A 72,089-nucleotide genomic window follows, 5' to 3' on the forward strand; every position below is an offset into this window, starting at 1 on the left:
GTTCGAAAGAATGGTATTTCTGCTCTTCTAAAGTGGTCTGTCTACTATAGTAAGACACAGCCCTCCATCTACCCACATCGTCTTCCTGTAATAACATACCCGCGATACCAGTTTTACATGCATCGGTGTGGATTTGGGTCTTAGCAAGTGGGTTGTATAAAGCTAGTATCGGCCTTTTTACAAGTTCAGTCTTCAGAGAATCGAATGCCTGAACTTGTTTCGAACCCCATTCCCATTTACTGTTTTTCTTTAGTAATTGCGTCAAAGGGCTAGCGACAATAGCGAAATCCTTTACAAATCTGCGAAAAAAACTAGCTAAACCTATGAATTGTCGCACTTCGTGTTGGTTAGTGGGCTGTTTAAACTTCTCAACTGCCTCCGTTTTTCTCAAGCCTGGTCTTACTCCCTCTTTCCTATTTCGAATCCCAGATAATCTATTTTCCTACAAAAGAAGTTACACTTCGATAGTTTCAAGGTTAAACCTGCCGCTTTTATTAATTTCAAAACAGTTTCCAATCGCTCCATCCCTTGTTCTACGCTATGTGAAGGTATAATAATGTCATCCATAAATGCGTATGCTTCTTTATTTTTAACTTCTTTAAGCATGTTATTTACGTTTTTTGGAAAACGGATGGAGCATTTGCCAGACCGAATGGCATTCGCGTAAATTGATACTGACCATCAGGCGTCACAAAAGCAGTTTTATCTTGACATGATGGAGCGATGGGAATCTGATAATAGCCTGATGCTAAATCTAAGGTTATAAAGTAATCATAACCTCCTAACTGGTCTATTTGGTCGTCAATGCGCGGCAGCGGGTAGTGTTCTTTGACTGTTTTAGCATTGAGGGCTCTGTAGTCTACGCAGAGCCGTTGTTCCCCAGTCTTTTTCTGAACAAGTATTATAGGGCTCGCATACGAGGAAGATGATTCTGTTATGATACCGCAATCTAACATTTCTTGGATCATTTCCTTGACTTTATTCCTTTCCGAATAAGCTAACCGATAAGGTCTATACACTACTGGATCGTTATCCGTCAAAGTAATTGTCATTTCATTTAAACTAGTCAAACCTAAATCAGTTAAATTAAACGAGAAACACGTTTTATACCTCTGCAGTAAAAGTTCTAATTTTTTTTTGTTTTCCAAGTTTAAATCTTCACCCGTTTTTAAACTACTTGTTATTGATTCGCCCGATTCAACTTCCACCTTACGGACCTCAAAATTATTTTTATTGTCAAAAATACACCCTCTCGTTAATAACTGTCCTTTTTGGAAATTCACCGCCACTGTATTTAGATTTAAGACTAATACACACCCTTTTCCTTTAATTATTGAATAAAGACCCGGCAAAACATAATACTTTTGTTCACCCATATTTCGTACAGATTCCCTTACATACACTTTGCAAGTGCATTCAGTATCGATTTCAATTGGAATCGATTCTATGTAACTGACACTAACGTCAGCGCTAACCGTTAATTTAAGTTTTCCGTAACTTACAGTTTGTGGCAACTCAGGTTTTTTTTGTAAAATTAAGTGTTCGTCAGTCTTAATAATTATGATACCTGCTTGCTCTGTGAACGTATGTCCCAGCAGTACCGGGTGCTTAAGTAAAGAATCCGGAACTACTAGCACCTCCACTAAAGCTTCAACAGACTGTACTTGTAATCGAATCTTACATTTTCCTATAGGGTCTATATACGAGTTGCCAAATCCTTTCAAAGATGGTAAGTCGTCATTACGAAGATCAACGCCTAATTCCATAAAATCGCTATATCTAATCATTGTACATTGGCTACCCAGATCAACATAACAAGTCTTAGATAAATCGTTAACTTTTAAGGGTAGGACGTACTTTTTGTCTAAAATACCTGCTAATTTAACTTCTGACACTGATTTTGCGACCTCTTTTTTATTATTATCGTTATCTTTTACTAACCGCCTACAATTAGAACTCTGGTGACCTAATCTTTTACAAATTGTGCATGTTAATAACGGTTTTGGACACTTAAAACTAGGATGTCCGATTTCGTTACAGTTAAAACATTTAATAGAACCATGTTTGGTTTTATCATTCTGCAAGTCACCAGGTTTCTTGAAAAAAGTGCTACGTTTATCTTTACTATCTTCCATTTTAATAGATTTAAAATAGGCCAAAATGTGCTCCGGTTCTGAGTAATTTGCAGCCTGAGCACCTAATCTCATCCCCCTATCTTCTAATCCGTCTATAATGCAATCTACCGCATCTTTTCCAAATATCTTACATCGATTTAATAAATTCGTCTTATGATAAAAGTAAGCTTCCAATGATTCATTATGCTTTACTTTTCAAATTCAAATTCAAATTCAAATTCAAAAATTCAAATGATTTATTCAGTAAATAGGCCGCAATGGGCACTTTTACACGTCATTTTTTAAACTACCAGCGCTTTCGGAAAGACCATCATTGCCAAGAAGAATGCGCCGCAAGAAACTTGGCAGAAAGTCATTTTTTCATAAAAATATAATTACAAATAAAATACTTAAAAACGATATTATACAATTAAAGAAAAAAAAAATACAAAAAATAATAATAAAAGAAATACAGGGATGTATGGGGTCCCTTAGTTAAAATACTAAACACTAACTATTTCGGTCTAACATCTCGTGTAAAAGTCGTGAATAATCCTGCACGTTTGGAAAAGTTTTGGTGAGCTTATCTTTCCATTCCGACCATGTATTATTAATTGAGGGTAGACCCTGATACCAAATTTTTGCAACGCCGCCTAACTTCGGTAAAGCATAATGAATTAATTGGGTTTCCGACCATTGATATAATTTCGAACACTCCTCTACTTTATTGATCCACGCATCTATAGTTTGCTCTTGGCAAGCCGGATCAAATTCCGGAACAGCATTGGCGTTCATTGAAAAATGATTTTGAGATTGAGACGTAGTAGAAGGCAGTGATTTTATTAATTCCATGACATCTTGTAACGAAAAATTTCCAACACTAGTACTACCCTTATCCGAATTATCCTTGCGTGAGCTCGGACCTGCCTCATCGCTACTACAAGAACTAGAAACACTCACGGTAGCTCGACGTCGTCGCTTACTCGATCGTGGATGACTCGAATCTCTGCGACTGCGCAGCCGCTTCCTCGACCTCCGCCGCGATCGTCGCTTGCGCCTGTTGCTGCGCTCCGAGCTGGTCGACGTCCGCGAGCGCGACCGCGAGCGCGGACGCGACTTGCGCGAGCACCGTGTTCTAGTACGGCTCCTCCTGCGCCGCTTGCGCGGACGGCGCACTTCGCTGCGGCCTCGCGCTGGCTGCGCCGCTAGTTCATCGCTGCGCCCCGCTCGTGGGCCACCAGCCGGTGACAGCTCACGCCCGTCTTCTTCAGGTCGATCTCCCGCCATCAAAACAAAATTAGCTGCAAGAAAGAATACATTGACTGACACTGTAATGTAATCCTAAGCATATAAGGCGCAAGGTTATAGCAGTAACAAGTAGTAAATGTGTCTCACACAGCAAAACAATTTATCTAAATTACCCAATGTGGACGTGTGGGATTATATAGAAATAATTCTGTTTGATCCCACTTCTGAACTAAAAGGGTCAGACAGCTAATTTGAGCAAAGAGAAACTGCAATGATTAAAATCATAGTTAATTTAATTACGATCACAGAGTTACCTTATTTTCCTTCGACGTTCGTACAACGACTGAGCTCCGTCATCGATGGCCACCAATATTAATATACATGTGGGTAAACAGACAATTCAAATCATGTCCGTTATTTCTTTTAATAAAATCCAAAGCTTACACTTATGACCTTGCAATAAACATTTAGAATATTTTTTTTTTTACCTTTTAGTAGGAATATTATAAGTATATACATATAAATCATTTCAGTGGTTTAAGCGTGAAGAGGTAACAAATATGCAGACAGAGCTAAGGGTAGTATGGAATACAATTAATCAATCGATCAAAACAATCAATAATTTTAATTAATACATCCGGTCATTGGCTAACCCCCTGCTTTAAATCGCGTATGAGTCCGTCACGGTCCTCCCTTGCGCGCTGCAGAGCGTCGGCGTCGGCGGTGGCGAGGCCGGCGGGGGCTGCGGGCGCGGCGTCGCTCTTCGGCAGCGCCTTGCCCGCGAGCGGCTCGGCCCGTGAGCCCAACACTCGCCCTGATAGACATAAAACGACACATTATGTACACGTACGTGTATGTCTGGTGGCGTGCTCACGTCGACACGCCGATCTCGTGCAGTGCTCATATAGTTTAGCTATGTCTGTCTGTCTGTCCGTTCATTCGTTCACGGCTTATCTTAGCGACTATAAGAGCTAGAAAGTTATAATTTTGCATGGATTAACCCAACAAAACTGTAAAATAAAATAATTTATTGAATCAGGCGTTACTTTGCGGAGGTCCATATCAATGAACTAAAATAATTTCCTTGCTCACCCGCAATTATTAGATTTAATAATAAACACCAGTTCAAAATTTTCCGAAAGCCCACGTACACAGATGCCGTGATACCAGCATCGTCTAATCACCCGTGGCAGCATAAATTAGCAGCTTTTCATTGTTATGTACATAGATTGTTAACTGTACCTCTTTCTAGGGAAGATTTTGATTTAGAGTTAAATACTATTTATCAGATAGCGTTGTCGAATGGTTATACTAAATCAATGGTCAATAGTTTGGTTCAGAAGAAGCAGGCACGGATAGTGAATAGCATGCTTTACGCTGTGTTACCATCGCAGTCTTCTAACAAATATAGGTGTAGCATTTCATACGTTGGTCGTTTGTCTGATAGAATTTGTGGTATTTTAAAATCAAACAATGTTAAGGTAGCCTTTAAGACTAACAACTCTTTGTACTCTAAACTTTGTAACCACAAAGAGAAGGTAGATAAAGGAACTAGATCGGGTGTATACAAGCTCACTTGTAATGACTGCAGTAAAGTATATGTTGGTCAGACAGGACGCAGTTTTAATGCTAGATTTAAAGAGCATGTTTCGGCATATAGGAATGAGCATCCTGATAAGTCGAATTTTGCCAAACATTTGTTGGAACTAAATCATTCTTTATCGGACTCCGATTCGTATGAAGTGTTACATTATTGTGGCAAGGGGTTTCGTCTCGATGTTTTAGAATGCATGGAGATAATTAGATACAACAGTATGGGGTCTATTATTAATGAGCAGGTAAATTTAGTTTCATCTCCTTGCTACGGCTTGGATCTAATTTCAGCAACGGTAGTTAATAAAACATGCCTTGACAGTAAATAAATAAAAATCAAGGTAGTTTTGAAGGACGGTTAAAAAAAATTATTAATAATTTGTGGGTAGTTTTGTTTCATAAAACGTATGTGGGTACTTGGGGAGTTACAGTGACAAGTTAAAACGGTGGTTGTGGTTCGTTAGTCTAACAACTGGTAGCATGGTGTATGGTTGTGTCACTCTGAAGATGAGCTCTGGTTGAGTTCGAAACGCGTCAGTGTAGTGTGGTGGTGGTGATAGATGGGTTTGTGTGATTTGTGTGTGTTCTTACAGTGTGGAGGTGGAGGAACTGCATGAACACGCATATTTTGCATAAGCTTAGCTATCGTAAGGTCGCGGGTGAGCAAGGAAATTATTTTAGTTCATTGTAAAATAAAAATTATTTTCTTCTTATTCTTTCCTTTTGTACCCAAATAAACATTAAAACATTTCCGACCATTCGGCCTTATGTGGACACCCATACGCGTTTCATCTCCACTTATGGTGGAGGGTGTCAGCCTTTATAATAGTGCATTGTGTCTTAAGGGCGGTAAATAAGGAATTACGAACTAGAGGCTATTAGGGCGTTTTTTTTAATGACTTTCTTAATATTTTTTACATAATTTACCGCGATCCCGTTAGAGGCAGCGGTAAATATGTATTCTACACTCCATCTGCAAATTATTTTACCGGGCCCATAATTCACTCAACGTGTCTATGGTAGCCAGCAGTGCAGCGCGTCGGCAGCCGCCCTCCTGGAGGGCGGCCCGCGGCCGGCAGCGCGGCGCGTCGGCTGCCGCGCGGGCGGGCCGCGGCCATCTTTTTCCTAATTTTAATAGACACAGTAACAGTGTCGACGGAGCTCAGCAGTTTTTGTGTAGTTTTGGCCCTTCGGGCTGATGCAAACTTAACATAACCTAAACCTAAACCTATGCGTCGATTTAAATTTTAACTACATAATTTTTTTTAAAGTCAAACTTAGGTACAGATTGGTAGTTACAGATGGTGCATGTCTTCCTCGATTATAGCGGCCACAGTAATACATACTTAATATGTGAAACTTTCAAGTGTCTAGCTATTACGGCTCAAGAGATAGAACCCTGTGACGGACGGACAGACAGACAGACAGCGGAGTCTCAGTAATAGGGTCCCGTTGAGTTCAGAACCCCAAAAATTACTTCGAACTGGCGCCGCCAGTGCGAAAAGCTCCAGCGCCCACTAGGCGGAGGTACCGGCTCCGTGCGGAAACTATGATTTGACAGATATTTCAATAAATTTACCTTTGAGTATGCCAAAGGTTTGATCGATGGAGGAGCGCGCCCTCTTCTGCACCTCGTTATAAGTAGTAACCTCGGGGGAGTCCTCCGCAGCTCCGTCTACCGGGATCATCATGTACTCCCGCAGGGGTAGCCAGAATCACCTGCGATTGTTTTCTGCGTGTTAGTAATAAATAAATAAAAACCGGCCAAGAGCGTGTCGTACACGCCCAGGATAGGGTTCCGTAGCCATTACGAAAAAATCAAATAATATTTTTCTAAGGATTTCGTATTGTGTACTGAATCTTCCAAGTGTATGTATATTTTATACCTTAGGCTGCTATTTACTCTTAAACTACTAATAATTCTCAAGCAATCTTAGCCGCTATAATTTTCCTTGTAAATTTGTTATATTTACTACCATTCTGAGTTTTTTCAAATTTTTCCACCCAACAGTTTAGATTTTAGAGGGGGCGGGGGGACTCGATTTCAATGAAAATTTTCACTTTAAAGTTGAATATTTCACAAACAGACCACTGAATAGAAAAATTGTCTTAGCAACCCCCCAATGGTTTTAAAAGATCTATCCAACGAGACCCCTCAATATAGGGTTAGTCGAGAAAAAAAATGACCCCCACTTTACGTCATCGTCGGCTGTATACCGCTGGCAGGTGGTAAAACTGACCACCTGGCAGGTTAGACTAACCTAGTTGTGAGTAGTTGTGTATATTGTGTTTCTAGAATATAACTTTAAAAACAGATTGACAGCGGTATACATGCCGGAGCGCAGATTGCTCCCGATAGCCTAAGCGGCTGGTGCTATGCTATGTAAATGTATTTTTAAGTTCTGAAATAAATCCAAATGATTGAAATAGTTGTTTATTTTGAACTAAGTTTAAAGTCACGCGCGTTGATCCCCAGTACCTAAGCTCTCACCTAGTTACAGTCCCCACAGTACTCTAAAAAATTTTTTTTTTACTCTTTTTTATTGTACCACTTTGTCGGCGTGACTGATATGTATACTCATGTCAAATTACAGCTTTCTAGTACTAACGGTCTCTGAGCTTACCCGCGGACAGACAGACAGACAGACAAACGGACAGACACGGCGAAACTATAAAGGTTCCTAGTTGACTCATCATCATCATCATCATCATGTCAGCCGAAAGACGTCCACTGCTGGACATAGGCCTCCCCAAGGCTCTCCACTCAGACCAGTCTTGTGTTTTCCGCATCCCGATACCGCGATCTTAACCAAGTCGTCGCTCCATCTTGTTGGAGGCCTACCGACAGCTCGTCTCCCGGTCCGCGGACGCCATTCGAGAACCTCCTGACACCATCGGCCATCAGTCCTGCGAGCAATGTGCCCCGCCCACTGCCACTTTAGTCTCGCAATTCTTCGGGCTATGTCGGTAACATTAGTTCTACTGCGGATATCATCGTTTCTAATTCTATCCCGCAGAGAAACCCCGAGCATAGCCCTCTCCATAGCCCTCTGAGTGACTTTGAGTTTTCTCATGAGGCCCATCGTTAGCGCCCACGTCTCAGATCCGTATGTCATCACTGGCAACACACACAGCAGTAGTAGTACTAGTTGACTACGGATCTTTAAAAAATATCTCGAGGTGAACATTACATACACTAATAACATAATTAATAATACAATAACTTTTAATATATCGGATAATCAACCGATACTTTTCGCGTGTAATACAGAATATTGCAATACAAAGGTCAAGAGTATTATGGTGGCTTTCAATTCAACCCACCCATGCTTTTATATTTATCCAAATCCTGTTGGAAGGATGTCCCATGCTCAAGTTTAATCGTAAGCTTAAGTATCGACTTCCAAACTGGCTGCCAGCCGAAGATACGCTGACGCGACGTTTCAGTACCACAGGTTTGCGTACTTCTGGCTTGGTGGCTAGCCGAGGTTCCTTTACAGCTTCTAATTATTACTCTTACAATCACATACCTTCCCAACAAGGCGGCCCTTTCATGTGTGCTGCAGAGATTTTCAAAGTGCTTCCTGAAGTTCCTGAGCTCCCTATTCTGCCACATAAATGAATCATGCGTCGCTCCACTATATGACGCGTCCACATTTAAAATTGAGTTCATATCATCACATATCTGAAAAGCAGAGAAAATTTTGTGTGGTTTAAATTTTTATATAATACTAGCCTGTTACCCGCGAATCCGTCCGCTTAGAATTCGGTTCTCACTATCCTGCTGGAACTATGAAATTTTCCAGGATAAAAACTATCCTATGTCCTTTCCCGGGACTCAAACTATGTGTACAGAATTTCATCTAAATCGGTTCAGACAAACAGACTTAAAAACGGGATTTTTTACCAGTTTCTATAACTATTTGTAAAAGATTTCTACCTACAATATGATACACAAATTCCATGAAGACAAAAATCATTTCAAATATTGTATAAAAGTAAAGACACTATATGGGCTACTAAAAAAAAAGAGTAAAAGTGCTTAACTACATATCACTTACCATTATTGTACATAAAGGGAGCGGTAATGTTTTATCTTGAAAAATCTCCTCATACATTGTTGGCCCGATAACTGCAATAATGTGGGTGCAATTAATGGCAGCACACATCCAGGGCAAATTAAATTTATTGTAGAATCTGCAAAACATACAGAATAAGTAGTCAAAGTCAAAATATCTTTATTCAATTTAGGCTATAACAAGCACTTATGGAAGTAAATACATAAGTAGCATTTGCATGTCATATATATGTGCTTGTGATAAGATTTGCTATGGAGATAGCCTGCAGTTAATTTGCATTCCAGAAGTTGTGGCCATAAATCTAATTCGGAATAACTTTTTTAAAATATTTATTATTTAAACTGATAAACTAGCAGCTCATTGAACTAATATGTTGTGGGACATTGGGACCCAATAGTCCCTCCCTACACATCCTTGATAATCTCCCCTACCATAAAACTTCAAAGCTGTAAGAAATCTGGAAAATTAAACAGTTGGTTTTTAGGTTGTTATTTCATCTTGCCATATTTCACTTTTAAATATACTCGCTGGTAAATCTAACCACCCTCCTTCCTTAGGAATATATATGAAGAATGGGCAGTTAGATCTGTCGGTGAGTATGTAATGACTCTTTGCTGGGAATCTTATTAATTTTATAAAACTTCTACAGTATCTTTGTCTTGTGTGGTATGTAACACTGCTGACACGGCTGCTGACATATAATTCTCTTTGTATTTTTTTATATTTGTAACCATTTTTCTTGCTTATTAGATAATAGTGAGTGGTCCATATTTATACATACTACCTGGTGCCCACTACTCTATCTGCAAAGAATTTGCTCATTGCTATCCCGCAGGAGCTATGAAATTTTCATGGATTAAAAACTATCCTATGTCCTTTCCCAGGACTCAAACTACTTTTACATCAAATTTTGTCTAAATTGGTTCAGTGGTTTAAGTGTGTACATAGAGGTAAAAGAAAGACAGACACTCTTTTGCATTTGTAATACTAGCCACAGCAACAGCCCGCAACTCCATCTGCATAGAATCCTATGTCCTTTATGGTATTTCATCTAAATCAGGTCAAGTGCCACAAAAATTCTAGGCTCTGATAATATTAGTATGATCACTATGGATAAGGGCTTACCTTTATGGTAGTGTCGATTCCACGGCTATTTAGCTTAGGAGGAAGTAAGGGTACCACCTCCGCACAGAGGGCCTTAACTGCCTCCTGAGTCAGCCAGAAGGTATTTGCCTTTGGCGGTCAGTTAGATATTCAGGTGAAGCTTCTTCCACTAATAAAATTGTTTCATTAGTTCAAATTAAAAAAAAAAGAATTTTCAAAAATCATTACAAATTTCTGCTACAAACATGCAACAGCTGTGGAAAATTTCATTCTTGTAAATATCTACTGAGACTGTAAGTCTTCTATCAGTTATATATTATTCTTTACACAACTGCCCAAAGAAAAAAAAGAGTTGCCTAGTTTTACTAGACAATTTACGAAATTTACTGCTTGCGTAGCTTTCTTTAGAAGTGTATATACAAGTATTTTAATAATTTCTCATATATTTTCGAGTCAAAGAAACTTCATTTATCTCAAAAGAAATAAGATAACTGTTTTAACTAAGAAAATGCTGTTAAAACTGCCAAAGATTTGTATTAAATTAAATAAAAACACAATTACATTGAAAAAGCTGGATAACATCACACTGTCACTGTCACACACAAGTTCACATCAAAACAAACAAAATCGTTCACAAGGTCGCTTTTCCTGCAACATTCATTGAATCGAAGCCAAAACGACAACAATTTAGTTATCGTGTGATTTTGACATTTCTACTCGAAAATCTTTACGTCAAAACTCGAAATCGTTGGCGAAGTTTGCTTTTCATGGTAGGCCAAATCCGTAACCAATCTCGAAGTTTGAGTTTCGTAGTAGACAAAACCGCTCGAAACTAGTCGAAACGAACTTCGGATCGAAAACGAAATCGAAGTTACTTCGTGGTAGCAAATCATCGAAACGAAGCCCGTAACTCCCAACTTCGAGTTTCGTGGTAGCACTCCAGAGGAACCGCACGACACGAACTTCGAGTTTCGAGTTTCATAGTAGCCCTGCTGTCACAGTCGGAGTCGCTCACACGCTACATATTAGTAATCTGTGGCTCACACACAATTTAATTTTATTGTCATTAGGTACTCGACTATTTAGAAATTAGAAATAAGTAGAGTACTTATTGTAATAAAAATACTACGATACAACTACAATTTTTATTACTTCATTCTTGTTAACTCTTAGACTCGTGTCGTGCCCTTATCAGTGTCGTCGAATTTTACTTATATCAATTTAGGTTTTGGAAACATTTCCATTTTTGTTTTTAATTCAGTTTATAATTTATTGTTTGTTACCAAAATCGTCTCGCGTGAATTGTGACAAGCGGTGACGGTCGATCTAGCTCGGCTTAGTTATAGTAACAGAACTTAAGAATGTAGTGAGGAGACTGAGGAGTGCTGCACCCAGTATGTCGATCGACTTTGTGCAGTTGAAGGAGGAGCCCGCATGGGAGGATCCGTGTGGCGTTAGCGACGTGGCCTTACGATCAGACTTGTACATCAACCATGAGTTCAAGGAAGAGGTGGCCGTAGGGCCAGAAATATTGCAACCACAAGATGTGACTTATTCTATTAAAGGTAATTTTGTCCTTATCTCTTCATGTGTATGAGGTACCCTTTAGCTTCATAATTTGTCTCTTTACATTTTTGTTCTTCTGAATCACAGAACATATTGTGCATGCATTTACATAAATTAATTATAATACTAATTATATTACATAAACATTTAAAAATTACATAATATTTAATTTTATAATAAATATATCATTCCAAATTTAACAATTATTTTACAGTATTTGGTTTTAATGATTGCATATCTGTCTTTGGAAAAAGATAATTCGCTGTTCATGACGATTTGTGAACACTGGCCACCGTCCATCAATCATCACATTTATTAAGTGACATTTTATATCAAATAGTGTTTACCTGCGGCTTCGCACACGTAAAGTAAATCATTAGAACCACCAGCTGAATTGAAATTTTGGAATTCTTAAAAGTTCCCGTGGGAATTCCCGAGAATTAAATCATGGTTTTCATTGACATTCCAGTAAAAGCAATCATGTCAAATTTCATCACTCTAAGCCCAGCCGTTGTTGTATCAAGATTTTATTCCTATCCCGTGGGAATATTGGAATTAAAAGTAGCCTATGTTTTATTCCAGAGTACAGCTATCTACATACCAAATTTCATCCAAATCTTTCCAGCTGTTGTTAGCGTGAAGGAGTAACAAATATACTCACTCTCTCACTAACAAACTTTTGCATTTATAATATACTAGCCTGTTACCCGCAACCCCAACCGCGTTGAATTCGGTTTTCACTATCCCGCTGGAATTATGAAATTTTCTGGGATGAAAACGGTCCTATGTCCTTCCCCGGGACTCAAAACTATTTGTATATCAAATTTTATCTTAATTGTTTCAGCGGTTTAGACGTGATGAAGTAACAAACAGACTTAAAAACTATTATTTTTAGTGGGTTACAAATTATTATTAGTGGGAAGTATGATAAATATTACACCTTTATGGAATTAATTAGTTTACGTTTAATTAATAACATGTAAACTTCGGATATCTATAGAGAGCTGCTGTTGCAACTACTAGAAAAAGGATATTTCCCTCTCTTTCCTACAGATGCCATCATAGAATTTAAAGTTTTGGGGGTTTTCAACAACTCTATTATATATTTTCATCTAAATGCATTCATACTCTATTTCACCTGTACAACGACTGACGAACTTCACATAAGTAGTGTGTGACAACGCTCTATGAAGTTGAGTCTCTTTCCAAAGACCAATTTGCAATCTTTATGGCCGGGTACTGTATATATTTTATATTATTATAGCCTCTTTATTTCCATTTTGAATCACAGAAAATAATAATAGGTGCATGAATGACATATTTAAATCAATTATTATACTAATTAAATTACTTATAGATTTCAAAAATACCAAACAATACATTTTATAATTAAGAATTATTTTATATAAATGATTGAATTGATTCAATTTAATATGGACCCCTCAACGGGGAAAGGCCTTCTCCATTTAGTTCCACATCTGTCTGTCCTTTGCTTTAGCAACCCTACTACCCTTTTTTCACTATTTCATCCGCCCCACCCATTTTTCTCTCAGCTACCTCTTTTCCTTTTGTTTGATGGACCTTGCCAAGAAGTTACTAACTGTGCCCATGTTTCTTTAAACAATTTTACTCATAAGAACATAGATATTTTTGAAATTTTTGCCTGTAATTCTAGTACCAATATAGAAGATGTTTTTAGTATTCTTGAAATTTCTCTTACCTAATCTTATTATTTAACTTCGTATTATTTCAGTACCATTCAAAAAAGAAGTTCCAGTAGAAGTGAAGCAGGAGCCGACACAGTCTAGCGATACCAAACCAGTCTTCTGCACATCTTGTCACAGAATATTCGAGCATGAATCAAGTCTTCTAGATCATTTGTGTGTAATAATTGAAGTAGAAACTGATCTGAAGACGAAACCACTTGAAACCGAAACTGATAATAATACTTTATCATGTCACTTTTGCAAAAAGGAATTCTTGGATAAAACAATCTTAATAAATCATTTGAAATTGCATAATGGAGACAAACCTTACCTTTGTGTAGTATGCAACAAGAAATTTACAACAAAAGACAGACTTGAGAAGCATGCTGTTACTCACACTGGAGAAAAAGTTTTTCCTTGCAATATTTGCAATAAACAGTTCAAGAATAAGTATGCTTTACAGAAGCACATAGCCGTCCACTCAGAAAACAAACCATTTGTATGTGAAATTTGCAGTAAAGAGTTTCGGCAGAAGAATGTATTAAGACAACATTCACTCATACACACAGGATTGAAACCATACTCCTGTGACATCTGTAAAAAACAGTTCACACAAAAGAGTAGCATAATTTATCACATGGGAATACATATGGGAGCTAAACCTTTGCCTTGTGAACTTTGCAACAAACAGTTTCGAAACCAAATTCTGTTATTATTACATCATAAACGTGTACACAATGAAATCAGATCACATTCTTGTCAAATCTGTGGAAAGCGGTTTCGTCAAAAGAGTCACTTGTTGAGGCATTTGCTTATTCACACTGGAGAGAAACCATATTCATGTGAATTTTGTGGTAAACAGTATTCACAGTCAGCTCATTTGGTTGAACACCAACGTGTTCACACAGGCGAGAAACCATATTCCTGTCACATATGTAAAAAAGAATTTATACGGAAGTACGGCTTTAGCCAGCATATGCAATTGACACATGCCGGGCACACACAATCATGCGAAATATGCAATAAAGCTTTACAAACCCGCAGTTCTAAACTCCTCAAACTTGTCCACACAGAAAAGATATATCCTTGCGAAATATGTAAAAAACAGTTTAATCGAAAGGGCACTTTATTTCGCCATATGCGGATCCACACGGGAGAAAAACCTTATTCTTGTGAAATATGCATGAAACAGTTTAGACAGTCGGCTCATTTAAAGGGGCATAAACTTATTCACACGGGAGAGAAACAATATACGTGTCAAGTGTGTGAGAAGCAGTTTAGAGAGGAAAAGACTTTACTGAGCCACCATATGCGCTTTCACAAATTAAATACGACAAAAACTTGTCACTCATGCGAGGTATGTAAAAAAGAGTTTAGAGATAAGTACGGATTAGATCGCCATATGGTACTACATATAGGAGAAAGACCATTTTCATGTGAAATATGCCAAAAGCAGTTTATTCAGTGGACCGATTTGAAAGATCATAGATTTGTTCACATTAAGAAGAAATCATATGTGTGCGATATATGTAAGAGGCAGTTCGCAAACAAAAACGGTTTAGTTCTCCATATACGCAAGCACACGATAGTCAAAAGAAACTCTAGTCACTCGTGCGAAATTTGTAAAAGACAGTTTAAACAAAAAAGGTCGCTGAATCGTCATATGCTAATGCATACCGGAGAAAAACCTTATCGGTGTGAAATATGCATGAAACAGTTTAGACAGTTGGCTCATTTAAATGATCATAAAATGATTCACACAGAAGAGAAACAACATACATGTCAAGTGTGTAAGAAGCAGTTCAGAAAGAAATACACCTTACAGCTCCACTATAAGCGCTTTCACACAACAAACACGATAAAAACTAGTCACTCATGCGAGGTATGTAAAAAAGAGTTCAGAGATAAGTCCGCATTAAATCGCCATATGCTAATACATACTGGAGAAAGACCATTTTCATGTGAAATATGCGAGAAACGGTTTACTCAGTGGAGCCATTTGAATGCTCATAGATTGGTTCACACGAAAAAGAAACCATATTATGTGTGTGATATATGTAAGAAGCATTTCACAAACAAAATTGGTTTAGTTCTCCATATACAAAATCATATGACAAAAACAAGCCACTCGTGCGTAATTTGTAAAAGACAGTTTAAACACAAGTCGTCGTTAAATCGTCATGTGCTCATTGTGCATGCCGGAGAATAACCTTCTTCGAGAAAAACATTGAATTGAGGCGAACTGCTTATGACATTGTAAAATTGATATGTTACTGTTAGATTTAGATTATTATTAAGTTTTTTGGCGTAAACGGAGATGGGCAAGTTCCTAGCTACAAGAGGAAGGGCGTGCTCGTGTAACATATTCAGTTTACACAGTTGACTCTTGGAATTATCATTAATTTGTTCACACATGACGGAAACCTTGTGCGCAACATATGTCAGAGAAGGAGTTGATATTAAAGAAGAACTGTTTGTTATAGATGCATCTACCTTTTCTTTTTAGAAATACTTGGAAGCTTGAATTCGATTTACAGAATTGAACATTGGGCTCAAATAGTAGGTTTTGTACCAATGTAATAGATTTCTCACCATTTTTAAAGGATATTTTCGAGCGCTTGTTCTCTAACCTTTGGCTTCCTGAACGTTGCATAAAAAGTAAAAACGTGCTCAGCTCAGACTAAAGATATGTTTAGTTCTTTATCCAATGAGCTTTCATATTGTTAAATATAATTTGGGTGACACTCTTTCCCGGCCCGGAAAACACCGACATGGAAATACCGGCCCTGTTTTTTGTGTACACGCCCATAGAAACTGACAGGAGCTTCTATGGGCGTGTACACGAAAAACAGGGTCGGTATTTCCATCATTTCCATGTCGGTATTATCCGGGCCGGGAAAGAGTGTCACCCATATAATTCCATTTTTTTTAATTAAATAAAACAACTGTTAATGTAAAGTTGTGGTTTTGAATTCGAGCTGTTTCCTTACCTAAGACCATCATAATGTGGCAAAATTGCTTTATATGGTTTTTGTTGGTTATTTTAACATTTATTTCTAATTCTAAGTTAATTTAATTTGAATACTTTGATATAGTGTTTACCCTGCAGGAAGAAAATAGTTAGGTATTAAGAAAAAAAGGTAATCGGGACCATCGGATACTTTTATTTTCTAACCTTAAAAGCTAAATATTGACAGTGGGTTTAGGCTTCATAAATTTAAGGCAATTATTCAAATTTATAAAACGGGATCCACATTGTTAATTACTACGACAGTTCGCTTAACTTCTATCTCACCCCAAAGTTTTTAAACTTTTAATACATGATTGAAAAATAAGTAGGTAGATTAGGTAGGTAGGTGTTGTCGTGAGCTCCGACTCACGAAAGAGGTAAACGCTTCATCTATGGTTATCTTTGTCTATGAATATTGTCTGTGGTTAGGAACCGTTTAATTTAAATGTCAAAGTTTTTCTCACAAGCACTAATATTCAGTTTTGTTAGTTGAAAAGTAATAACGTCTGTAAGAGCAGCTGGTGAAGCAGCTGCACTTTCCTAAGAGCTAAGTATCTAGCATAGTTTGTTCCTTGCTAAATTTCATCTTTTACTTCATGCGTACTTGTATGCGCTTTACTTCGTACTTATCGGAGCTATCAAGCTACTACGGGATTGGTTATTCCGAACGTTAAGATAAACTTTGTGTGCTTAGCATTGCCAAGCACGCTTATGAATACCCTGTTTAAATGAAAGGTTTCCCTGTTTTCTCGAGAATTCTAGGTCGATTAAGTCCCATACTGAACGCGCCGGAACTGGTCAGTTACTTGGAACTGGGTTCGAGTTCGCGGCTTATGCGTGGCGTACGTTATTGCAGGCAATGTTCTATGTGCAGCGATATACGGTAAATTCGCCTTATGGGACAGAAAGGCAGCCAGGTGAAGGCTGGAGGGTCGCCAGGTGACGGCAAAAGAATGGTGCTTGGAGTTATGGTTTAGCACACAAAGCTACAAAGGCACTGTTTAAAGTAATCTGTACACCAACTTTCAGTATCGGTCAGGTTGCTGACCACCTAAAGTGTAAGGAACGAATTATGTCAAGGCATTGTTGCCATGGACATGTGGCTCTCTAGTCAGAGAGTCATGTGTTGTATTACTTCCACAGGAGGTGACGGGAGCATAGAGATCTAAAGACCAAATATTAGCGAAGCAGATGTAGTACGATGTCTTGAGAGTTTAAGAGCTTACTTTGAGCCATACATATGGCATGATAACTGCGCGGGAATAATATATAAAGGTATGAACTTGCACTTGTTATAACCAGCAATTTGCCTTTCAAACAATCATATAGAAATCTGAGTTACATCCCTTCCCATATGTGCGGCGCCGGTCTTCGTGTCAGCTGACCGAGATGATGTAGGTCGGGGCGCGTGGATCGGCGTCACCACAAAATTTGGTGGAGATGCTGGGATAAGGACCTAGGGATTGATAGAATAAAGAGAAAAATATTTAATTATTGCTGTGTAACCGAGCAAGTTCAATACCCGTAACGCCATCTATCGAAATTTAAAGGAATTTAAAGTTTATTCATAATTTCTAAACAAAGATAATATATTTAAATTGTATGGACATCAGACCCTTTACATTTGACATGGTCGAATTGCATTTGCAAAGGGAAATTGCCAAAATTCAAAATATTTAAACTCGTAGCTTCATCGAAAGAAATCTTATTTATAACTTCTACAATTATGCAATAATACATATTTTAAGATCATCTTGATTGATGTGGTGCTGTGAGAAATACTTATTTTAGGTTAATAAACTTTGTAAACTAATTTATAAAATTCCAATCAGAATTGACGGATTTCGGAATTAGCGGAAATCGGAATTGGCCGATACCGGAAATGCGCCATTAGTAATTAATAGGAAAGGATTTTTTAAAATTATGCTTTACTATATTTTACTGGACGTATTGACAAGTGAATAATTGACACGCAATTAATTCATGTATTATTTAAAAAATTATATTTATTTAATTAAGTACATACAAGGTGAAATACGGAAGTATTTTCTCAGTTCGTGAAAAATTGAAAATTCCTGTTGACATACAAGGACGCCATTATTTACGCCATTTTTTTACTGTGTCTTGTGGTGTGTGGAGCTCAAGTGCTAATTGAAAATTTATTTGGTAAGTTATATTCTCTAATTGTGTCGGAAAGTATATTAAATCAACCGTAAATTGTTCGATGGATACCATATTGTGTGGATTTCGTGTAATTCAAATGATATACGGAGGAAATTGGAGTTTTAAAAGTGAACCGAAGGGACGTCGACATTCATGTGTTTTTTCATGTCGGGAAAGTTTGCGAGATGACTTTGTTTCAGTTTTATTGTGGGAAAACCGTTACGATCGTCAATAAATGCCGAAATAAGTGATGATGCTCGTTCAATTACGTCTTTTAGCGTGAAGGAGTACCTATGACTTCGTCAATTTCAAATTTATTTAGTTAAGTAGGTATTGTGGTCTTGGATGAAAATAATGAGAAATCGTCTCGAGTACGAAAAGACGCCTATTCGTTTATGCTGATAATTGAGTAGTTTCTTCGGTGACCGAGAGATTCACTATAATTGTAATTAATTGTTAGTAACACAGCTTATTTATGTATAGGAATCGAACTTAGGCGGTTCGTTTTACAAAACGACCCCGCAGGCAGAGGGGCCTTAGTAGCTGTTGCGGCGCCCGGAAAATTGTGAGCCGCGACGCTTCGCTGTGTGTGAGCCGTAGCGGACGGCCGAGTTTGCATTTTACGTTCAACTTATTAAAGTTGTATTAACAAGGTATGTTCTTTTTACTGATAACTGTTAATTTGTGATCGTGTTATTAAAGATGCCTTAATTATTATTTTTATATGCTTCATTTGTGAGCAACTAATAATCTCAATGGAAAGATAATTTATTTTGGAAAGTTAAAAGTTTAATTCATTTGAAAATTTATAATTTATTAATGCTAAAATATGCCAACTTTTATGAGTTGATCTAATATATTTTGAGAAATAAATTTAGTGGCAAATATCGAATTTATTTGACCATGTATTTATTAATGTTCAATTTTAATGTAAAATGTGGATAGGGCTCTAAGAATGGTGTGTGCACTACAGACACAACTATATATTATTAAATTAGTTCTATTGAAATTGAACTAGGAGTTTGGTAGTGTCATTTGCCAAGTTAAATTATTATTATTATTATTATTTTTGTCAAATTTTGGTTGTAATATTTTATGTCAATGCGATTAAATTTATAAGGCATTAGTCTTCAGTATTTATGATGATGACTGGTCAGGTTAATTTTATTTAATTATTTTTTCTGACATATGTTACTTACGGATAGCGAAGGTATTATTTCTTTTGAAAATCCATTCACAGATTGGAACCTCTTACACAAAATGGATAATATATTACTCAATAGGCTATCTACTATAGCTAGCAATATTGATATGCTTGCTCAATCTGAAATATGTAGCAATATTGAAAACCTCGAAGAAGCAAAGATTCATGCTGCTAAATTAAAATCCATGTTAACTCGATTTGAGACTGAATTACTACAATACTTCAACCTGTGTAATGAACCTGATGCTGACGAAATATCAAATCTTACTACAATACAGCTCAAAGGAGAAGAAGTGTTAGCAGGAATGACTGCCAACATCAACATTAAATCTGACACTAGTGCTACCGGACTGTGACTTCTGATAGAAGACTTAGCAAACTACCTGAGCTTAGTTATACCTACCTCAGTGGGAATCTACTAGAATGGCACCAATTTTGGGATCAATTTCATTCATGTATTGACCAGAGAAACCTGTCTGATGTCGACAAGTTGATGTACTTGAAGGCATCACTCAGAGGCGAGGCTAAGAAGACTATTGAGGGTTTGATACTACCAACAAGAATTACGGAATCGCGATATCTACTTTAAAGGAGAGATATGGCAAAGATGATCTAATTATTGACGCTCATTATTCCACATTATATAAAATCAGAAGGGCAGAGAAAATTGAAGATTGCCGGAAGACATTAGACGAAATAGAGAGACATATTAGAGTTCTTCATTCGCTGGGAGAGGATATTAGTCATAATCATCTCAGATTTATGATAATGGAGAAATTTCCAGAGGACATTATATATGAGATTAAAATGAAAGTAAAGGCCGAATCAATTGAGGACTTAAGAAAACAGCTAGCAGTTATTATTACTGCACGAGAAGATGCCAGTAGAATCTTCTCTGAACAATCATTGAAAGAAAGTACTCAGTATACAGCGGAGACATTACATGTGAATAATGTATCAAATAATGGTAACAGACACTTCATCAAAGCAAGACATAATAATCAGAAATTTAACAGGAGTAAACAAACATTTCAATGCCACAACTCAGTGAATTCCAACTTCAACAAGGACAGTAGACCTCATAAAAGGAGATACGAACCAGAAAATGATAGAAGACATTTTGATAGCAAAAGGAGCAAGTATAGCTGTCTCTTTTGCCAAGGGCAACACTATAACGATCGATGTAAGCAAGTCAAAACCTTAGAAGAGAGAAAACAAAAGCTTAACAACCGATGCTTTAAATGTTTTCGCCTAAACCATTTTGCCAAGCAGTGCAAGGAAAGGAAATTAAAATGTCCACATTGCGGACAATTCGACTCGCACAATCAAGCCATATGCCCTGAATTATTCAAAAGGGAAGATCTATCTGCTTAGATTTATCAAAATTAACGTAACTCGGCGATTCTTGTGGACAGACAGCCAGATTGTCATTGACTGGTACAACTCACATAAGCTATTGACACCATTTGTTTCAAGACGGATAGAGGAGATTAAGAATAACAAAAACCTAAGGATGATAGACACTTCGCTTGTGGCCGCGGAGGGTCCTAACCTAAGGATGATAGACACTTCGCTTGTGGCCGCGGAGGGTCCTGCGGATATAGATCATTCGGTTACTGCATCTTCAGAGTTAGACATGAATCAGTTGAATGTTTCAGCATCGTCGGATACTGGATTGGAAACGTCGCAGGAGCACGAACTAGTACAAGGTACCACGACCAAGAAAGACCTAAAAACGGCTTGGAGACGAGAGTTTACGTGAAAGATATAATAATTCTCATAAGGATGGAAAGTGGGGAAAATCATCTCTCTCGTTAAGGGACCTGACGGACTATGCAGAGTAGCGAAGGTGAGAGTAGGTGATAAGGTGTTCACACGATCCATTGCTCATTTGTACCCTTTAGAAATAGACGTCACCGATCAGCCACATAACATTCTTCAAGACACGGAAACTTCAAACAGACTCGAAGCTCAAGATGAAGACAACGGAGAATCAATCAGTATTCCAGCTACTGTGATTAAGGACAGGATTGAAGTAGACGAATTCAGATCTCAGTTAACACCCACTGAACACACTAGGGTAGAAACGATTCCTAAGATGGATACGAATATGGATGTGACCAATAGACGTTTGGATATCACAGATAACATGGATACGAATATGGATGTGACCGATAAACGTTTGGATATGACAGATGACATGGATATAAGTTATGATTGTGCCTTGAGTAATGACCTGGACATAAGCGACGGAGAGCAGTCGACGGAGGTGGAACAGGATAAGAAACGCCGAGCTGCAGTTCGAGCCCTGGAGAAGATCAGGGAGTGGACTCGCGACTTGATGACGTCACTCTAACTAGCTTCCTCGTCGGGAGTGTCGTGAGCTCCGACTCACGAAAGAGGTAAACGCTTCATCTATGGTTATCTTTGTCTATGAATATTGTCTGTGGTTAGGAACCGTTTAATTTAAATGTCAAAGTTTTTCTCACAAGCACTAATATTCAGTTTTGTTAGTTGAAAAGTAATAACGTCTGTAAGAGCAGCTGGTGAAGCAGCTGCACTTTCCTAAGAGCTAAGTATCTAGCATAGTTTGTTCCTTGCTAAATTTCATCTTTTACTTCATGCGTACTTGTATGCGCTTTACTTCGTACTTATCGGAGCTATCAAGCTACTACGGGATTGGTTATTCCGAACGTTAAGATAAACTTTGTGTGCTTAGCATTGCCAAGCACGCTTATGAATACCCTGTTTAAATGAAAGGTTTCCCTGTTTTCTCGAGAATTCTAGGTCGATTAAGTCCCATACTGAACGCGCCGGAACTGGTCAGTTACTTGGAACTGGGTTCGAGTTCGCGGCTTATGCGTGGCGTACGTTATTGCAGGCAATGTTCTATGTGCAGCGATATACGGTAAATTCGCCTTATGGGACAGAAAGGCAGCCAGGTGAAGGCTGGAGGGTCGCCAGGTGACGGCAAAAGAATGGTGCTTGGAGTTATGGTTTAGCACACAAAGCTACAAAGGCACTGTTTAAAGTAATCTGTACACCAACTTTCAGTATCGGTCAGGTTGCTGACCACCTAAAGTGTAAGGAACGAATTATGTCAAGGCATTGTTGCCATGGACATGTGGCTCTCTAGTCAGAGAGTCATGTGTTGTATTACTTCCACAGGAGGTGACGGGAGCATAGAGATCTAAAGACCAAATATTAGCGAAGCAGATGTAGTACGATGTCTTGAGAGTTTAAGAGCTTACTTTGAGCCATACATATGGCATGATAACTGCGCGGGAATAATATATAAAGGTATGAACTTGCACTTGTTATAACCAGCAATTTGCCTTTCAAACAATCATATAGAAATCTGAGTTACATCCCTTCCCATATGTGCGGCGCCGGTCTTCGTGTCAGCTGACCGAGATGATGTAGGTCGGGGCGCGTGGATCGGCGTCACCACAGGTGTTATTTATACAAAAATAAAAAAGTAGACCAAAAACATGATAAAAATAAAATCAATAACATGATAAAAAAATGCACTCTTGAATGAAAAACAAGCATCAATGACGAACATGTCAAAATCACATTTACTACATTTTTTTTAGTAGGTAACGTACCTACCTACTTGCCTATACATAGATTAATTCCGAATCACTAACTTACATAGGTAGTTCTCATTACGTCGTACCATTTAATCCTTCTATAATAAGGTTATGTAAGGTAAACGTCCGGGTGCTCAACACGCTAATGCCTAGTAGACGACACCCTGCATTCACAAAACAGATAGGTTACAGAATTCAATCTACATACAAAGTGCGCTCGAGCAACGCACACATAGACATTGTTCACGGACACGATATCACGAACCAGTTGGGACCAGTGCGAGCGCGAGTGCCATCCGCTTGAGACACGCGTCTGTGAACTTTTTTGTGCAATAATGGAGAATGCGAATTTATTACACTTTTCGCCTAATGACAAATTTGTAATGTAATAATGACGAACATTAAAATATTTTAGTTATTATTAATTTATATTTCCATTCTTCCCGTTTCATTCCCAACAATAAATCTAACAACTAGTTACGAGGACGCTACCACAAAGTTTTATGTGCATAAGCCATAGTTGACAACCCTAGAGCAACCGCCGAGCGTAGGTGTACCTACATGAGATTGACTTCTGTACTTACTTATCTGTTTTGTGCTGCAGTCATCTCTATTATGTCGATGTCGATGTCTCTATTGCTAAAGACAAGATTAAAGATGCCAACTATGGGGACAGTGACGAGCACTCATACGTTTACCTTACTCGTTGTATTCGTCATCTCAACAAGAGGGGCTACTACGAAACTTGTAAATCGAAGTTCGTATCGCACCGTCCCTTTTACTCGCGTATTAAATGACATAAGCCTCAGCGTGACGGCAACATACGAAGTTCACAGGGTATAAGTAGGAAGTTTAATTTTTTTGCCCGTCTCGCTTTATGGATTAAAGTCTAATATTGTGCGATGCGAAATCTTTATCTTACTTCGGAATTTGGGAGCTGTATACTCGTAAATCTAAGATGGCGACTTGGTGGTCTCCTCAGTTGTTTTGGTCGTTACTTGCTCGTCTTCTCTCTGGTACAAGTAGCTGGTACCAGGGGTGGTGCTACTTTGAGCGTAGCCACTGCTACCGACTGTTGCTTGACCGGATTGACCATAGTTACTGCTGCCCTGGCCGTAAGTATTGGTCTGACCATAACCATTGGCTTCGCCGTAAGTCTGCCCTCGGGTGTTTTGCCCGTAAGAAGACTGTGTGCGAGATGGCTGGTTGTAGGTGGCCCTGGTGTCCAACGAGTTCACTCCGCTGAAAAAAATAGTAAATTGATAACCAGGGGTGGAAAGTGGCCCATTCCACCAGAGATATTTCTATCTATCTATCTAATAGTTCGAGGGGAAATGGGTAATTTCACCCGAGTTAGACACTACTTTTCATTTCGACTGCGAGGAAAGTAAAATACTACAAAAAAATGAGAAAAGTAATAAATTGAATTTACTTATATCCAACCTCCAACGGTACCTTTTCGACCTGGCCAATTGCCACGGCCGACTATGAAAAAAAATCGAGTTGGTCACGACCAAGGAGCTTATATACAAAACTGGAGGTTGAACGCCGAACGAAGAAGTTTGACCTTTATTACTTATTTATATATTCCATCTTTTTCTTTCACATTTTACTAATGACTTCCATCTCTTTCTTAATTTAACTAAGCGTGACGTAATAAAGATCAAATTTCTTGCATCAAACGGATGTTCGGCGTTCAACCGCCATTGTTGTATAATAAGCTCCTTGGTCACGACGTGCATCTAGATGGCCATGCCGAAAATTGAAAAAAAAAGTGTCATTGACGTAACTCAATGAGGGCTATCGTTTTTTGTCTCACTAGATGGCGCACTGTTGCTTGAGGTTTTTAAGTATGGCTTTCAAAGTCTGTTTTTACGGGTGTGAAAACAAAGTTTATATTAAAATCATATTTAATACACCTTAAAACCGTACCATAAAGATATCGAGCATGCCACAGTGTTGCATAGTCCCCGTTTTGTTCCGAAAAAAGGGAGGATAAAGGTTTCCGAAAGACAAAACCGTCTCAAAACACAGACATTCATTGCCCCGGAACGCATATTTGCCATAAATTAATTTCAGATATTGCAAAATATTCACAAAATTATTCTAATTATAAATAAACCCGCGTAGCTCACCCAAAAACTATGAGATTTGACATTTCGGAGACCTCACGCTACTCTAGCGCCTCTAGTGGCGAATTCATACGCGATAGCCCTCATTATCTTCGACTCCGTGGCTAATCAAAACTAAATAAAAAATACTTTTCACCCTATTGATGAAAACGCAATTTTCCACCCGGCTATCTATCTAGGTACCCATGAAAATTAAACTTTCCGAACAGGAGAGATGAAAAAGAAATAATAAGTTTTAGCTTCACTTAAACGAGGTGACGCGAAACATATCAAATGACACCTTGCTAAACAGAACACCTCAGAATTCCAAATGGAATTCCTAATACTCCACACAGGGCCGGATTAGAGGTCTGGGGAGGCCTTAGGGCAACAAAGGAGTGGAGCAAAATTCCAAATACAATGAACAATTATTGTACAGTCGAACAAATTTAATCATGAGTTCATAACCCAGGGTGGAACTTTTGTGCTACTTATGTCATATGTCGATCATAGTGAAATTGATTATTAAAAGGTTCTTCTCTGGGTCTTGATTCAATTTGTTCGACTGTGCATGTTACTATAGGTACAGGTACAGGTAACAGCGAAAAAAATATCAAAGGAAAAGTTGTTTACTGGTACACGTCGGAATTTGCAAGAAAAAATTCGAAGTCTCTTTTGTGGAGGCCCCGGGGCTGTAGCCCTGGTTGCTCTCCCCTAAATTCGGCCCTGACTCCACAACACAATGACATAGTACCTAATAATCTCCTTTTAAACAAATATGCAACTAAGTAAACAGTACCTAATGGAAATTCCACAGGTAGAACTCATATTTACATTATGTTGCACTACCCCAAGAAAGTGAAGCCAAAATCTAAGCTTAGATGTAGCTAAAAATATAGTTATATCCATACTATCCATACTAATATTATAAATGCGAAAGTAACTCTGTCTGTCTGTCTGTCTGTTACGCTTTCACGCCTAAACCGCTGAACCGATTTGGATGAAATTTGGTACAGAGATAGAATAGACCTTGGGAAAGAACATAGGCTATCTTTTATTGCAAAAAAAAGGTTTTTAGGGGTTGAAATAGGGGATGAAAGTTAATATGGTGGAAGTTCGTCGCCGTCGAAGATAAAACCATGAAACTTGGCATTTAGGCCCTTAATAAGAAATAAATCGATATTTGTTTGAGCTTTTTTGAAAATTCGACCTGTGAGGGGATGAAATAGGGGTTCAAAGTTTATATGGAAGGTCGTCATTATCGAAGATAAATCGATGAGTCTTTATTAAACTAGAAATTTGGGCACGTGATAAGAGATAAATAGATGTTTGTTCGCGCGTTTTAAAATTCTCCCGGTGAGGGAGTGAAATAGGGGATGAAAGTTTATATGGAAGATCGTCATTGTTGAAGATAAATCGATGGTTCTTTGTAAAACTTGGCATTTGGACATTATAAGAAATAAATAGATATTTGTTCAAGCGTTTTTGAAATTTTTACCGGCGAGGGGATGTTAGCAGAGGAGATGATGCATTGTTAGCAGTGCCCTTTAAGCTCATAGCAAAATGTACGCAATGTGGGGTCATTACAGATGTCAATACATAGACAGTCAGACATACGAGATAGAGGATCTTGACAGACAGACGGACGTACGGACAGCAAAGTGATCCTATAAGGGTTCCATTTTTTCCTTTTGAGCTACGGAACCCAAAAAACATTTTTTCCGGCGCTTTTAAAATTTCGACCTATGAATATGGGGATGAAAGTTCTTAAGGAATTCCAAACAAATTTACTATAAGTATGTTTGTCGGAAATATGTGTAGCTATGCTTAGTAAAAATGCCGTTTTAATTATAATCCTACCCTCCTAACTTACAATAAAGGACGTAAGATGTCAAGAGTTCACTATGAAGAATACTAAAAATTAGTCCTTTTGTGTTGGTAGGGTAGAATACACGTAGTATTGCTAAAATGTGGCTACCCGCAAAATATTTATGTTTTACCATGGGAAATGGGTGGATGGGAGAACAAAAAATTAGTTTATATTAATAGCAATGTATTAAAATAGGTTATTTTCAGTAAACTGTGGAAGTTTCTATGTGCTATTATTGGCAGAATAGGTATCCTAAATAAATTAAATACTTCCCAAAGTTATTATTCCATGCGGACGAAGTCGCGGGCAAAAGCTAGTATATTATAAAAACATAAGCAGGGAAGATCTTGACATGCACATGCAATAAACAGAAGAAACGTCAGTAGCGCTACCAATCGCACGTCGTCGTGGCCGAGTTGTTTACCTCTGGTCCCTATAAGGGCGCCGCTCTCCCACGCTGTGCCAACCACTAGGTCGGCCGTAGCTCGCAGCCAGATCTTGGCGGTAGCCCGTGTCTGGAGCGTAGCCAGCGCTCGCGTAGGGGTCGCGGGAGGCGCTCGCGTAGGGGTCGCGGGAGGCACTCGCGTAGGGGTCGCGGGAGGCGCTAGCATAAGGGTCGCGGTAAGCGCTCTGCCAACCACTAGCCTCTGGTCTGCTGGGAAGCATGAATTAGATAACGTGAACAAGGGACAAGACAGATTTTGAATATACGGACCCTAACGGCTCGGTCATAACTATGGATAACCGGTGGCATTTTTTATGTTGGTTGCAGAAGGTTACCTGGAAATACACGCATTGAACAGAGAAAACGTCCGTCGCCAAGATTGGTCGACCTTCCCGCCTGTATTCCATTCCGCCTACTTCGAGGCATGTCTCATATTTCACTAAAATCTCACCTGCTATACTCTGGTCGGCCATAAGCCGCAGCAGCACCTCCGTCGGGCCTGCCAGAGGCAAAGTAGTAACCTCTGCCGCCAGCATCCCAGCCTGCCTGTCCGCGGTACGTCTCATCCCAAGGTCTGAAACTGTGCGAATAATGTTACTTCAAGCACAAGTATTTTACATAAGTTTATTATACATGTAACGTTATGGATCTATCGGATTGTTCCGGGGTTGATACTAGGTGGGTGTATAGGAAGTAGGTACAGTCGAACAAACTGAACCATGTACCAGGGTGGAACCTTTGCGCTGCTCTTACTTTTGTCTAGGAAATCAAAGTGAAATTGATTATTAAAAGGTTCCATGGTACCTGAATCAGTTTGTTCAACGTGCTTAACTGCGGTCGGCTACGGTATATACAGTTGTTTAAATGGTTGCCTATCATTATTTACCAGTTGAAATAAGAAATTTGCTAATCACAGTGGAGTTCAATAGAAAAACTGAAAGTACATTACATACCAGCAGCAGGTCTAATTAAGTATTCTCTACGCATAGGTAACAAAAACGAACTGGCCACCTACTTTTTAAAACAACAGTTAGGTAACATTAAAAAAAACCAGTCTATGGTTCCATGACCTTCTCAATTTGCAATTGGAACATCCAGGAAACGCAGTTCAATAACCGTGTGGGGTACTCAACCCGTGTTCAGCGAGCGGAAAAAAAACATGGCGCGAAAAAACGATTCGACGAATTCGACAAGACAACTAGGTATTTACGAGGTAGCGGTATTAACTATTAATTAAGATTTTGTGTAGGTAGATTTTTGTCTTGTAAGTAATGTGATGTAAATTGGTTAATTATGATGGTATTTCGCGAGGTGCAGTAACAATCGTTTCCAAGTGTTAAGTAACAGTGTAATGTTAAGAATCTTAATTAGTTTTAAGCGTTTAAGCTGTTAGGTAAATTATAGATTATGTAGAGATTTTAAGCAGCGGTGTGGAAGCATGCAAAAAAAAACGGTGCGCATACGGTGCGTCACTGCGATTCCGTGCCGTCACCGTTTTTTAAGCAGCGGTTTGGATACACCTTTTGAGATTAGAAATTACCAAGCTTTGTAGATTCGATATAAACACAACTATGGGTGTCATTGAAGATCCATAATCTTGATTGAGACATATTTACTTACTTCGCGGTAAAGAGTCGGGGAGGGTAGGTAGTACATAATGAGTTGAGTTTAAAATTTTCAAAATTTTACTTGTTGCTGTTCATTTCCTTTATTTTCATTGATACTTATACGTGTACCTTTAACAAGTGTTACTATAATACACATCCACTTTACGGTAGGTGTATAAGAAGTGCTATTGGAGCTAGTTTATGGTTGGAAAAAAACGTACATAGGTCCTATAAAACTTAAAGGTCGGCATGAAAATTAAGTATCGTCCCTTTAAGCGGCCACATTGAATAATGCCAACTAAACGGATAGGTGAATTAATTGAACTTTTTTGTCTGATTAGTTTAGTAATTGATACGTAGGTAGGTATATGCGGCGGTGGTCGTTGTTTTTTTGCACCTCTGTGTCTGGGTGTGACAGATTTAATAGCATAACGGTCGTTTGAAGAAGACCGCAGGGCAAAGATCAAGTGTGTATATTCATATGTCGTCCGGTTGTTCACTTTTAGATTTTTATAGGTTAATGGTCAAAGGCAGTGGCGTAGCTAGGTAATCTAGTACCCCGGTGTAAAAGAAATTGGGGACTCAAAATCTTTTTGCAGGTTAAGTTCAGTTAAATTATGAAATATAATTAAGTGGACTGGACACAGCAGGGTGGGAGAAATTTTAGGTTTTGAGTTCAGTTCAGTTTGAGAGCTTTACTGCTTAAGATGCGAAGTATTGTGATAAGGCTCCTGAACGTGGGCCCCAATGAGGGCTATCGCGTATGCATTCGCCACTAGAGGCGCTAGTGTAGCGTGAGGTCTCCGAAATGTCAAATCTCATAGTTTTTGGGTGAGCTACGCGGGTTTATTTATAATTAGAATAATTTTGTGAATATTTTGCAATATCTGAAATTAATTATGGCAAATATGCGTTCCGAGGCAATGAATGTCTGTGTTTTGAGACAGTTTTGTCTTTCGGAAACCTTTTTCCTCCCTTTTTTCCGAACAAAACGGGGACTATGCAACACTGTGGCATGCTCGATATTTTTATGGTACTGTTTTAAGGTGTATTAAATATGATTTTAATCAGAACTTTGTCTTTACGCCCGTAATAACAGACTTTGAAAGCCATACTTAAAAACCTCACGCAACAGTGCGCCATCTAGTGAGACAAAAAACGATAGCCCTCATTGCAGTGCACAGCACTGTCTAGCCCTCCCGATAGCTTTAGTCAGGGAGAGATTTTTTGAACTGTAAGTACCTATGTCAGCATAAGTTACATTTCAAAAGGGTCAAAAATTACACTGGGTGAAGATTTTTTTTAAATATCATTCAAAATAGAGTAAATCTGTGTATTGATACAAAAAAAAACAACTATAGGTCTTATTTTTATTAGTCCTGAAAACTGCAATGAGGCGGTAATTTTCTTCTACCTACGAACTCTCATTCCAAACTCTTATTGCCCGAGGAGTTGGCACCATTAGGTAGCTTGTATGCCCATCTGTCTACTATCCTTTAAAAAAAAACCGGCCAAGAGTGTGTCTGACACGCCCAAAATAGGGTTCCGTAACCATTACGAAAAAATTAAGTAATATTTTTCTAAGGATTTCGTATTTTAAACGGAATCTTCCAAGTTTAGGTATATTTTATACCTTAGGCTGCTATTTACTCATAAACTACTAATAATTCTCAACTTAGCCGTTATAGTTTTCCTTGAAAGTTTGATATACTTACTACCATCCTGATTTTTTTCAAATTTTTCCATCCACCGGTTTAGATTTTAGAGGGGGGGGGGGACGCTCGATTTTAATGAAAATTTGCACTTTAAAGTTGAATATTTCGCAAAAATATCACTGAATCGAAAAATTGTCTGAGCAAACCCCTAATGGTTTTGAAAGACCTATCCAACGATACCCCACACTATGGGGTAGGATGAGATAAGAAAATCACCCCCACTTTACGTCGTCTACGACTCGGCCGTCTACCCCGAAACTCGTCCATCAATCCCTTACTTCATGGCCTCTGCAGTAATGTACTATTTTAGGAGCACAATCATAGAAATAAGTAGTTATGCTGCTCTGAAATTGAATCAACCGATCTGTTCACACATGACAGACAACAAAAGAACAATGGGCATATGCAATTGACTACCTACGCAGTTATACCATTATATTGATAATTCGGGAAAGCGTACCCTCATTGAGCTGAAATGGATGCGTGTAACGGATTGTCAATTTTCTGCCACTGAACTTTGCAATTGATATTGTCTGCTGATTGACACATTAGTGATGTGGCCTGATTATGGGTTATGGGTGAAAATGGAAAATGCAAACCGCGCACACGCTTGCATTGCGAGTAGGTAGGTAGTAGGTACTGCAGCATTACAACTGCATGAGTGTATCGTGTTGCAAACTTTTCGGTTGTTTTCCAGGCGTTTTTACTGGCCGGTTTTGTGCGGGCTGTTAACTCTTTTTGTTACCCCCTACAATAAGTCGGGCAGTACTTTTAGTTGGGTATTTAATCGTTAAAATTTAATTAAAACTGGAATTTAAATTCTAATGAATTTTAAATACATTATTCAATTTTAATCAATAAATTTATCTCTTACTGACATATTATTTATAGCATAGGTAAAGAAAAACTTTATGAATTAAATTCGGAACTAAAATAATTTCTTTGCTCACCCGCGACCTTATGAAAGCTAAGTTTATGCAAGATATTCGTGTTCATGCAGTTCCTCCACCTCCACACTGTAAGAACACACACAAATCACACAAACCCACCTATCCACACCACCACAATACACTGACGCGTTTCGAACTCAACCAGAGCTCATCTTCAGACCAACACAACCGTACACCATGCTACCAGATGTTAGACTAATATTGTTATTGTTAGTTAGATTGTTTTCTTTTAGTTCATTGGTATGGACCTCCACAAGTAACGCTTGATTCATTCAATTAATTACATTCGGGTTTTGTTCGGCACACCTTGATTTTAACGAAGCTCGATATTTAATTACGAAATTAGTAATGACCGCGATAGTCTAAAATATGTTGTCATAAAGAACAAGATTTAAAAGATAATTGGCCGGATGAGGGTGTGTAAGTAGGGTCTCGGGTACGTATTAAGTACGTCAAATTGGTATTGGCAATGGCAAATTGCTAAAACATTAAAATCAACAGTCAATCTGATCACTTACCTATCATGAGGTCCTCTTCCGGCACTAGGTCCATAGCCACCATATGCATCATCGTATCCGTTGCCTCTGTCGTATCTTTCATCGTTTACTGCCACAGGTCTCCTGTATCCAGCATATCCGCCATTGTATCCACCGCCTCCATATCCACCGGCCCCAACTCCTCCTCCACCATATCCACCCCCGCCATATCCACCTCCACCATATCCATCATCATATCTGTCATATGGAGTTCTCTCGTACGACGGCCTCCTGTAAGGATCGTCGTAATAAGGGCGTTCATAGTTTCTATCTCTGGAAGGATCTCTCAGGAATCTGTCGTAGTAATCAGGGCGGTATCTGTCTCTATCATCGTAGCGATTTCTATTCCTGTCCCTATCACGATCTCTCCTTCCACCACTGGGTCGTTTTTCATCATCATCATCATACGGCCTCTTTTTGCCGGAGTCGTCTCCATCGTCAGTGCCGTTGGTTTTAGACCGTCGGTCAGATCCAGGGCTAGAACCGTACTTGCTGTCGTCATCGTCGTCGTAGCCTTTGTTTTTGTCAAAGCGGTTGGATGGTCTGTGGTGGCCGCGTCGGTCGTCGTCGTACCGGTCTCGGTCGCGTGGTCGGTCGTAGTCGTCGCGGTCGTCGTAGCGGTCGTCGCAGCGGCCGCAGCGCGACGGCCGGTCGTACTCTAGCCGCTCGTACGGCCGCCCGACGCCGTAACGTTGGTCGTAGTAGCTCCGGCTCTGGCGGCTGAGGATGTCGTCGTCGGATGGTGTTAGTACCGTGGATAGCACCGTTTCTCCTGCGTTAGTCGCTTGTGAAATGTATGCCAACACGAAGGCTGTGCAAGCCTGGAACAATAAGTGAAATATTCATCTATCTATCTAATAGCTTTAAACGAGCAATTCTTGTAGGTATATATATATTTCGGGGATCTCGGAAAAGGCACCAACGATATCGATGAAATTGGATACGTAGGGGTTCTGGGGGATGAAAAATCGATTTATCTTGGTCTTATCTCTGGGAAAACGCTTGTTAGCCTGGTCATCCAGGTAAAAGCGTAATGTGACTGACTGACTGACAGACAGACAACACAGTCAAAACCGCAGAAACTGGGAAATTAACATTAGGCAGCGTATTAAGAGAGGTGCACAAGAAAGAATTCAAAAATTCCCATATATAGTAAATATATCTACCTACATTTACGTTATTTTCGTTACCTTTTCGTGTGAAGTCAAATATTTAAGTAGTAACGTAGCAATCCGTCACTACTTTTCTGAGTGAACTTTATCATCATTTTCAAAGGCCAATCTAGGGTCAATCTTATTACTTGTCAATCTTGTACTTGTTCAAAGGCCAATCTAGGGTCAATCGTGTTGATACAAGATCTTTTCAAAGTAGTGACAAATTGTTAAGAAATCGAATTTTAATAATTTCCTGGTTTAACCATACTAAGGAAGTCGGAGGACGGTGGATTTACATAGGTATGACGCGTAATAGCATTTTTTAACAATAATGTCTAATTACGAGATATCATCTTTTAAATGCACTTACAGAGCCTTGCGGCTGAGATGTAAAATTACGATGTAGGCGCAGATCTCACGCGATCTCTACAATTACTGCGCATAGATTTGCAAACAGCTTAAGCTTTGTGCTCGGTGTTGAGAATAACCACGTGGACCAAAATAATAACTGAACTACTTATACCCTTGAGAAAGCAGAAGTTGTAAATGAAACCGTTAAAAAGATGAACTATAAACAATTAAGGCCGCAAGGCCAGGACACATGCTAATAAGCATTAAGCTACCTGAAGTACAGGATGCCACTAAAAAAGCATGCTTAATATTAGCACGTGTCCTATACACACACGCTATTTAGTCAATAGTGCATGCTTTCGTGCTCGTAACTAGCATGTGTAACAGCCTAGTACCTTAACTTTGCTTACCCGCGACCTTACGTTAATGCAACAATGTGTCCGTGCGGCACTTCTAGTACCTCAACACGTTGGAATTTAGTAAAATCCCGGTTTTTGGTTTTACTGCTGGATTTAATGGTTTACACGTGCGTAGACGCAGGTAAATACTAGTAATACTTAATAGATAATTGTAAGATGATTCGTAACATCCATTAGGTAATCTTGTTATCGCTCTCCTATAAATTTTAGTTTGTGTTTTTTGTCGAATGTAAACTTTGATAAAGTACGTTACGTACACATAATAAAGTCTTTTTGCTACTGAATTAACAAAACCTAACTAAGAAGACTAACAACACTCAAGTAAAACTTAGGCAGATAACTACCTATGTACTTACGTACAGTCGAGTTCATAAACTTGTAAGCAAATATTTGTTAAAAAACATCTGAGTAACACGACTACGCCGTTAACAATGGAGTCGTGTTTAGATATTTTTGATCAAAATTTTGCTCACAAGTTTAATAACTCGAATGTACCTAATTATATGCATTACGTTTAACCAAAGGGATGTACAGGTATGTATTATAAATATTGGTAAAAAATGTGATTGTGTTAAATACTTGTGATGTAAATCATTAATACCTAATAAATAAACAAATCCAAAAGTAAAACCTCAAAAATTTATACCTCGTTAAGTTTCTTGCCGGATTATTCTCAAGAAACTGCATCAGGTTTTTCCGAACCGGTAGGTAGTACCTAGATTTTTTGACATTCTTAAGTGACATTGTTAGATATAGTCTAAATTGTATAAAGATATTTTGACTTGATTACTATACACCGTTAGGATTTTTTTAGATATTTGCGAACAATTCTAAATCTATTGATTTAAGCGGTTGGTCTATAGGTCAGCCAAAGGGCTTGAGCACAGGCAATTTACGTACGACATGCTGTTTCGCAAGTTAACTAACTTATGCAATACCTACGCAAATTACCCTCTTCCTGTACAAAAGGTAGCCAAACATTACAATCGTAATTATAATCGGATTGTGGCCTCGTCTCTGTTGGCAATTTCATTTCACGTGATGTCACCCCATTGTTTTTTAGAGGTCACGCATTAGAACATAACATTTTTTGCGTATATTGTTAATTGTTATTGTTTGTTAGTTACATTTGGTTATTGGTAGTTTAATTGTATTAAATTTGTTGTTTGCTGTAATAGTCATGTTGTATGTGGACGACATAAAATGCTTGAAAATAGCAATAATTTCGTTTATACAATTATACTTGAGTACTTTATTTTTAATTCGTTTTCAATTGTTTTATGTCATTCTATAAGTACCTACGGCTGTGGCCGTTTAGTGATTTGATCCATAGCCTCTCCAGCAGAGCGGGTATTGGATTTAAATCCAGGTTTGCATCTCTGAGTTTTCGGAATTTAAATTAGGTACCTACCATGAGCTTTTTGAGGGAAACCCATTTTATCCCAAGCTGAAATGGAGTTGTTTTGATTGTGCTTCGCTCTCGCTGTGTCAATTTATTATGGTCCGATGTCACATTGAGCTATAGGTACATGTTTTCTTTGCGAGTTTGAACTTCTTTCACACATCTTTTTTTTTAATTTCCCGTTAGTGTTCCCATATTTTATAGATCCGCTTTTGAATGACCATGCATTTGAAAAGTGACTTTCGTTTAGTGAACATCGAAATATAAAAATGTTCACTACTTAGCTACGTTTTATTGGTGTGCACACGGCCAGTTTGTTCGTGTAATCGTTTTATAATTATAGCACGGACAATAGATCAAAGATTATGGGATAGCCACGTCCTATACAATGGATGTAGGTTTTATAGATTTTGTATTTGTTAACACAAAAGGGTGTGAAACCGTTGTTGTGCTGAAAATAGTTTTTGTAACTTTTCGATCAATATTATTCATCATTCAAATTATATAAGGTATATCTGTGTATACAATAATAATATACATAATAGGTAGTTCCATTGTGAGTCTCTTAAGTCGAGTGTGCTGTTGTTGCACTAAATAAATGCAGTAAATTAAGTCCTTGTTATACAAAATTAAATTAGATACTTAATTAGGTGTATTACTTGTATGACTAATTATACGTTTTATTCAATTATAACATGATTTGTATGATTATATAGATTTTGTGAAGTAACGAGTGAAACGAATGAAAGTTCTTGTAGTCTGCTTTTATTTTTAATTAAGCTTTAGGTATAGGTACCTACGTACCATCAACCAAATAAGTATATAATATGGTCTACCAACCTAAAGTTGATAATCGTTTGCATGTCATAACATAAAACAATACTTAATGCCAAAAGATGCGTCTCTCAACTTGAAAGTTCGACTTTAAAGACCATATTCATTTGATAGGAACTCGTTTAAAAATTGATACCACTTATTTGGCTGATGGCTTTTATTTAAGTAGCTATAATAAATTATATTAGTAAAAAAAAGTTTAATTTGACAGATTTTAGCAATTTCATGTACTTTTATTTGATCCGGGTAGAAAACTGTAGAGGATGTAATAAATTTCTAAATATCATAAAATAAATATAAGTACCTATTTATACTTGGTTTGGATAGGTATTTAACTATATGTATACAATGATGGCAAGTATCATTGTATACATTTAGTTAATTACCTATCCAAACCAAGTAAGTATAACATACCTATAAGTTCTTTGTTACCCCACTATTTCTGTTCCGCGATGATTTATATTTTGTTTAAAAAATTAAAGTTTTTTTATGAACTAGAAGGTGCCTACCTTGAACTTACCCTTGATAATGTGTTAGATTACCTTGCAAAACAAAATAGGTACTACTCAAAAGCTTACCACGATCTTCACGTGCCCCATCGCAAAATAAAAGCACTTGCAACTTCCTACAGTAAAAAGTTCATTCTTTAGCAAAATGCACTGCTAGAACCAGTTTTCGTCGCGTCGTTAAATATTTAACTCGTCTGTACCGTCCTTTACATTCTTTTGTCTATGATATATTATTTAGGATAAAGTATTTTTGAATTTGGAATTCGTTTCCGATTGGTCGGTGCGCTGTGAGTCGCGCGCTGGTCTATGGCGGACTGACCGCTCGCGCATGCGCCCTCCGCTTATTATAATTAAGGCAAATTGCAGACTTTTTTGTCGATCCGTTCATCCGTCCGAGATGAACTTTTCGAAGGCTGTAGTTTACGAATGACAGATGAATCCACATTACTTGTTTCGGATGCTATACCTACACTGTAGTTATCGGACGTATCGACCGTACAAAAAATGCCGCTAGCGTTTTTTACGCGGTTATTTAAAACAGGGCAATTATCTACTTAGAAGAATAGATGATCTACGTATTTAATTAAGGACACAATTACTTTCTAAATTTATTTTCAATTAAGTTAAATATTATGCTCTACCTACTGTTATCGGTACTTGAGTGCGAGCTCTATCCTGAATGACTGGCTGATTTATTAAGAGTACAAAAACAAACACAACTGGAAAACATTGAGAAATGTAATGTTTATAGGTACTTAAACTTACCCTTTTAAGATATCTCTACTACCATAATCTATTAGCTTTCAACAATAAGATAATTAATTATAAGAAAATAAATGACGTCTTACGAAAAACGCTGTTTCGGTCAATTTAAATTAATTTAGGCTTTAATTTTTTTTTATAACTTTTCGTTACGCTGGAATGAAATAAAACGAAAATGAAACAAGTTGATATACCAATATACAATGAAGTTTCAGTATGAGGAATTATCGATAAATTTTGTGAAATTTCTCAATATTAATGTACCTACTAATGACCTCGGACGCGTTTTCCAGCGACTGGCCAGACATAAGTGCCGACAGGACGAGTTGGAAATCCAGGGGAGAGGCCTTTGCCCAGCAGTGGGACATTACAGGCTAATAAAAAAAAATACTAATCCAAGTCTCAATATATCTTCAGCCTCCCGCCATTTTGAGATGGCTTGCTTATAGGTAGTTGTTTAAAACAGTCTGCCTTTGTACATATTGTGTATCTCAAATTTTGTCTCTTTAGGTTAGGTTTCTTAGGTAAAAGGCGGTACCATACAAAATTTGGTGGTGGGTTAGCTTGACTGAATCCATACATATAGGTAGGTACTACCTATATTACACAATTTTAAATAGTTTCGTTATTTTATTTAAGAACGTGAGCAAATTACAAGCTTTTATTTAGTTTCAACTGCCCCGTTGTCGGTCTGTCTGTCTGTCTGTAATCAAATCTTGCAAGTTAAATTTGACCAACTTTCAGTAGTCAGATTGAGTTGAAATTTCGAATACAATAATCTAGTAGTATAATAAATTGCGTGACAGTACAATAATCTAGTAGTGACATCCGGTAGTCCAGGCAGGATCGTCTTCGCAGGACGGAACTCTTCAACGGTTAATAGCATCGACTTGAAATTTGGTATGCAAATGTAGTTTGGGTGACAATGCAAATACAGTCAACAAAAGGTACAGTCAGCAAAAAAAGCTTGTATTAAAAATGAAATTTTTATGGTTAGGTTATTTTACCGTTAAGTTTCATATGTTAAATTAAATAGAGTATAATTTATTATATTACGATAACCGCAAACAACATGTTAATCTACTACAGAAACACACGTCACCGCATCTTTATAAAACGCTTTATAAAAACGACCATTTGAGAGAAGTGAACTTAGAGCAAGTAGGAAGAGGAAGCGCCATTGTTCTCCATCACGGGCTGTTTCCACTGCACTGTTGTATTCTTTAATTAAATATTTTTTTAAACAGCGTGTTGAAAATACGAATGTAGGTATTTTTAGTAATTCAGGGTTAATTACATTAGATGACCCGAGATTATGGCGTCTATGCTGGTAAACGTAATAGGTAGTACCTACGTCTACATTTGTACCGAGCCGAGAACTATTAATTTACTCGGTCATGCATTGTACCTAATGGTAATTGTATCGCATTCATATTTATACGTAAAAAAAAAAAACATTTTTCTCTGTCATCTGCCGAGTAAATATCAAACGATACGGGGCTCGCATTTTATACGCGTTACCCTGCCTTTCTGTATTTAAAATCTTATTCTTTGAGCATGATACATAGATGTGTAACTTGGAAAGAAAGAAAGAAAAGTTTATTTTGGCTCCAAAAAGTACCACCTAAAACTAAGACTAGAATAAGCACTAAAACTATGTTACTAGGTGAATAGGTTTTTCAGTTGATACTTTATTTACCCGTAGTTTGAAAGGATTTATCGAAAATCCTATGAAATCGGATAATGTTTTCGCTCACTGTGGCGTTCTTAGGGGAGGCCTTTGTTCAGCAGTGGACGTCTTCCGGCTGATGATGATTATGATGATGATGAAAGTTAAAAAACCCTGAGCTGGTATACATAATTGTATAAACACAAAGCCTCAAAAATGTCATTGTTGTTTACGCGGCATTGTAGTATTATCGACGATATCAACATAGTACATAACAAAAAGGTACCCAATAACGTTTTACTTAAATATAAAGCCGAAAGGGCTTCGGAGCATAGTACTCGCGTAAACTTTAAAAACGTTGAATATTTATCCATCAAGCAATTTAATCGTGCCGTGTTAGTCCGTGTAACCACGCACAAGCTGAACAGCTAAACCAAAAACGGCCGCTCACCGGACCGCGACGGCCAGCCGACCATAGGCCACGGGACCCCTCGTTACCATGGATTTGGAGTGTTTACAGTAGAGTGGAATTACGAGGCAAAACGGATACGGCTGGGGGCTACCGTAGATTTATATTCGGGACCAAAAATTATAGTAGGTATGTTTTAAAACACAAGTTCATGTGTTGGTATTGTTTGCTCTGATTTGTCTGAAAGAGTCATGTGGTCATGTTATGTAGCACGTCGAACAATCTACGCCACAAGTACTGGCCGTCGCTTTTCTGGGGCAAGTGTTGAGAACATAGTAACCTACTTGTTAGGGTTTTTATCTGTTCAGTTCAGCGCATAGAAGAATGTCCTCTTGATCTTTTCAACGATAAGTCTCTTAAAAACCACAAAGCTAGCAGGACATAAAAGCTTTTATGTTTTTGTGTTAGAAGACGTGGAAAATAGATGTTTAGATTATTTTTCCCCAATTTTCCCAAAAGCATCTAGGTATGTTCTATATTTTTCTGAGTTTTGACCTCAGTCCAACCACTGCAATTGGAATTTGGATGAAATCTGACTAACCCGATTTCACTTAAGTAAAAATGATTCTATTTAGTTAAGTAAAATTAAACAAAGAAAAGGACTTAATTTATAAAAGGAGATAAGATTAACAACCACTTAATAAACATTTGACTAACACCTGCGAGGCTCGTGGACTATAATGTTTGATCATCATCCCAGCCTATATACGTCCCACTGCTGGGCACAGGCCTCCTCTCAGACCAAGAGGGCTTGAGCCATAGTTCCCACGCACCGTGTTTGATGTAAAGTCAAAAATTGTTGAAAAAAGAATTCGAAACAAAAAATTGAGATAAATAAATCATAAATAATAATAAATAAATATCATGGGACACTTGACACCAATTGACCTAGTCCCAAACTAAGCAAAGCTTGTACTATGGACACTAGGCAACGGATAAACATACCTTTATAGATAAATACATACTTAAATACATATTAAACATCCAAGACCCGAGAACAAACATTCGTATTATTCATAATATCTGAAATTGAACTTTCGAAATTGCAGTCTAGATTTAAAGCCATTTAAGTAATTGATAGAAATACAGCGACTTCACATCATAAACTTTCTAGGATAGTTTCCTGAACAGCTTTACAACTTCACATTTAACCAGAATAACAGCCTAAGGAACTAAGTACCTATAAATCGTCTTCTAACTTAACAGTTGCCTGTTCCGTCGTTAAATCTACTAAGTATTACTTAACAATTCGCTGTCGTAATTTGCCAATAAACACTGTAATTTACCAGGATGACAAATGAGCCTCTCATCATTATAACGTCTTATGTACGAAATTTACTTTGGGCAAAATGGAACCCCTGGATATCTAAACACAATGATTAATTTGGGTATGTAAAGCCATTTAAGTATTTTGCTAAATTGTACGCATTGCACGTGACGAACGCCTCGTTGCTTGGACGTTGACATCGTGAATCATCTTCATTCTTCACTATTATCTATAAAGAATACGGAAAAAATCTGTTTTGCGGACATTGGAAAGAGCGTATCGCATCTTTTGAGATCATGATTCAGTGATTCTTAACACACTAGGGACTTAATCACGTCTTTTTTATTTCACTTCGCGCAGCTGCCGTGGTTACAAGTAGACTTGGGCTCCACAGAAAACCAGCGTTGCTGCACATAATGTGCGGCAACACATGCTGAGTAGAGACCCTTTTTGGTATCCTGTAGTGTCACCAAGTAACATAGTTTTAGTGCTAGTTTTAGTCTTAGTTTTAGGTGGTACTTATGGAGCCAAAATAAACCTTTCTTTCTTTCTAGACTAAAAGTGTACCTATAGGGTACGCGTGATCGCTAAGACGCGCGCTTCTTTCGAACTACCCGCACTATACGAGTATCTTATTTTTTTCTGACACCTTATTACACCGACTGAACAAAACCCACTGCACGGCCGCATCGGCCGCCACAATATGGAGGGAGCGTCGGGTTAATTTTAGTAGTATAGAAGGCGTCATTAAGTCCAGACTCCCGGCCGGGTTAGAATTTAAGTATGTAGGTACTTATGAGTGAAAAACGCAAAACTTTTAAAACTTTATATGTACTGATGATTAAGCGAGTATCCGCTCGGTATACTGTTGTTCAGTGCAACTGTTGACCACATCGTGTTCTATTTCGTCGTATGTAGGTACTTAATGCATTTTTTTAACAATTACGGGGTCAATTCGAACGCTGGATCATATTTTTAGGACCAATTACTCAAATAAACTCCCTTTTTATGAAGTTATCGAGTAGGTAGAGTACAGTTACCTGAATTAATATCTGCCACAGCGGAGCGTGCAAAAATATCCGACAAGTCCTACCGGCCCTAGAAATTGAGTCGTATCAGATATTTATGCACTCTTTGTTGTGTCAGATATTGGTGCTGGTGACTGTACCTATGTTCTTTGAGTGCCATACAATAAGCGTAAAAATATTTTGTACTTATCACAACATTCAGCTAACAATGTAAATCATTGTAACAAAAAATATATGAATATTTTTGTTGTATCATATTGTATCAGGGCGCGTAGGACCTCAACTACGCGGAATAGAAATCGATCTACAACATAAGTAGACTCTACGTGACTTTATTTTACAAAAACGTAATACTTTTATACGAGCAATTCTCGTGTAATTATTTCGGGGATCTCGGAAATAACTCTAACTTCTTATTTCGATGAAATTTGCTACGTAGGGGTTTTCGCGGTGGATAATCTGGCTGGCTTGATCTTCTGTGTAAAAACGCGTGTATTCGAGTTTTATGGCTCTAACCGAAGCCGCCCATGTAATATAAAATAATTACTTATTTACTTAAAATTATCAGCGTAAATCCAACAATGAAAATGTTTTTACTTCGTTCTACTAACATAGGTTGGTAAACGTGACAATCATTAAATGGCCGACAAACATGTTACGTCAACGCCCACGCATTACTTGTCAATGTACAATAATGTCATGAAAATATAAGCTCGCTATCGATGAATTAGAAGAACAATATTTTGTGAGGAGTCTCAAAAGTCTTGGCCCTGCACGAATCGGAAATATCACATCACACACACACACACACACACCATTAAATTGCATCACCGATGGACCCATCCGTAAAAATATAATTATAAAGCAAGGATTCTTAAATTAGGCTTCGAATGTAGCGCAGGGAACTAGTTAAAATGTCTAATAAATAGGAACACTCTGGCCCAATTTCATAACAAATTACAAGCAAATATTATATTATTAGTGAATTTTAATATAAAATTGCTAATACTACCTATTAGCTTGTAATTTGTTATGCAATGAGGGCTATCGCGTATGAATTCGCCGCTAGAGGCGCTAGTGTAGCGTGAGGTCTCCGAAATGTCAAATCTCATAGTTTTTGGGTGAGCTACGCGGGTTTATTTATAATTAGAATAATTTTGTGATTATTTTGCAATATCTGAAATTAATTATGGCAAATATGCATTCCGGGGCAATGAATGTCCGTGTTTTGAGACAGTTTTGCCTTTCGGAAACCTTTATCCTCCCTTTTTCCGAACAAAACGGGGACTATGCAACACTGTAGCATGCTCGATATTTTTATGGTACGGTTTTAAGGTGTATTAAATATTATTTTAATCTAAACTATGTTTTCACGCCCGTAATAACAGACTTTGAAAGCCATACTTAAAAACCTCACGCAACGTGCGCCATCTAGTGAGACAAAAAACGATAGCCCTCATTGGGCCTAGGTTTTCCAGAATAGTCAGAGGGCCTACTCCGAAATTCGAAAATCTATATAAGTTCGTATCGTACCTTCCCTCTTACACTCGTATTGAACAGTATAATTGTCAGGGACGGGACGACACGAACTTCGATTTTCGAATTTCGAAGTAGCTCCGCTGGAACTTTAATTGTTTTTTTTCCTCCCCGTAGTAAGATCATGGGAGTTAGGGACGTGCAGCCGGGTTTTTTAGCCGGCGAGAGTCCGGCACTGTCTCGGGCCTCCCTTCCGAGTCGTCAACAATTATTTCTTCCTGATTGAACGACCCCCTTTCATATAAAGCACCTCATGCAATAAAAAAAAAAGTAAACAAAAGCAACCGCTCTCAAGCAGAGGGTCGTGGGTTCAAACCCCGGCTCGCACCTCTGAGTTTTTCGAAATTCATGTGCGGAATTACATTTGAAATTTACCACGAGCTACGGTGAAGGAAAAGATCGTGAGGAAACCTGCACAAACCTGCGAAGCAATTCAATGGTGCGTGTGAAGTTCCCAATCCGCACTGGGCCTGCGTGGGAACTATGGCCCAAGCCCTCTTGTTCTGAGAGGAGGCCTGTGCCCAGCAGTGGGACGTATATAGGCTGGGACGATGAAACAAAAGCAAGGACTTAGTGTCTTCGTCTTAAGGCAACTTAACTCCAAAAAAAGTTTTTGTTTATAATTCAATGTATGCTATTCTATGAAAAAAATATTTACATTCAGTCAATAAAATAAGAAAATATAGGCTAAGTAGGTACTTACTTATAACTGATTTACACCACAAACAATTTAGCCAATTGTCCATACGCAAAAGATGGTAAATTAAGCTACACCCCCTCTTTTCACCACAAACCCCAGAAAGTAGACGATCCAAACACCCACACACCATAACATAAGAAATCCATCATTCAAATAGGCTGTTAATTGTTTTCAATTAATAAAAGATATTTGCTTTGTGAAAATAATAGCGCTCGACTTCGAAGGCCAAACGAAATAAAGTGTGAATCATTTTTCTTCATAAATGTTGATTGGAATAGCAAATCCATTTTCTTACTAGCCATTAACTGCGGCTTCGCTTGTCTAAACCATGAGCTCTGTCAGTTAAATTGAAATTCCGGGATACTACTAAATTCCTGTAGAAATTCCCATGCCTTAAATCAAGTTCTTTTACATCGGATGAAAAACATCCACCAAAAATTTTAACCCCCGTTTCGCCATTCATTGATTAATTTTATGTGACGCCTGATCGCTGTGATCTGTGATGCCGTCTCTTTTTATTTTGTCCGAATAGACGGAGACGGCATTACATTTATCTGTCAAATAAAATTTATCCATCCATGAGTGGTGCAACATCTTCTTACCTCCTGTTTGACCATCCGTTGACTAAATTTATTTGACGGATAAATGTGATGCCGTCTCTATTTATTTTGTTGGAATAGACGGAGACGGCATCACATTTATCCGTCAAATAAAATTAATCAATGGGTGGTGAAACAACCCTGAGTCCCTTAACTTAGCTGCTAGATTATCAGATTTTACATGGATCCCACGGGAATAACAGGACAAAGCGTAACCAGGTATGTGCTAACACTGGCTAGTCACATTTTTTTTTTATAAAAAATAGTCTACGTTTGGCCTCAATCTCGCTTGATGGAAGGCGAAGATGACGCCTAAGATGGTGTTTTTTTAACCAAGAGTGGGGATACGAGCATGCGGGTCACCTGATGGGAAGCACTCACCGCCGCCCATAGACACCGTAACACGAGGGGTTTCACAGGTGCGCTGCCGGCCCTTTGCAAGATTGATAGGCTTGTTTTTTGCCAGATTTTTTCTTATATATATACATACTTAATTTAAGAAGGCAATAAGTACACTAACAAGATCATGACTTGCGAAGTCGTCAAATATTTGTGTTATTTTTCATAATTCATGAAGAAAACAGAGATACTGAAATAACTCGGAAGAATATTAATTATTTTAAAACTATTTACCAACACATCAACAAAATTCGACACCAATTGATTCGTGTAAAAACACCATAAAATATGAATGGGACAGCGCACCATGGACATAAAATAACTGACCAGTGCTTACGAGGTCAACGCACTCCCCTTGCTGTCTCCCCCACAGGATGGGTAAAGTTAATAATTGAACACCACTGATTTTTACACCAGAGTTTATCGAAAATATACACTGAATTATTAACGGAACTTATGAAATAAGCCGTCACCCACGAGTCCGTCCGCGTTGAGTTCGGTTATCGCTATACCGCGGGAACAATACAATACAATGACTCTTTATTGTACACCAGAAATAGTAAACGATACAGAAAACAGGTAGATTGAGAGAAAATTACAAGGTAAGCAATAGGAGGCTTTGTCGCTTAAGAGCGATTTGTTCCAGGATACCAAGGAATTATGCAATTTTCCAGGATAAAAACTATCCTATGTCCTTCCCCGGGACTCAAACTATCTGTATACCGAATTTCATCTAAATCAGTTCACCGGTTTACAATACAATACAATTACTCTTTATTGTACACCAGACGTGATTGGTCTAGACGTGATGAAGTAACAAAAAAACAAATGAACAGACACAAACTTTCGTATTTATAATATTAGTGGGATATAGGTAGTGTAGATGTAAGTTTTATTTTTCAAAACCTCCGGGTTCGATTCCCGAGCTGAGTATAGGTTTTATTTCAATGTATGAATACCGTTTATCTTGTTATTAAAATCGATGACATGGTTCCTAAGAACAGATCGTCGTATGTCTTATAGTTTCGGACATTTGCAAACTGACCGATCAAAATGGGCCAGCCTTTATAGTGAAAGCATAGGTAATGTATTTCCATCGGGAAAAGTCGAATCTCTATATTAGGAATACGACGGCACCCAAGCGTCAATCAAGTATTGTATTACAGGAGTTATGAAATATTTTCATATCCATAATGCGGCCAGTATCATGGGAACCCTGCCACAAGCAGATCTTTTGGACAGGGTGTTCTTTTTATAATTTTTATTTTTATAGTAACATATATATATATATATATATAGAAGCGTGGTGGACTAGTGGTTTGACCTATCGCCTCTCAGGCAGAGGGTCTTGAGTTCAAACCGCGGCTCGCACCTCTGAGATTTTCGAAATTCATGTGCGGAATTACATTTAAAATTTACCACGAGCTTTGCGTGCGGTGAAGGAAAACATCGTGAGGAAACCTGCACTAACCTGCGAAGCAATTCAATGGTGCGTGTGAAGTTCCCAATCCGCACTGGGCCCGCGTGGGAACTATGGCCTAAGCCCTCTTGTTCTCAGAGGAGGCCTGTGCCCAGCAGTGGGACGTATATAGGCTGGGATGGTGATGGTGGATATATATAGATATAGTAGTAATTAATTTATTTTAAGTTAGAATACTCCTAACTTTTTAACATTTGTTTCAAAATGAATGTGATGTATTTTTTTTTTCATTTTCTAAATCTTAGTTATTTTTTTGGAACGTATTACCTATTTAGTGTCAAATGTCAAACCGGCTGGACGATGGGTACGAAGCTCATTGAGAGAGCACAATAAATAGATTTTAACTTTTCTGAAAACTAGGATGGAAAACCATTAAGCGCTCGGTTGTTTTATGCAATAAACGCTGCGTCAAACGCAATGCGTTTACGCACATCTAACGTAACCTTGCCGCTGCGCACACCGTGTAAGACAATGATTGGTAATTAAATTATCTGTACTTACCCTTAGTGTAAGTTTTCGGTTACAAAATATGTCTCGATCGCGTTCGCGTTAAAATCTCAATTTGTATCCAAACACGAACAGCGCCTCTAGCGGAACGTTTGCGATGTTCGTGGTTCCATACAAATTGAGATTTTAACGCGAACGCGATCGAGACGTATTTTGTACCGAAAACTTACACTAAGGTCACAGAAAGAAAACGGAATAACTGTGCAACCTATTTTATTTAAATATTGTGTGTGTGCCGGTTCAGTTCTGCTCAACTTTCATCCAAATCCTATCAATCTCCTTTTCACCAGTTCTATACCTAGGTAGGTAGGTACTTGGTTTGGACAGTTATTTAACTACATGTAAACAAAACAACGTCGATTGGAGTCTTAAATATTGAAATTCCCGATTAAACTACCTATCTAAATATTTACATTTCTGTATTGAAATACACCAGTCTAGTTTGTATTACAATGATAGATAAATGAAATGTTTAAAATCCTTGAATGTACCAAATCTTGCAGCTGAAGTTTGTTTACATTTAGTTAATTACCTACCCAAACCAAGTATAAATTTATTGTACCTTGTGTTGTGAATAAATATACAATAGGTAAAAAAAAAGCTATTATGCTATACGAACAGCGCCTCTAGGGGAACGTTTTCGATGTTCGTGTTTCCATATAAATTGAGATTTTAACGCGTACGCGATCGAGACGTATTTTGTAACCGAAAACTTACACTAAGGGCACTGATGCAAATCAATGTGCGCCAAACGCATTGCGTTTATCGCATAAAGCAACCGAGCGCTTTATGCCATCCTTTGTCGTTATTCTTTTCCTTGTGACTACTAGCTAGCTGGCTTTATTCTGCAGCTAGTGTCTGCTGGTGGGAATCGAGTTGATAAGGCGCCACGCCACTGCATGGGAGGTATTCATCATCTCAGCCGTAGGACGTCCACTGTTGGACTTAGGCCTCCCCCATAGACCTCCAGTTGGTTCGGTGGTAGTATTAGTTTTTGTTAATAATAGGGAGGGGGTAGGTGATTTTAGTAAAATAGCTATATATTTTGTATCAATAAAATTCAGGGTCAGACACGTCCTTTATCAAGGTAACTAAATCTCAATGCTTACTATTGTTATCAATGTAAAAGTTTGTATGGGTGCGTGTTTTCAAAGACTTACCCAGGTTAAGTAATTTACACTATTTTTGCATGAAATGTTGATTTGAAAATCTCATTTAAAAAGTGATCATTTCAAGAAATGCTCCTTTATATTGTGATCATTTCACATTATGGTCCTAAACCGACGAAAGGACCTTATTGCCCCTCGCGAACGCAGTCGCGGGTAATTTCTGTTCTGTCATACGTGGTCAATAACACTTCCCTCATCAAGGTAACTAAATACGAAACAAACCTTTTTGATAAATTAATAGCCCAATACAACTCAAGCCAAGTTCAAATATTTATGCAAGTCTTCAAACTTTTTAACCTTTCAACTATTTCGGATTTAACAAACTTGAAGGTCTTCCTGAATAATAAATGTCTTGAACCTTGTCTGAATGCCGTAACAGTGGTTTCATATACGACTTAATTGACGCCGAAACTATTGGAAATATTTAAACAATGTTACTTACGTGGAGTGTGAAAGACAAAGCTAGTTATTATTTCATTGAGCTGGTGTTGATTTATTGTTGGTTGTATATAGGTACATTCGACAAATTTAAATGCGTTGACGATGGTTAAATAAATTTATAGGTACAGCTTACTGATTTTTAAATCACATCATTTAAAAATACCATTTATACTTGGTTTGGATAGGTAATTAACTAAATGTAAACAAACTTCAGCTGCAAGATTTGGTACATTCAAGAATTTTAAACATTTCATTTATCATTTTAATACAAACTAGACTAGTGTATTTCAATACAGAAATGTAAATATTTAGATAGTTTAATCGAGAATTTCAATATTTAAGACTCCAATCGACGTTGTTTGTCCAAACCAAGTAGGTATAGAACTGGTGAAAAGAAGATTGATAGGATTTGGATGAAAGCTGAGCAGAACTGAACTGTTAAGTACTTACCGGCACACACACAATGTTTAAATAAAATGGGTTGCACAGTACTCCGTTTTCTTTCTGTTCTCTTGTTGTTATTGTTGGCCTTGCCAAAGGACCGGGACTCAAAATCAGCGCTGGAAAGCAAAACCTTTTAGTGCCTAATTCTACCTACACCTTTGTCAGTCTGCTTAACATACTTACTTAATATTACTATCATTATTATTTTTTTACCTACAAAACGGAGGCTTGTAAGCCCTGGTGGCCTAGTGGTTTGACCTATCGCCTCTCAAACAGAGGGTCGTGGGTTCAAACCCCGGCTCGCACCTCTGAGATTTTCGAAATTCATGTGCGGAATTACATTTAAAATTTACCACGAGCTTTGCGTGCGGTGAAGGAAAACATCGTGAGGAAACCTGCACTAACCTGCGAAGCAATTCAATGGTGCGTGTGAAGTTCCCAATCCGCACTGGGCCCGCGTGGGAACTATGGCCCAAGCCCTCTTGTTCAGAGAGGAGGCCTGTGCCCAGCAGTGGGACGTATATAGGCTGGGATGATGAAACGGAGGCTACGTTTATGTAGCATTAAAGTAACTATAATTTACAAATCGCCACGTTGAATTAAATTGTAAAGTGAGCAGACGCGTCTCCTCAAGTGATGTGCGAGCATGTGTTGCGAGAAATATGTTTGTCAGACATCAACCAATATAAAAGCTTCATTTACGTATTCTCGCTCTGCCAAGCTGTTTCCACTAGAGAAGCGCTGAGCAAGGATAGGTAAATGAAGCATTTCCATTGGTTCATGACCAGAGAGCGGAATTTTCATGGCGATTTATGACCAGTTATAGTAACTTCTCACTTATCGACTTCCGATAAACATACATATATCGATACACAACATAGGTAATTTTTTTTGTTTTTTTTTTGTTTTTATACGACTGGATGGCAAACGAGCAAGTGGGTCTCCTGATGGTAAGAGATCACCACCGCCCATAACCATCTGCAAACCAGGGGAATTGCAGATGCGTTGCCAACCTAGAGGCCTAAGATGGGATACCTCAAGTGCCAGTAATTTCACCGGCTGTCTTACTCTCCACGCCGAAACACAACAGTGCAAGCACTGCTGCTTCACGGCAGGATTAGCGAGCAAGATGGTGGTAGCAATCCGGGCGGACCTTGCACAAGGTCCTACCACCTGCAACCTACACCTAATAAAGAAGAATAAGGGTAGAGGTAAACAATACGGCCTTAAGCTAAAGAGCGATCTCTTCCAACTAACTTTCGAGCAGTTGAAAATGTGAAATAGGCATATGATTTAGTAATTTCAGTTTAGTTTTTTTTTTTCAATTTCATATAGAAATTCTGTTGTAATGTTACAAGTGTTCCATTAATGTCTCTATAAAAGAAATAGATGTTCTTTATATTTTCTGGTTTAAAACCACTTCTTTTACATTAAGATTGGTTTTTTGGAATCTTTTTGTATTTTTTATTTCAATTCCAAATTTTTACTTTTACTAGCGTCACTGCTTAAGTGGCTAAATATGAAACAAACAAGCTGAGATATGTGGTGCATAGGGGAAATTCGTGTCTGTGCCGTTGACCAACAGTGGTGTAGCGGTATAGCACGCGGTACGGAATACCGAGGACCTGGGTTCGATTCCCAGTGTTGGTCTTATTTTTCTGGTTTTTCTGTGCATCTATATTTCAGTTTGTATTTTCACTTCTTTTACAGCCAAATATCCATTCTTATGCGGAATAAGACGCTCTATATAACATGATAATTTTACGACATTCTAATTTAAAGTCTAATATATCGACATCATTTAGGTAGAGTCGATAAGGGAGAAGTCACTATGACAGATCAAAAATGCCATGATAATTCCGCTCTCTGTTCATGACAAACACATTCTTCGCAACACATCCTAGCACATAATTGTCTGGTGGGGAAAGTATCAAATCAAATAAATGGAAAGTATCAAAAGTGAAAACGCAGTCTTGAATTTGTAGAGACAAATATTACTAAAGTTGGGGTTGCGGGCCTTCTTAAGTAAACCCTCATTTATTACAGAAGAGAGATCTAATATTATACTACCTGTTGCCCAGGGCTCTGTCTGCGAAGAATTCGCTTATCGCTATCTCGCGTAGACTGCAATTTAATGGGATAAAAACTAACCCAGTATGTAATTCGCTGGGCCTTTAACTATCTCTATGCCAATTAACATTTAACTCGGTGCAACAGATTAAGTAAGCATAAAGAGGTAACATACAACAGACAGCGTATTTTTCGAATTTATAATATTATGATAATTATGAACCTTTTGGTTGTTTTAGTGTTTACGCTGCGCACCTCTATCTGTGGAACGAAGTTTATTCCTAACACCCCACACCATTACTAACCACGAAATTATAGTTGTATCGCTGAAAAAGCTTTAGTAGAATTAACCCTGTGGCTGAAAGCAATTCAGTCTTTGCCTCGCGTTCGATGACACCACCCGTGCCGCCATTTTTGTAAATTTTCCCGCGTTATTTCGCTGCGTTCAAGCGAAATATTAAAAGAAACATTCAATATTTTCAATTTTAAATTGGTTACTTATTTAAAGCGGTTTTGTGGATTTAATTCAGTTTATTAGTGTTATCAATGTCCATTAACACTCGGACGTTCACATGACACTGAAGAAGACGATATTTAAATCGATTATTAGATATGTTGTGACATGTCATATTTTATGGGTCACGTCACGTAATGGGAATATTTATACGATTTTGTAGTTAGTGTTTTGATAGTATTATAATGTACTATTGTTTACGTACAATACTCCCTACTTATGAAAAATCATGCACTCAGATAGTTAGTTCGATCTAATGTCACTCTTGTTGCCGTACTTTTTATAGAATTCGAGCTTTTATTGGAGTTTTCAGAATTAATCGGAAGGTAAACTGCATATTTGCTTTTCTATAACGTGGGTATTAAATGGAAGACATTATTTTAGCGCAATTATTTTGTTGGCTTTCGTACTCCAGAATTCCAGATGGAAAACTGATCCCTTCGGGATGGCCCGTAACGTGTGTCTGTTTATCTGTCCGTCTGTTTATGTTTATACCTACTTTGCCCCGAATTAAATATAATGAACCGGATAACTCACGTTTTAAACCGATTTTAGCTCGACATGTTTCAGGCTAATCCGTAGCCCTTCCTCTTAGGAGCAACGCGACTCGGCGTCTGCTGTTTCATATGAGTGAGTCTCACGGTAGTTTCATGTTCAAAATACTTTGCCCCTGTAAAACTTACACTAAGTCGATTTTTTTAATGTATTTACGCATAAAACCTACAATACCCACATAGCAAATGAAACTAACAAGCAGCTAAGTACGTCTCCTTATCATAAACACTTAACAATAGAAACTAGATAGCCATAAAAAATATCGCAACATATTCAGCCGACTACTTTCCAAAGCCCGCATTAGTGAATAAAAACTAAATCCAAGGTGTACTTTTTAATAAATGAACAGATCAAACCAACAATACTTTAGAAAGAAAGAAAGAAAGAAAGAAAAGTTTATTTTGGCTCCAAAAATGTACCACCTAAAGCTAAGACTAGAACTAGCACTAAAACTATGTTACTAGGTGACACAGCAGGATACCAAAAAGGGTCTCCACTCAGCATGTGTTGCCGCACATTATGTGCAGTAACGCTGGTTTTCTGTGGAGCCCAAAAACTACTAATTGTCCAGTTTAAAACAAAAATCTACCCAGTGCCGGCGCTGGGGTAGGGCAAGAGAGCGGTCGCACTAGGCGCTAATAGCAAGGGGCGCCACTTTCCAGTTACCAGTGCAAAATAAAATTATGGTGGTGCCTTTTGAGAGGTGCGGAAGCGGTGTATAAATCTCGCTCTATCTTAATCAAGGGCTAGAACCGGCGCTGAGCTCTAAAATTAAAAAGCAAAATGAAAATCAAAGATGGCGTTGAAGAACTTACAGCTCTTCCAACCTTTGACTCGTGACATGGTGTACCACCACCGGCAGGGGCCTATGAAGGCACCTCCCACTGCTCTCTCAAGAAGCATCTCCAAGAGCGCTGAAACCCTGGCTACTGCTAAATCTGGTAAGTCTGGGAATACAATAGTTTCGGGTTTCGTAGTAGCCCTGCTGGATCCTCCCTTCCAATGCGTCCATAATGGTGAGTTTTCACCGGCGAAGCGAGATGAGAATTGAAATTTGTATGGCGGCGATCGCGGCGGCCCGCGGCGGGCACGCGAGAATGCAACAAATTTAAATTCGTCGTCGTCGTCTTGCCCCGCCTCATCTCGCCTCGCCGGTGGAAAATTACCTAAATGGATTTTTCCCGTCTGCACGCCGCCTATAAAGCACCTCATATAAAATAAAAAAAAACTAAGAACAAGTAAATAAGAGCAACGACTTGGCCCTTAATGCGATTTAACCCAAAAAAGTGTCGTAAGAAGCTGAAGATACGCAACTGAAGTTTTGCAGCTGATTTTATGTTCCGACGTATTCAGCTTACTTATCTGATAGATTCATCATAAACGCGGAAATTATGTGACTGAAGTTCGTTGCCATTACGTCTGCCATGTTGTTTTAATTCTTCTTCCAAGTCGCTGAACTCGTAACAGAGTAGTCGAGGCAGGCTGTTGAGGATCAGTTGTGAACCTTCATGACAATTATCCTGGGAATTTTTCACTATTTAGTTGGGTGGTTTCCCTTGCCACGTGCTGATGATTCGGTTGCGATGATTGACTTACCTACCTAGGTAGGTACTTACCTACCTACTGGTGACGCCCAGAGGCCGTATTGCCAAAGGTTTCTGACACTCAAAATCGCAATCAAAATGACAGTTTTTGTATGCGAAATCTAAATATGTCATTTAATTTTGATTGCGGTCGTGAGCGTCAGAAACATTAGGTAATACGGCCTCTGGTCACAATCACAACCCTACGCTATCTATTATTATTATTTTATCGAAACATTAATTCAGTATTTTCTTATTATTCGTTTATTTTATGTTGTAAAATCCATATTAGGTTATTTACTGTGCCCTGCAGAGGCTGGAATGGTGATGATGTTGATTAATAGTAATTTTCTCCAACTAGCTCGGAAATGTTCTCATTACTTAATGTTGGAAAATCGTCCGGGAAGTCCTTCGTTATATGCGTTGATGCGATAATTTTTTTTTTAAAGTGGCATTATTTCCCGGACGTGTGAACCAAAAATGTATAATATTTATGTTTACTAATCCTATAACTTTTCGTTTAATTTATTTTCATTACTATATTGTATGTGGAACCAAATATACGATTCGTATCTAAAATATCGTAATAAGCACACCACAAACTCCTAACTCGTAGCGTAGCATCTTTTATCAGTAAGGTTTATTTTTATTACTGTTAAAGTGTATTTTGTTTAGATTGTAGGTAGATTGTTATATTTATAAACATATTGTGTCGAATAAATATAATGTTTTCGTTTTATTTTCTCGCATATTTGGAGAAAAGCAGTATACAGGCCTCGGCAGGAATGTCATTTCGTGGATTTGTATCTATTGATTTGATTTCATTTCAAAACCATAGTCCTCCACGAAATGACTTTTCCCGCCCTCTGCAGTAATATACTATTAATAAATCAACTCTATTACCTAACAATATCATAATTTAATAATGTAATGCTTTACCAATAGGTATAAATTTACATAAAAAAATATTTTGTTTTAGGAAAAGAATTAAAGGCCCGCAAGGCGCGAAGTACGGAGCAGCCCGGCGCGGCGGGCCTCATCAAGGGCTCCAGCTCGCTGGGACTCCCAGCACTGGGCAAAACCTGGGGACGGGATGACGACAGCCTCAACAGCCGCTCCAGAAATGGGAGGTAAGCCCTGGCCACATCATCATCATATCAACGGTAGGACGTCGTCTGTTCTACAATTTGGACATAGGCCTCCCCCATAGATCCAGATTCCAGTTGCTTCGTACACATTTTATCATATACATTTTATTCAGGCCGTACACATCCTAACAAGCGTTTTAATAACGTTAGCATGTACGGTCTGAATAAAATGCATGTAGTTGTAAACGCGCGTTACCTATCAAAACGCGCGTTAAGCGTTTGTCATCTGCAAGTACCGTAAAGCATGGGTGTGATTTTTAATTTTCGGCGCGACTCTCCTTGAAGACGGCCTTAGGTATTGATTAAATAATGACGGGGTTTGACGGCGCGGGCAGCGGTTGACCGCCGCTTGACTTGACCTCTGCGGCACACGCGATCCTTGCACTTGGTGAAATGTTCGTAATTAAATGCGTAGCTTAGGTAATTAATATACGTACGAGTGGCCTCTCACGCTAGTGTCTTTCCAGCTTTGTCGTCTTAGAGGACACTGACATTCCGAAGTAACTGACTGAGGTACAGTCGAATTCATTAACTTGTGAGCAAAAATTTTATCAAAAATATCTGAACACGCTTCTACGCCGTTAAATATAGTCGTGTTCAGATATTTTTGATAAAATATTTGCTCAAAAATACTTATATGAACTCTAAAAAGGATTAGTCCCTGTGACACTCTACTTGAATACTAGAATGAAGTATTCCCATCTCCTTCTGCTCTTAGTAGAGTTACAAAGAGATCGATACGGCCAAATTTACAAAAACATGTATACACTACTTTAGTCGTATTAACTTATCATTAAGAACGTGTATAGGTACATACCTACCTACCTATTTGTGTAACTATGGACGATATTTTTGTACTTGACTGTAGGTACATGTAAGGCGGTGTGAATACTATTTCAGATGTACCTACTGCCCTTGCGTCGACTTCAAAACAAACAAAAAACAACTAAAGTGCCAAAATCGTTAATTCTATTTTCCGATATTTTATTATTTAAATTAAGTGCGGTTTCACGAAACATTTTTTCCAATACAACCGAAATTATATATGTACTCTGTGACCGAAACGAGAACACAAGAAAATGACCAAAAATTTATGTTCATTTTAAGTATGTTCTCGTTTCAGTAACAATATTATATTAGGAAAACTAAACAACAAGATTTTAAGCTCTCCGAATTGCTTTCCACTCAAATTAAAACACAACCCTCCTTCGGACAATGGGTAAAAAGAACATTTGTTTTTCTCCCGCAGAATGACGGTGCGTATTTACAATTCAGATCAAGGCCGATAGCAATAAAACTCATTACCACCCTGAATGCTCGGAGTAGGTTAACCTTTTGCCTTTTTGTGTAGTCATCCTAATATTACATACGAGTACACAAGTGAGCCAAGGGAGCCAATTACTGAGATATTGTAGCTGCCACCTGGTTTCACCAAATGCCATATTTCACCAGTTGGCGAAGTTGATTAACTGAGTTACTTTAACAACCTATTTATTTTAACATGCTTGTATTAACTTCACTTGTATTATAAGTAATGGAATCTTTCAACTTGATTTTCAATTTTCACCCACTTTTTAGGGTTCCGTAGTCAACTAGAAACCTTTATAGTTTCGCCATATCTTAGCGTGTGTCTGTCTGTCGGCGGCTAAGCTCAGAGACCGTTAGCACTAAAAACCTGTAATTTGGCATGAATCTACATATCAGTCACGCCGACAGTGGTAAAATAAAAAGAAATAAAAAAATATAGGGTAGGTACCTCCCACAGACGTAGTGTGGGTATTTTTTTTCTCGACCAACCCTACAGTTTGGGGTATCGTTAGATAGGTCTTTTAAAACCATTTAGGGGTTGCCACGACATTTTTTCGGATTAGTGATCTGTTTGCGAATTATTCAACTTTAAAGTGAAAATTTTCATCAAAATCGAGCGTCCCTCCCCAAGTATATCAAATTTACAAGGAAAATTATAACGGCTACGATTTCTTGAGAATCATTAGTAGTTTAAGTGGAGCCTAAGGTATAAAATATACTTAAACTTGGAAGATTCCGTACACAATACGAAATCCTTAGAAAAATATTAAGTACTTGATTTTTCGTAATGGCTACGGAACCCTATCTTGGGCGTGTCCAACACGCTCTTGACAACACAATAATATGGTTCCATCGAGCTGATCTGGTGTGATAGAGTCGCGGGAGCAGACAAGACAGAAAAATTTAACCTAACTAGCCATGTTAGAAAGTCTGAAAACACAAAAAAAACGTGTTGTACGCCCATTGACACCGGATGAAGCAAAAACTGGCAACATTCATTGTGAAAGGAAATACGATAAAATTCTTCTACTAGTTGTGTTTTTTTATATTTATACTTTTTTTTTATTTGACTGGATGGCAAACGAGCAAGAGGGTCTCCTGATGGTAAGAGATCACCACCGCCCATAAACACACCAGGGGTATTGCAGATGCGTTGCCAACCTAGAGGCCTAAGATGGGATACCTCAAGTGCCAGTAATTTCACCGGCTGTCTCACTCTCCACGCCGAAACACAACAGTGCAAGCACAAGGTACCTTGCACAAGGTCCTTACCACCTGCAACTTGCACTTGTTTAATTAAGAAGTAACAGTTTATACAGCGAACAAAATGGTCCGAAATGGTGTTTATGGTTAAGAACAAGACGGAGTGACGTGTACGAGTAACCACAGCACGCAACACTAACAGCCACTTCAGCAGAACTAGTGAATCACTTGAGAACAGTTTGCTGGCACGCGATGCTTGACTCCTGACGCATAGTACTACGAATATTAGTTTGAAGTTGATTCAAACGAAAAAGATTCTTTTAGGAAAATTTGGAAACCATTAAAGTTAAGTTTCCCTTAAGTTAAGTTAAGTAACTTTTATTTCGGAATATGCATCCATGTTAGTAAAAAAACATAACCCTTCTTCGGGCAGTCGGGTAATAACAAAGATACTTAAAGGGATTAGTGAACTAAAACAATTACTTTGCTCACCCTTGACCTCATGATAGCTAGCAACGTCTATTATAGACGGCCGATCGTAAACTCCGCCAGATCACGAAATTCCTAGGCAATACTAGGCATATCGTGAAATGGCGACATTTCATGATATGCCTAAAAGTTGGCCAGGCATATCACGATGTGCCTGAAAAACAATACGGCAGATCGATTAGAGCAACGCATTCATCGATATTCCTAGCCGTGCGTGCGAAGCGAGCGTGCCGCGGCAGTGCCCGGCGAGGCGGCGAAGTGCTAAGTAGGACCGATATGGCGGCGTTTCATGATATGCCTAGGAATTTCATGATCTCCCTAAACTGACCAAATCATGAAATGGCGGCCTTTCATGATATGCCTAGGAAATTCATGATTTGCCTAAACGTCACTAGGCAAATCGTTAAACGGTGAGTTTTGAGCGATATGGCGGATGTTCCTTAGCCAATTCATGAAATGGCGCCATTTCGCGATATGCCTAGGAATTTCGTGATCTGGCGGATTTTACGATCGGCCGCCGATATATGCAATACATGTGTTTTCATGCAGCTCCTCCGCCTCCATACCGTAAGAAAAGAACACACAAATCCAACTCACCACCATCCCTGCACTACACCGACGAGTTTCGAACCTAACCAGAGTTAATCTTCAGAGTTTTTTTTTATTCGACTGGATGGAAAACGAGCATGTGGGTCTCCTGATGGTAAGAAATCACCACCGCCCATAAACATCTGCAACACCAGGGGTATTGCAGATGCGTTGCCATCTTAGAGGCCTAAGATGGGATACCTCAAGTGCCAGTAATTGCACCGGCTGCCTTACTCTCCACGCCGGAACACAAGAGTGCAAGCACTGCTGCTTCACGGCAGGATTAGCGAGCAAGATGGTGGTAGCAACCACAACCGTTCACCATGCTACCAGATGGTAGACTCGAAGGTCGCGGGTAATGCCTTATATGAAAAAGAAATCCTTTCAAATTAATAAGCTGGTTGAAGCCATATAAGCCAGAGGCATGTAGCCTAATTCTCCAACATGGGTGGATTCCACCTACACAGAAAAAAAGATTTTCTTAGCTAACAGTAACAAAAAAATTGGTGCTTGTAGCATGACTTGAGGGACTACAAAACTAAGGCCTACTAGTAGCTAAAACAGGTCAATTGGTGTCAAGTGTCCCATGATATTTATTTATTTATTTATTTAAAAGTAGTAAAAGTTTTTAGGATAGGTAAGTTTGTATCATGTCCTTCTAAAACGTAGATGGGATTAGTTAGCACAATCCTTCAAGACTTCTGGTCTCGATTTATAACTCTTATTACGTTTACAAATGTAGTGAATAACATTTTGCCCCTTCGTATCTTGCCTTCTCACCTAGTTTACTGAAGTTTCATCATCATACCTACCTTAATACCATTGACTATGACGGCGTCTAAGAGCGCCGTACTTAAATTGTTTATTATTATTATTATTTTTTAGAACTTTATTTATTTACACATTATGACTTATGACTAACCGATTGATTGATGACCTAGATAATTTCGCTGTCATCGCCATGTGAGGTTAATTATAATCCTAATATTCACTATGCACATTTTATCAACACTTTACTATCAATCGCACAATTTCTAGGTCAAATGTAATAGACATGATGTCTTAATCAGCAATCTATGAACCAACACTCTAACCCAGTAAAAATCCACTGACGCACAGTATTTATGTTTGACCTGATAATATCTTATAAATAAATATATTACAATTTTGTTATTTTGATTTTGTCTAATTTCTACGTAAATACTACCTATTATATTACACCGTACTTTGTTAATTTTTACTTGGTGATTATTTTAGTATGTAAATGTTAGCTCGTTAAGCGTGAGGCACAGGAATTATCCTAGTTCAGGCACACGTGTTACATAGATTTTAAGTGAAATCTTAGATGAATGATTGGTCTCGCGCGCTCGCTCGACTAGATACCGCGGGAACTAAAAACAAAACGTTCGTGAATGCGGCAACTCAATATTGTAGTGTGCGTAAGAACGGTGTAAGACAATTTGCAAGGATGCTAGTGTGCGTGACGAATTGTGTTGCCAGCTGCTCCACTGTTACCCGAATTATTGGGAAAATAAATTATTCTGTGGTCTATTAAGTTACTGGTTACAAAATGTATCTTGGGAAATACTTAAAAATTAAGAAGTAATTAAGAGTGAATGTATTAATATGTTTGTGTATAGGTTAGGCGTAGGTTTCTTCTTTAAAAAAATGGTAGGTATGATGTAGGTATATCAATGATCAGGCCTCACTTTTAATAAAAAAAAATATATATTTAACGACATTCAATATTTACAAATTATTACTGAAAATTCATGGACTGAGTCACCAACTAAGAAGTTTTGCATACTTAACACGTTGCACCTATAATTAAACCTAATATAATTTACAGGTTAATTAAAACTAAAATAAAAATAATTATTTACAAAATATACATACATAGGTAGATGCATACATACATACTTACATACGCTTGAAAAACATAACCCTCCTTCGGGCAGTCGGGTAAAAAGTTTTGGAGTCTTTAGGAATGATACACACGCACCAGGTTAAGACGTTTATTCCTTTTCACCAAGAGTTTACAGTTCGCATTACAGTAGTTATTTTACAAAACAATGTGCCACGGCCGCGAGTCGTAGAAGAAGAAGAACCTGAGAAAATTCTATTCAGTGTCACAGGCCATCTTGTCGTAACCGGCCAATCAACGTCGACCGCCAGGCGCGCGTGAGCGTTGATTGGTCGGTTCAAACCGTGGTGCACAGATAGAGATAATAATAGTGGCGGGATGATGCGGCGGCGCTGCTGGTCGCTTAATAGCGCCACAAAGTTAACATTTCAGGAAAATGGGTAGAAATACGAAAAAAAAATTTTTTTCTTTTCCCGTAATACCTAAGTAAATCAGCTGATCGGGCTTTTGACTGGGAAGACGAAAAACATTTTTAATTTTAAGACACATTCACCCCTTAATTAAATAGTGTCGGGTAACAATTTATACACCTTCAGTGTATAATATCACAAAGATAAACATTAAATAATATAGAACTAGGTTATGTATATATAATAATTACGTTAGATACTTAAATAAAATAAGTTATTAAAATTTATCATCATTTAATGATGATAACAATAAAATTCAATTTATTAAAATCTCAACCACGGGGAATTTGATTCTTGTGTACGCGGCAACACAGAATGGCGTTTAGGGTTCATGTTATTTTTATTTTGTAATTTCGAAATTATACGATATTTACTGATGGTATGTGATCCCAGTGTCCTTCTTATTTCTTGTAGTATTATTTTTAAACAGTTTCACTGCGAAAACTGGCATTTTACTTCGGTTTATGACCAAAATTTAACAAAAATTCGGGACATGCACATTACGCACAGTTTGCAACGCGACTGACTCGTCTCGGGCTCAGGTACGCCGATTTCGGCGTACTATTTGTTGCCGCATTTGACAAGTACGCCGGCGGTATCTAGTCGAGCGAGCGCGCGAGACCAATCATTCATCTAAGAGTGAAATATTGTATTTTATTATTTTGTACCGAAATTAATTTGAATAAATTTTATTATTATTATTTTTTTTTTTTTTATCATCCCAGCCTATATGCGTAGATATGTATACTACGTCCACTGAAGTTTACCAAGATAAGTAAATACGAACTTGTCCAATAAATGCTATGGAAGCACTTATGCAGTATAAATATCAGGACTGAAATGTTAATTTTTCTTTATTTTCTCATCTTGTACCCTAAGACCAAAGATTCCGGGAGGGAACACGCAATCTCAATTAGAAACCGAAGTCACGCCTTTTCCCAAAATTTCCATGCCAAGGATAATGTTCAATCAGCAGTCCGATTGACCTGCATTTTTTATCCAAATCCAAATTGTTTTTCCGTCACCACGCCCCATCAATTAGGCACACTAAAAGCGTATACTCGTACATATTAAACTATACTTACTGGCCGGCAAAGCCCTTGACATTTTGATGGCCAAGCCCGCACGGCTGTCAATCCAACGGGAAACTGTTAAATATTACACAGACTTAAATCGAACTGTTTCGTAATTCAATCGTTTCCATTCAGCGTTATCATCGTCGTCGTCATCAGTCCACTCCTGGACATAGGCCTCTCCCATGACATCAGCTCCATTTGCGCCGTTCGAGCTGCTGCTGCTGCTACTAAATCCAACTCAATTTCACAACATTATTGACATAAAAAGCACACTACATCACAACAAAAACACAGTAAAAACATAAATAGAAGAAAAGAGAAAAATTTAATAAATAAATTTCCCTTTTCATGTCTCTAAGTATAAAAAAGGCAGGGACATTTTGTGATTTTCGGGATTTTTAACCTGAGTAAACCCGGCGATATAATTGAGATAAAAAGTAACGCATTGCACATCCGGTGCGGTGTATTTTTTTACATGGTTGCAAGGGCGTTACAAGGACTTAGGACCATTTTGTTACAATAGGTATGTCTCTTTTTCCGTCTTTCTCTGTTTAAAACTACATTTTCTTTGTATCAATAAAAAATTACAGTAAAAAAAAACGCGCTGTAAAATTAAGTTACACATACAACAAAAACACAAAAAAGACATACAAAATAATTGAATAATTTAAGGATTTTCACCCTTGCATCACTAAGGTGACGGAAGTCAACACACACTCTCCGGACAGAAGTTGGAGGAACATCTGCTGGTCTGGTGCTTAACCGGCTCGTGGAAATAAATGTTTTTCTTTGTTTTTTTAATGTGTGATTTCAAAGATCCAGTTATAAGTTATATACCTACCTGCCATTGTACGCGCACGTTTTCGAATAAAATTGGCTTTTGCAGTTTGCAGTCATTTAAGGGCACATGAACGGGCGTACAACCTTAGCTCTTGTCCAATAGTTTTAGCAGTCGCTGTAACCGAAAGCGGCCAGCTCTCCTGGTCATATAATATTAATATATGTGAATATAATTTATGAATCAGGCGTTACTTTGCGGAGGGCCATATCAATGAACTAAAAGAATTTCCTTGCTTACCCGCGACCTTACGATAGCTAAGCTTATGCAAAATATGCGTGTTCACAGACGCGTTTCGAACTCAACCAGAGCTCATCTTCAGAGTAACACAACCGTACACCATGCTACCAGTTGTTAGACTAACAAAACCACACAGTACAACACAGTGACAAATTAAAACGGTGGTAAATGAATTGAATTAGTTGATAGTTGAGTGAGCGACGCGTCATTTTAAATTAGACAAGCTCTAATTAATTTCAAATCAGTTCTATTTTAGCGTGAAAAAGTAATATTCACACAAATAGAAACTTTCACATTTTTTACAGTATTACTAGATTCTCACGGATTGAAAAACCACAACACAATACATAATAAGTATACCTCTAAATTTATAAAGGCCAAGATCACAGATGTTATTTATAATACATTCGTAACTTAACACTTACCTACCTAGTTAGGCTTATTACGTAAATAAAATAGTTTCACGCAATAGAAGGATTACTACAAAGCATGATTAAATAAACAAAGATAATGAAGGTCGTACGAAATACTGATATGTTGTTCTATAAAGTTAGGCTGCAGATTTCTCCCGGGCAACAAAAAAAAAGGAATCGCCGATTTTTATATGGCATAATGGCATAGCAAAATACTAGTTTGGACTATTGTATTTTCACGGAATTTTAAATAGCGCTGACTTTAACATGGCATAATGATTAATGACATAGTTAAAGGAACTATCAGCTACCATAAGAATGGGTTAAGGTTGTAAGGCCAGCAAAGTAAGCGTGCTGTAACAGCAACAGGGAAAGCGCCAGAACAGAACAGCAGCGACATAGAAGGTTGGGTTAGGTTAGAACTGCGACCACAACAGCGCGCGAGCCGAGCGAGCGGAGCGAGCGTGCCTCGAGATCGGCCGTCGAAGCGCCTGAATCTTACTGCTGCCAATCGATGCCATTAACCGTTGAAGAGTTCCCTACCAGATTATTGTATTGTCACTACCAGATAATTGTATTGTCACGCAATTTACATAAGTACAGGTACCAAATTTCAAGTCAATCCAACCACTGGAAGTTGGTCGAATTTAACTTGCAAGATTTGATTACAGACAGGCAGACAGACAACGAAAAAAGCCGTGGTGGCCTAGTGGTTTGACCTATCGCCTCTCAAGCAGAGGGTCGTGGGTTCAAACCCCGGCTCGCACCTCTGAGTTTTTCGAAATTCATGTGCGGAATTACATTTGATATTTACCACGAGCTTTGCGGTGAAGGCAAACATCGTGAGGAAACCTGCACAAACCTGCAAAGCAATTTAATGGTGCGTGTGAAGTTCCCAATCCGCACTGGGCCCGCGTGGGAACTATGGCCCAAGCCCTCTTGGTCTGAGAGGAGGCCTGTGCCCAGCAGTGGGACGTATATAGGCTGGGATGATGATGATGATGAGACAGACAACGGTACAGGTGAAATTAAATAAAGGCTTGTAAAAAAGCTTTAGCACCAGAAGCTAGAATAAAAAAGGCTAAGATATATCTACAATTTATTACGATAATGATCTGTTTCTAAACATGGTGCCCACAACAGATAAGTATCTAAACAGATTTGCTATATTGCAGCCATCAACATCAACTGCAAATAGCGTGCAATATAAATGGATGGCCACGACAATTACCCGCGTTTTCTATTACTCATCTGTTGACAAAGTTGACAAGCAGACGGGCATTATACAGCGTGTACCATCAGCCAAATAAGTGGTCTACTAATCGACTACCCCTACTTTAAAGCAGGTTGTGCAATTTTAATCCGGCTAAAAACCCGGCTGCACTTCTGCAACTCCCTGGAGCTTACTAAGTATGGGGAGGAGAAGGTTGGAGTGCTTTTGCAGACCCGCAGACTCTTGCTTCAGCGATTAGCTGGAAAGCCGGGCGAGGAGCATGCTTCTCCCGCTGTGGCTTGGGTCACTTGGGAAGATAGGTTAGTTGTCCAAATTAATCAACCCTATCCCAGGAATTATCCGCTTCTTATGAGCATGCAGTTTGGAGTTTGCATGTCACTGCCAAGGCGAGGGTGCGCTACCTATTGATTCTAATGGCCCTACTCGTATATTACCTATTCATAACTTCTCTTCAAGTCATGGAATATTAAGTAACTTAAATGTTAAAAATAGTTGAACCTGGCGTAAAAATAGGGCAAATCTTCAAGGTTAATTCATTCAGGGCCATGATAATCAATATTTCAGAACTGTACTAGATTGGAGTCACCAGCATTAGTATCTGCCACAGCAGAGCGTGAAAAAATATCTGACACGTCTTTCCGGCCCTAGAAATAGAGTCGTATCAGTATTTATGCACGTTTGTTGTGTTAGATATTGGTGCTGGTGACTGTACCAAGTAAGTTCTTAATGAGCTGTCTGATAACTGAAACTTTTTAAATCATTGGTCAGTTTTTGATTATGGTCATTTTTAGTAAAAAAAATATAACACTATAACTCTACCACCATCAGATAGATATAGGGATAGAGGTTGCGATTGTGTGTGCATTAGACGCTAAGACATCCTTTTTTAGGGTTTTTAGCCAAAATGGCAAAAACGGAACCCTTATAGTTTCGCCATGTCTGTCTGTCTGTCTGTTCGTCCTTCCGTCCGTCCGTCCGCGACTTTGCTCAGGGACTATCAGTGCTAGTAAGCTGTATCTTTGCACATATATATATGTAAACTATGCCGACTATGGTAAAAAAAATTTTTTAGGGTGCCTCCCATAGACATAAAGTGCGGTTTTTTTTTCTCATCCAACCCTATAGTGTGGGGCATCGTTGGATATCTCTTTTAAAACCATTAGGGGTTTGCTAACGATTGTTCCATACAGTGATTTGTTATCGAAATATTGAACTTTAAAGTGCAAATTTTCATTAAAATCGAGTGTCCCCCACCTCTAAAATCTAAACCGGTGGGTGGAAAATTTTGAAAAAATTCAGGAGTGTGTAAGTATATCAAACTTACAAGGAAAACTATAACGGCTGAGTTTGATTGAGAATTATTAGTAGTTTAAGTGTAAATAGCAGCCTAAGGTATAAAATATACCTAAACTTAGAAGATTCCGTACCTAGTTATAAAATACGAAATCCTTAGAAAAATATTACTTAATTTTTTCGGAATGGCTACGGAACCCTATTCGTCGAACGTCGGTCATCATCGTAAATAAATAAAACGAAGATCGCTACGATAAACTGTAGCATATATGTATGTGTGAAGAACAATTTACGATAAATCGTACCGATCGATCGGTGCAGTCTGATCGTGGGATTTTTGCGTCTGTGGGCGCTATGAAAAACATCTGGAATAGTCTCTTGTTTTACCACACTACTAGTGTGTATGTTGGAGCCCCTCATCGCAATGTTGTGCGTGTGTGTGTCATGTTCAAGAGACCCTAGCTTAATAAGGTTCTTGTTGCAGCGGAAGTAGCCGGGCGGGCAGCATCGACCGCAGCACTCGCGGCTCCAGCACCACACTCAACTCTGATGAGGACAACATTAACGTCGTCGTCAGGTAATATAACTGTAAGCAGCGCTTATGTATGCGGCAGGGGCAATGGAGAAGGGACAACGAAGCAGGGGCAATAGGGTAGGTACAGCTATATGATTTAGTTCCCATCAAAGCGTTTTTTTATGACTCATTATGCAGTCTAGTGTTAGCCTAAGGCGCATAATGCACTGTGTGTTTAATCTGGGCAGCACTTGGTCCAACTTCCATAAAAAAGTGGTCAATCTCCTGTGCCCTTAGTGTAAGTTTTCGGTTACAAAATACGTCTCGTTCGATTGTTCGAGACGTATTTTGTAACCGAAAACTTACACTAAGGGTGCTGTTCTTCCGTAATTGATTGCTTTTAATCAAGAAGTTCCCCTCGATCGAAACGGAGAATCTAATTCAACGGTCCATGCCTACTATTATACGAGTACCTACTTTCTCATAGGTGCCGGGATGTGGGTGCAACGAGGTGCACGCACTTCCTGTCGTAAAATCAAATGCATAGAACATAACTAAGATAGAGCATGAAACCTACAAATGCACCTCCCTATATGCAGATGCAAGATGCAATGCATCCTCCTTAAAATAATCCTGCCGGCGCTCATGTAGGTACTCACTGCTTAAACTATTGATGCTAATCCGCACCAACCGCTCAAGGCGTCCTTCCTAAGAACCAAAAGTCAAGTGGAAAGTTCACGTATTAATAATAAATAAATAATAATAAATAAATATCACGGGACAATTCACACCAATTGACCTAGTCCCAAAGTAAGCTTAGCAAAGCTTGTGTTATGGGTACTAAGCAACGGATAAATATAATTATATAGATAGATACATACTTAAATACATAGTAAACACCCAAGACCCAAGAACAAGCATTCGTATTTTTCATACAAATATCTGCCCCGACACGGGAATCGAACCCGGGACCACAAGCTTCGTATAGTCAGGTTCTCTAACCACTAGGCCATCTGGTCGTCTCAATCATATTATCAGGAATTTCGTTAAATCATTGAATTTTGAGTATTCGGTGAACCTTTATTTCCACACAAAGCTTGTTACAGTGAAAGTCGGAACAATAATATTGAATAGTTCGAATGGTCATCGAAAATCGGCGGCTGTTGACACAGACGTTACATTAGGGTAATCGATTTTTATTTGAATGAAACTTTGTTTGTGTCGATGTGTGAAGTGGGTTGAGGCATGGGAGAAAGCGAAAAATGTTTAAAATGTAGGTAATTTAAAAATTCAACTCTTTTGATCTTGGATGCTTAAAAGCAAAAACAAATTACAAGAAGGGTTTCTGTTGGCATGGTTGGTATTTAAGTATGTATTTATCTATAGGTACAAGGTGTTTATTAACACCTTGTATAATAAGTATATCCGATGCCTAGTATCCATTACAAGCTTTGCTTAGTTTGGGACTAGGTCAATTGATGTCAAGTGCCATGATATTTATATATTTTTACCCGACTGTAAGTGTCAATTTGCTTAAAATAATTATTTTTATCGATTATGAATAATTAGCGACTCACATTTGTGATGAGTTAAGAATCCCTGTTTTTTTATGGTTAGTATTTATTAACACAGAACAGGTAGATAACAGAATAGGTAGGTACCTGTAGTCAAAAATAAGTTCGAAAAATTCTGACTTCTTCCATACAATCATTTTGTATGTATGTAGGTATGTAAACTACTAATTACCTACCATGATCTAACTGTTTTGCAGTTTACCTGTCGACTTGAACGTAGTTTTAAAAACATAAACTAACGGGTTTCATTATTATTGAAGAATTTCTTTTTTAACATAATTTTTCTTTAATTAGTTTGGACTATGCGTAAGAATTGTATTAATTAAAGGTTTTCTATAAAAAAAATTGCTTTCCGCCGCAATCAGTAACTTCTAACCACGAAGAAAATTGCCGCATACATCGGCACACGACTGTAATTATTTATATTGGTTTGTATCACGGGTTTCCCGCCATGGCAAAGTGGGTGTAAGCTGTAGAGCAAATACCGCAACGCTATGCTTTGTATTATATCACAGAAAATAATTAAGTAACTACTCTCGTTATTGTTAAACGTTATTTCACATATATGGGTGAAGCCAGACGAGTGTAATTTTTGAGTGGTGAGTCGCGTTTTTTCAGTCACGTACTTCTGCTAAGTACGTTCGGTGTTGTACTAAAGTCCGGTTTGTGCTGCAAAATGAGTTCTACACAAATAGGACCTTTGTATGAAACGAAAATTACTTTCTACGCGACCCAAAATACGCGAAATTACGCTCGTCTGGCTTCACGTCTGGTGTCAGGGTGACGTGATGGCAGTAACTGCTGTTAACTCTACAACTGTTGTAGAGTCGATGCTAAGTTCCGTAGAGGTGAAAAACTGAAATAAACATGTACTGTATGTATGTTGTTGTGTAGTAGTGCACATATCAATTGATACGGGAAAGTCATTTTCCAGAGCGGATTAAATCAGCGCGGGGCCTGTAGGAAATTTTATCACGGGGATTTGCTGCAGGTTTGTGGTATTAAATAAAGCAATGCTTTTCAATCTGTGGGTCGCGACCCCTTTTACGTACGTACGTGTGTGTGTACGACGTGTCGTTGTACGGCGACATTTGACAAGTTCTCAATACGACCTCTTTTTAGGGTTTCGGAGCCAAAATGACAAAAGCGGCCCTTATAGTTTCGCCATGTCTGTCTGTCTGTCTGTCTGACCGTCCGTCCGCGGCTTTGCTCAGGGACTATCAATGCTAGAAAGCTGTAACTTTGCACGGATATTTATGTAAACTATGCCGACAAAATGGTACAATAAAAAACTTAAAAAAAAAATGTTTTTATTGTACCTCCCTTAGACGTAAAGTGGGGGTGATTTTTTTTTCTCATCCAACCCTATAGTGTGGGGTATCGTTGGATAGGTCTTTTAAAACCATTACGAGTTTGATATGACGTTTTTTCGATTCATTGATTTTTTTGCGAAATTTTCAACTTTAAAGTGCAAATTTTCAATAAAATCGACCGTCCCCTCTAAAATCTAAACCGGTGGGTGGAATAATTAAAAAAAAAATCAGGATGGTAGTAAGTATATCAAACTTTCAAGGAAAACTATAACGGCTAAGTTTGTTTGAAAATAATTAGTAGTTTTACTCTTAAATAGCAGCCTAAGGTATAAAATATACCTAAACTTGGAAGATTCCGTATAAAATACGAAATCCTTAAAAATTAAGTAAGTTATTACTTAATTTTTTCGTAATGGCTACGAAACCATATTTTGGACGTGTCCGACACGCTCTTGGCCGGTTTTTTATCAAACAGACCAAGGCACAAACTTATTAATCTCACGAAACGTGTGGTTTGGCGAAATAAAGTTTCAATTTATTTGTACAAAAAACAACTGCAAAAATTATGTATTTGCAAAAATTTTAGTGTAGTCGATACGCGGCATTAAACATTGTGGGTTACGCGGTATTGCAGTGCCATCAACGATATAATGTTTCTTCTACATAAAAATACTTTCTTAATATTGTTCCAGGGTCCGTCCCTTTAATGAGAAGGAGCGCGCGAGTGGGGAGCGCGACATCTTGGAGTTCCCAGGCAAGGGGCAGGTGATCTGCCAGAACCCGGGCCAGAAGGCCAAGGTGTTCTCCTACAACGTGGTCTTCGAGCCTGCCGCTACCCAGGTCAGTCGTACATAACAGTGCTGGTGGTAGAACTTAGCGCAGGCTCCCTATAGGGCTTATTCTGGCTGCACAAAATTCGAACTTCGTATCTTGCTGTCCCGCTGAAGCTAATATTATTTAATACGAGAGTGAGAGGGACGATACGATACGAACTTTGATTTTCGAATGCACTTTGGCTACAAATCACTAAAAACTATGAAGAAAAAATTAACAAAAAAAAAATGGAACCGACTTCAAAACCTTGAAAATAACTTTCTACTACTTTGAAGTCGGTGCCTCAGCACGAACCAGCAGGAGGGGAACTATAGCCACACCTACATACGTATGTTTTTGGCTTTAATCAACCAAACCCGAATTGAGAACCTCCTTTTTTAAGTCTGTTGAAAATTACATTGAAATTGAATTGAAAGGTTGAAGGTTAGGTAAAAGTATTAGTCCATTATTACATAGCAATACATTACATAACAAATACTGGGTCTAGTTCAACATACCTACTGACCATTGGTAGTTAATGACAAATGGTTTCTTTTCAAGGTCTCTACCCAGTTGTTTACTTCGAACTGATAATCATTAAAATTTGTAGGCATTAGCAAATGTCTATGTCAACAAGTATAAGTACCTCACCTGAATATTGCAGTACGAGTATCTACAGTCAACTACAAATTAACTAAGTAGCTAATTTGACATATTTTTTACGTTTTTAACCGTTGAAAATTTGTCATATTCTGTATTTTTATGAAAACACATAAAGTCAATGTTTGGTGAAGAATAAAATTTGGTTGGAAATTGAATTACATAATAGTGAAAAATCTATAATCTAGTGTCTGTTTCTAAAACGATTTTTTCTATGCAGTAGATAGGTATTCCGCTAATTGCGTGTAGGTAATAATGTAACGTGCTAGTAAGTCTTTCTATATCTAATCCTGAGTGGTCATTTTAAATTAAAATTTGGATACAATTTTAAGGCCGAATTTAATTGTTTTGGGTTAACAACAGGTTACTACGTAATTAGCTCGGCATTATTAAAAAAAACAGGAAGAAATTAAGGTTTTAATCAGGTATCAAATAAAAATTTGATTGTATTTGTTTTTTACCTTTAACTTTTATTATAGTGATAATTTATTTTTGGTATGAAAAATCTTTATTTATGTTAATTAATTCAAACCCTGTCGTTACGCTATCGTTACAATATTAATATTATATACGTAT

The 72,089-nt window shown here is 38.2% G+C and overlaps 3 protein-coding genes and 1 long non-coding RNA gene across 11 annotated transcripts in view; 2 read left to right on the forward strand and 2 right to left on the reverse strand.

Moving 5' to 3' along the window:
• Positions 1-8,611: 8,611 nt before the first annotated feature.
• Positions 8,612-10,771, reverse strand: LOC141437403 (uncharacterized). 2 transcript variants are annotated; one of them, XR_012452391.1, is made up of 4 exons: positions 10,700-10,771; positions 10,160-10,307; positions 9,017-9,152; positions 8,612-8,640 (listed from the first exon to the last, which is right to left on the reverse strand). It is a non-coding gene; the product is annotated as an uncharacterized lncRNA (long non-coding RNA). The 2 variants fall into 2 exon arrangements; XR_012452390.1 differs by lacking the exon at positions 10,700-10,771 and having other exon boundaries at positions 10,160-10,689.
• Positions 10,772-11,188: 417 nt separating this feature from the next.
• Positions 11,189-23,920, forward strand: LOC141437400 (uncharacterized). Of its 4 annotated transcripts, XR_012452388.1 has the most exons (4): positions 11,189-11,703; positions 13,458-18,586; positions 19,067-19,236; positions 19,824-20,127. XR_012452388.1 is itself a non-coding variant. In XM_074100733.1 (2 exons), exons 1-2 carry the CDS (start codon positions 11,535-11,537, stop codon positions 15,617-15,619), a joined length of 2,331 nt encoding a protein of 776 aa, XP_073956834.1. In that variant the 5' UTR covers positions 11,189-11,534; the 3' UTR covers positions 15,620-18,820. The 4 variants fall into 4 exon arrangements, 1 of the variants encoding a protein (XP_073956834.1); XR_012452389.1 differs by lacking the exons at positions 19,067-19,236; positions 19,824-20,127 and adding an exon at positions 23,241-23,920 and having other exon boundaries at positions 13,458-16,766; XR_012452387.1 differs by having other exon boundaries at positions 19,067-20,127.
• LOC141437402 (uncharacterized) lies at positions 23,339-37,610 on the reverse strand. 2 transcript variants are annotated; one of them, XM_074100734.1, is made up of 5 exons: positions 37,353-37,610; positions 32,597-33,435; positions 28,258-28,386; positions 27,786-28,016; positions 23,339-24,622 (listed from the first exon to the last, which is right to left on the reverse strand). In XM_074100734.1, the coding sequence occupies exons 1-5, from the start codon at positions 37,371-37,373 to the stop codon at positions 24,334-24,336; spliced, it is 1,509 nt and encodes a 502-aa protein (XP_073956835.1). In that variant the 5' UTR covers positions 37,374-37,610; the 3' UTR covers positions 23,339-24,333. The 2 variants fall into 2 exon arrangements, with proteins under 2 accessions (XP_073956835.1, XP_073956836.1); XM_074100735.1 differs by having other exon boundaries at positions 27,786-28,013; positions 37,353-37,609.
• A 15,645-nt stretch (positions 37,611-53,255) lies between these two features.
• Positions 53,256-72,089, forward strand: part of Klp54D (Kinesin-like protein at 54D) — a 35,905-nt gene continuing 17,071 nt past the window's right edge. For all 3 annotated transcript variants that reach the window (XM_074100763.1, XM_074100765.1, XM_074100764.1), the window contains exons 1-4: positions 53,256-53,833; positions 55,455-55,605; positions 67,124-67,216; positions 70,733-70,880. In XM_074100763.1, coding sequence (XP_073956864.1) covers positions 53,689-53,833; positions 55,455-55,605; positions 67,124-67,216; positions 70,733-70,880 — 537 coding nt within the window. In that variant the 5' untranslated portion in view covers positions 53,256-53,688. The remainder of the gene's footprint in view (positions 53,834-55,454; positions 55,606-67,123; positions 67,217-70,732; positions 70,881-72,089) is intronic.

This window comes from Choristoneura fumiferana, chromosome 17 (assembly GCF_025370935.1).
Source record: "Choristoneura fumiferana chromosome 17, NRCan_CFum_1, whole genome shotgun sequence".
In the NCBI taxonomy this organism is placed as follows: Eukaryota; Metazoa; Arthropoda; class Insecta; order Lepidoptera; family Tortricidae; genus Choristoneura; species Choristoneura fumiferana.

Coding starts and splice junctions, on each gene's coding strand:
- LOC141437400 (XM_074100733.1), top strand. CDS start 11,535: ATGTCGATCGACTTTGTGCAGTTGAAGGAGGAGCCCGCATGGGAGGAT. Junction 11,704..13,457: donor TGTGACTTATTCTATTAAAG/GTAATTTTGTCC, acceptor GTATTATTTCAG/TACCATTCAAAAAAGAAGTT.
- LOC141437402 (XM_074100734.1), bottom strand. CDS start 37,373: ATGGGGCACGTGAAGATCGTG. Junction 33,436..37,352: donor TGGGGCACGTGAAGATCGTG/GTAAGCTTTTGA, acceptor TTATTGTTCCAG/GCTTGCACAGCCTTCGTGTT. Junction 24,623..27,785: donor CGCCCTTATAGGGACCAGAG/GTAAACAACTCG, acceptor TATTTTTTTCAG/CGGAGTGAACTCGTTGGACA.